This window comes from Myodes glareolus, chromosome 2 (assembly GCF_982192425.1).
Source record: "Myodes glareolus chromosome 2, mMyoGla1.1, whole genome shotgun sequence".
Taxonomy (NCBI): Eukaryota; Metazoa; Chordata; class Mammalia; order Rodentia; family Cricetidae; genus Myodes; species Myodes glareolus.
Genome location: NC_142027.1, coordinates 78,689,768 through 78,757,212, shown reverse-complemented (window position 1 = coordinate 78,757,212; position 67,445 = coordinate 78,689,768). Strand labels below are relative to the sequence as shown.

Genomic DNA, 67,445 nt, shown 5'->3' with positions numbered 1-67,445 from the left:
GTACGAGGACAGGATCACCACTTTGGTCTGAGCATTGGTAGAGGTAAAAAATTTAGTGGCTGGCCACTTCTCTGCATTCACCCCCTGATAGCTGGCTCTGAGTTTTTATGACTAAGAACAATAAAATCCATGCTACAACACACCACATGAGTGCTGGGAACCAATCCAGGTTCCTCTACAATAGAGACAAGAGTTCTTAACTACTGACCCAACTCTCCTGGCCCTTGTTTGTTTCATTCTCTTAGTTTAGAGTTCTCTTAGTTTAACTATATGCACGTGCATGTGGTTGTGTGTGCAGGTGAATGCAGGTACTGGGAAAGGATGGAAGAGCCGGAGTTACAGGCACTTCTGCACTGCCCAGCGTGGATGCTGGGAACCAAACTTGGGACTTCTGTAAGAGCAGCTCGCTCTCCTAGCCAACGAGCCATCATCCAGCCTATTATTTATTTGTCTAAGTAATAAAAGAAAAAAGAAAAATATCCACCTATTTACTTTTGGTACAGAGCCATGTAAGCCCAGGCTAGTGCTAAACTCCTGGGCTCAGATTATCCTTATGCCTCGGTCTCAGATGTAACTGGTACTAAGTTTAGGTACATACCATCCTGCCAGCCTTTACCTCTCTTGGTGGTTTAGACTTTGTTCTGTTAAGGAATGCTTGTCCCACCGGTTCAAGAGCGCCCAGCAGCCCCAGACACATCTCTGTCTTAAGCCTGGGAGCATGATTCCAACACCACAGTCCAGAACTGGAAGAGACCATGGCTTATTGGCCACCTTGCCTACTTCCTTTTCTCAAGGCAGTGCTTCTGCATTACCTGGACAGTTATTTAATTTCCAGTTGTGTGGGTAGAGTTTTTCACTGCAATCACCAGCCAGCACAAATAATTACACAAAGACTTAATTATAAATGCTAGGCTGATAGCTTAGGCTTATTACTAACTAGCTCTTACAACTTAAACTAACCTACATTTCTTACCTAAGTTCTGCCACATGGCTCATGGCTTGTTACATCATTTTCTACACTATCTGCTTCCTCTGCATCTGGCTCACGATGCTTCAGACTCTGCCCTTCTTCTTCCCATCATCCTCCTAAACTGGCCTTCCTGCCCAATCCCTTCCTGCCCAGCTATAGGCCAGTTAGTTCTTTATTAACTAATGACAGTTATACGTATTCACAGTGTACAGAGATTATTCCACAGCACAACTGATAATTGTTTATGGTGAGAAATAATACTAGATGCATAAATAGTTTTCAGTTGATGCTATCGATTTTAGGGGACAGCATAATAGAAATGTCCTAAACTATAACTTGTAAGGACGGTCATGTGACCGGTCAATCAATCTCTTCAGTGCCAGGGATCGAAACCAGGGCTTCCCTCATGCTGGAATAGTACTCTGCCACCACGCTCCACCTCCAGGCTGAAGTTAACCACTTGTTGTGTGTACATTGTACCTCATTAAGCTTACAGTGAAAGTGAAATAAGGTCCCTTGTGACAAGCAGTGTTACTAAATATTTAGGCACACAAAAGCTTGTGGCATATATGTCGGGGTCCAGTGCTAGCCCGGACCCTCAATTATTTCTCTTGACTAGACTAGACCCCAACATAAACTATCTCTCTCTGGACCGGCGTGGAGGAGATGGGAATAAAGACATGACTCACATGGTTTCATCAGGAGGGAGATTCTCAGAGATCCCTCATGATATCTTGAGTTCACATCTTGAAAAATTCCTCTCGTTTATTCTCCAAACAGTCTTTATACCAAAACTTAACTTAGGAGAAATTCATTAGCATTCTGTCTCCTAGGTAACCAGGTGAATGGCTTTCAGTCACATCCACAATTACCTGTCTGCTGTGGACGCTCGCTGTCTTGTAGGTTTGAATTAGCATCTCTATAAGGCATCCTCCAAATTACAAAGGAAGGAGCAAAACATCCTGACCTTTTGCTAGGTTAGCGACAGCCTGCCTGGCAGGATACTTGACCTACCTCAGGTGTGGCCTGTGGCTTGATGGCTTGGTTGCCGTGCCATATAGAAATGTGGGCCTACACATATATTAAAAAATACTTCTGTTTATCACACAGATTACATAAACACAATCTGAAGCAACTCGTGTGTCTTGCTTCCGGTTGAGGCAAGCGCTGTCTTGACCTTTTTTCCCATTACCCTCAGGCGTATGTCCATCATCTCACCTGACATGTGTCCATCATCTCACCTGACATATGTCCATCATCTCACCTGATATATGTCCATCATCTCACCTGACATGTGTCCATCATCTCACCTGACATGTGTCCATCATCTCACCTGACATGTGTCCATCATCTCACCTGACGTGTGTCCATCATCTCACCTGACGTGTGTCCATCATCTCACTTGATGTGTGTATGTTTTTAGCACAGGTGGTTTCCCCGTTTCTAAGCTTTACACAAACGTCCCACCCAGCTAGTTGTTCTTAATTGATGCAATAATAAGCAGACACACAAACCTAATTATATTTATGTAACTTCTAGCCTTGGGGCTGCAGAGACATGAAAATATACTGGAGTCTATATCTTGAACTAAGTTCACTTATCCCAGGGGAAAATGCCAAAGAAATCACTGTCATTTATTCCTCAGCCTGGCACTGGTTGAGGGGCACAGGAGGAGGCATGGGGACAGGGGACTGAACACTCACTTGGCAAAGTGACACGAAAGGCAATTTGTAAGCCTGGTCCTGCTCCAACAGCTGCAGTGGAGACTCGTGTGCTGGGGGTTACAAGGGTTTGGATGCTCATATTGGCCTGACTCAGCAGGCCTGCTGGCGCCTGGTGTCAGCAGATTTCTTTCTGGATACACTCTTACCTTCTGCTGGATGGAAGTGACCCTGCCAGAATCAGTGATTCCAGCCCCCGGTCGAACACGGGACCATTAACTCTGTACACCTTACTAACTCCATAGGAAGGGTCAGAAACAAATTTTTATTAGTTATTTGGGAATCTCACATCATACACCCTAATCAAGCTCACCTACCAGTCTTCCCATGTCTGCCACCCCTCCTCTTGGACTTTCTCCCAAAAGAAAAAGGGGGGGAAAAAAAAAGTCCATTTTGTGTTGTCTATGTCTACTCAGGAGCATGGTCAAATTCCTATGGGCCAGCCTCCCAAGGGAGGATGTGTCTTTCTCCCTCTGCATCTGTGTCAGAAGTCATCAACTGAGGAGAGCTGCAGAGGGACGGGACCAGCTCTCCCAGCCCGCTACACCTCGCCTGTGATGTGGGGCCGGCCCTCCCAGGTTAAGTCACCACCTGTGTTGCCTCGCAGTTGTCTATAACCAGCGGGGTTAGCTCTTCCTCGAGGGGTGGAACCAGCTCTCCCACAAAGGATGGGGCTGCCCTCTCATTAGGGGCAGGGCCAGTTCTCCAGGGTCTTCAGACATTGATATGGCTTCGGGCACCTGCCCAGATCACAAACATCTGCATGTAGAAAAGGCAGGCCACTTGGCAGGGTCAGAACCATCGACCCACTCATGGCCCTTCATCGGCTGCATGGTCCACAGGTCTCAACATGACCTCAGGTAGCTACGTAACATGCCACTCAGGAGAGCCCCACAAGGCGGCAAAGCCCCAGGACGTCACCAAGACATCAGGCAACTGCACAGATGCATAGGACCACATGGACCTCAGGCTTCAGTGCAGCCTGGGGCAGCATCACAGACCATAGACACCAACATGGTCTCCGGTGGAATCGTGGACCACAGTGGTCCTTTGATGAAGTACAATCCAGAAAGTGAAATGCTCCTCTCCTTGGGCCTCCGTCGTTGACCAGAGACAGGGGGTGCCCGTGGCCAGTGGCAGGTTCAGGGGGCCGAGCCTGCATCTGTATAAGTCCCTGGCTGTTGTATACCAGCCCACCGACCCTGCCGAGCTATAACAGCATGTCAGCGTCAGCCCTCTCTCATCTGTCATTGCATTCACATCCCCAGCTCCGCCTCTCTTCAGTACACACACCGCCCCATTTTTCTGCTTCCTATCTCTCCATCACGTATTTGTTTATTGTAGTGGCATCCGCCTGCCAATGCCATGGGACACTGGTGGCACTTCCGAGTCTTCCTGCTGGCCTGAGCAGCGGGCCCCATCGGTGCTCCAAATGATAAATTCTTTTGGCTTTTATCTATGCCTCTTATCGCTGTTCACTCTGTCCTTATCTGAACCTTCTTTCCTCATTAGCTAAGTGATTTCCACTCAGAGCTTCCAGCTTCTCTTTGCGCCCTCTCACCCCCTTACCGCAGTGAAATGTCTGGCATCCTAACTGCACACTAAATACACGAGTAACTTATTAGTTTTTGTTGCATCAAATTTAATAGATACATTTTGCCTATAGGCATAATCTATAAAACTTAAAATTAGAGCATGGTAGTGCACGCCTTTTATTCCACACTCTGGAGACAGAGGCAGTGAGTTCGAGGCCAACGTAGTCTACATATCGAGTTCCAGACCAGCTAAGGTTACAGGATGAGACCCTGTCTCCAAAAGAACAAAACCCCGTAAAACAGTTTTACATCTGCAGCTTTCTGACCCCATACTTTATGGTTCACAATCTGGGCTCATGAAAAGTCCTGGAAGCCATAGCCCTCCACAGCACTCACTTGCCGGGCCCTAACTGATAACTGATTGTGAGCTGGAATCCTCACAATGACTTTTCCCTTCCTGTACCCTCTGCATGCTCTTCAGGTCCCATTTTCTTGCTTTTCCAACAAGCCCCTCCGCTCATTACTTCTTCACTTCTCAGCCAGCCAGCGCTGAGTACTGCCGTGATCAGTCTCCTACCTGGCACAGGACAGAGCCAAAAGGCACCTAAAGTTCTCAGCAGCTGCAAGAACATCAGAGCTAGACTACTTGGGACTCAGAAGTGCTAGTGGCTCCATTCCATCACCCTTTTTTTGAGATGTAGTAGTTTGAATGCAATTGGCCCCCATAAGTCAATAGGGAGTGGTACTAGGAGGTGTGGCCTTGTTGGAGAAAGTGTGTGGTACAGTCCACTTCCTGTTGCCTGTAAGATTCAGGAATCTCAGCTACCTCTCTAGTACCATGTTTGCCTACACCCTGCCATGCTCCCCACTGTCACATAGGACTGAATCTCCGAAACTGTTAAGTGAGCCACCCCTTAGGAGTTGCCATGGTCATGGTGTCTCTTCACACAATAGAAACCCTAAAGGAATTAAATGTCTTAAAGAAATCAGGCCGAGTAACAAAGTCTAACACTCTTCTTCCTCTGGCCTCTGCACGGAGTTATACGCACCTGCACACCTACAGGCATGCACCACACACACCCACACTAGATACACAAGAGAGGGGGGGATGGTAATGAAAAGAAGCAAGGAAAGAACAGAATTAAGAGCAAAGATCTTTGTTTCCCCTTCATTCAGTGCTCTGGGTTCTCAGACTTTCAAAGTTTTACAGCACTGGCTCATGGGACTTTGTGGCGGTTTGAATGCAATTGACCTCCATAATCTCTTACATGGGGTGGCAAAAGCTATTAGGAGCTGTGGTTTTCCTGGAGTGGGTATGGCCTTGCTGGAGGAAGTGTGTCACTGTGTGGGCACGCCTTGAGGTCTCATATACTCAGCTTTTGCCATGACATGCATGCACAGAACACACATGAACACACATGTCCTGTATTTCTTTACAGATTTGACCCTGTCTAGTGAACTTTGTAACAGGGTCTAATGTAGCCCAGGATGACCTAACTCCTGGTAAACCCGCCTCTATCAAGTACTGGAATTACAAGCGTGTCCCACCATACCCAGCTCAATACATTAATTTTTAAAATAGGCAAGACTTTAAAAAACCCTATACAAAATATTAAAGTCATTGCAGAGATTAAGGTTGGGGTCTAGAATTTATTTTGTTTTTCCAAGACAGGGTTTCTCTGTAGCTTTGAAGTCTGTCCTAGAACTCGCTCTTGTAAACCAGGCTGAACTCATACTCAGAGATCCACTTGCCTCTGCCTCCTGAGTACTGGGATTAAAGGGATGTGCCACCACTGCTCAACTAGAACTAGAATTTTAAAAATATGACCAACACCTAATCTGAACTGAGTACAATTTGTCAGTGTTATGCTTAGCTGTCCAAAAAGATAATTCTGATCTGGTCTCCATTACAAGTCTGGAAAACCCTTTTATCCCCACTAATCCTAACTGCCCCACCCCTAAAACCTCAAATCTGAAAATCCCTTAAACTCTTAACTGCCCCACCAAACCCCAAGGCTCTCATTAGTTTAATGTAATTTACAGGTTACTGTCAAATATATTTCCTACACCAAAATGCTTGATTTTCTTTATGTAAGAGACTGCTGTGATACCATGTTCCCTGAACACAAGCTTAGGGCTTGGGCTGTACCTCAGAGCACTCACAGATCTAGGCTGAATCCAAAGTTAACGGAGGTGTAGGGAAACTATAAGGCAACAATAAAAAGGTCCTCAGAAAGGTTTGAATCCAGGCAATGTCGTGTTAGTATCTATAATAGCTGAGGGCTAAAAAGTCACAGGCTAGCTATACTTATAACAGCCTTAAATAGAAACTAATGCTGGTACTAAAAACATGCTTTGAAAAATAATCACAACCGGGCAGTGGTGGTGGTGCATGTCTTTAATGCCAGCACTCAGGAGGCAGAAGCAGGTGGAACTCTTTGAGTTCAAGGCCAGCCTGGTCTATAAGAGCTAGTTCCAGGACTGGTTCCAAAGCAAGAAAGAAAAAAAGAAAGAAAAAGAAAATCAGAGTTATTTAATACAACCTCAGCCCCAAAGAGAAATCTTCATTGCAGTATCTACTTGGCTAATATATTTGAGAAATACATTTTTTCCAAAACAGCACACAGTATATTATCTTGAAGAAAAAACAATATTGCACTAAGCACTAAATAAACCATAAGACTTTAGTTACAATAAGTTAAAAGAAAGTCAACACTTCTTCGTAAACCAAGTTGCATTAGCAATTTTTCTCTTTGCCTTTATTTAAACAGTTCTCAAAACATTTGAGTGAATTGGGCCTCCTCTGGTAAGCAAAGGACCTGAAAATAATATTTAAAAAATGAACAGGCAGTCTTCAGTTCATCCATGACACAGGTGTGGTGATCCCTTCTCTCATTCCAAACTTTGAAGCACCCAGTATTTCCATATAGTCTAAGCTAGAAGAACAAGAGTACATTTGTGGTGGAATGTATTGTTGTCACTTGTTGATAATTAGTTGAAATACTCTTTGTAACAAACAGCCTTTTAAAGGCATGTATCTGAAGCTCTTATTCCCTGCTCTATATAATACAGATTACATAAAGGCTGACAAATCCACATTAATGTAAGCATTAAGCACTTGCTGTATGGAAAGATTTTTGTTCTAATACTAGCAGCACAGAGTTACAGCGTATTTTTAACACTTAATTGCAAGTATATCAAATATGGCAAGTTTCATGGACTCCCGAAAGAAAACAAGTATCTTTATTTTAAAATATTTTACTGGAAACTTAAGAATGGTTAAGCATTGATATTTAGAAAGAAAAGTAAAAATCAAACTTGTTTATTGTTGCTTTTTGCCATTTGGTAGCATTTTACACACAGGCTTCGATCTTCAGAATACCCTGGATTCAGTAGAAAAACCTTTTAAATGAAGTTTTGTACAATAGAAACTTCTCAGCAGTCAAAATTTGGACTGTAAAAAAATACATGCAAAACATACTTTTCTGAAAACACTTAACTTTGAACAAAGCACCGAACTACACAAATGCAGAATGAAAACAGCATTTCAACTCCACCAAAAGTAGTCATCATAAAAGGTGTAAAAGTCACCTAACTTCACTAGGCACTGTTCACTTTTTAAACAGGAGACAATAGAAAATATTGTCCACAAACAATATCCCAGCTCTATGGCAGGTTTCAGAAAGTTTTCAACTTCATGCTTTAATAGCGACCTGGAAAGAAAACAAAACCTGTCAATGTTTGGGAATCAAGTCTCTCACATGAATAAGAAATTTATTCAAGCATTAGATGTATATACATCCATATATAAAATGAGAATTTTATTTAATCATCTAGGTGTCACACCAATGAGGACAGAACCATGTGGACTTCCAATTTATAAAATAGTTATACAAATCACATTATAATAGATAAATAAAACTAATCAAGGCAACTTACGAGGAGAGTATGACCGTGATCGGGAACGTGACCTGTATCCTCCACGGCTGTAGTAAGGAGAGGGTGACCGTCTTCTGTAAATAAATAAAAACTGTGTATATCTACACCTAGGTAACACTGGGCTAATAACATGAAGCTAAACTTTTGCAGGTTCTCAAGCTGAGAGGTTCCAATAAACCTTTAAAGTGCAGTGTATTATGTCCAAATAAACGCTAAAAGCATCTTAAAGTTCAATTTTTAATTTCTACGAACCCTTTTACATTGTCCATTGAGAACTATTATGAACTTTAAGAAAATTCATGTGGCCAGAGAGATAGATAGCTAACGTTATAAGCATTCACTACTCTTGCAGAGAACCTAGGTTCAATTCTCAGCACCCACAGGGTGGCTCAAAATGTGAGGTCATCTTCTTGTCTATAAAGAAACAAAGTATGTATTGGTAGACATAAAAATGCAGATGCATTAAAGGTGGCGGCATACACCTTTAATCCCAGCACTCAGGAGGCAGAGGCAAGCGAATCTCTTTGAGTTCAAGGCCAGTCTGGTCTACAAGAGCTAGTTCCAAGACAGCTAGGACTGCAGAGAAACCCTGTTTCAAACAAAACAAAATCCTAAAACACTGACTAAATACACATATAAGTTAATTCAAATAAAAACAAGGCCAGGCATGGTAGGGCACGCCTTTACTCTCAGAACTTCGGAGGCAAAGGCAGAATCTCTTAAGTTTCAGGTTATAGAAACCCTGTCTCTAATAATCAAAACAAAACCCAATCTTCATGGTGTCACTTAGAGAACAGTTGCCTAAGTATCAGGCAAACATTTTACAAGTATTCTGTTACTCAGACTTTAACAGAAATTTACACACCTGTAAATTTGATCGCGGTCTTGAGCAGCTCTCCATCCGCCTCCCCCTCCACCACCTCCTCTGTAAAAACAGAAAAGAAAATTGTTTTTAGTTAAAACAATGCTACAAGAATGGACAAAACCCTGTTTTGTAGTTAATGTGTTAAAGAGTTCTTCCTGAATGGCATAGTTGCTCTCAATAAAAACTTCTCAGTCCCATGTGCTACTTAACACACCAATGCTTAAAAGGGAAAAATGCCATTTTGTTAAAATCCTGGACATCTAAATATTAAAGACTTAGTTCTACAGACAATGGTATAATGAACAATCTTCAACAAGAAAAATCTCATTTACAAAAAAATAAACACACGGTCTATAGTTAAACAGAAGTTTCTGCTAAAGGCTTAGAATTGCTTGGTGACTGCAGCCTTGATACTTTAACCATCTGAATCAAATTCCCAGAACCCAAGGAAAAGCCAAAGATTGGCTTCCATACACGCGTAAAGTCAAGTTTCATCTGTATATTAGCACACCAAGTTTAATGTCTCATTTGTATTTAAAAATTAGGCAAGCATCCAACTAGATAGCAAAATAGACGTAGGTCTAAAGTTTTGGTTTAAATTGCAGCTATACTGTTTTAAAATTTTAGGTGTTTTGCGCTGCTGTAAATGAAGTGTGAATGAGCTTACCTGTATGACCTGCTGTAATAGTCCCGGTCATCATAACCCCGATCATATCCTCTGTCATAATAATCGCGGCGGCGTGAGCTGCCACTGTGAAAAACAACATTAACTTTTAATAAGTTTTAGAGGCACACAAATCCACGACTTTCTAAAAAATTGTTGGGTATTGGCACACATCTTTAATTCTAGCACCAAGGAAGCAGAAGTCTGTGAGATTGACGTCAGCCAGGGTTTTCTGGTGAGATCCTGCCTTTCCTTTTCCTTTTTTCCTGGAGGTGAGGGGGGAATTGGGAGACAGGGATTCTCTGTGTAGCCCTGCTGTTCTGTAATTCAGAGATGCCCTGCCTTCCAAATGCTGTGATTAAAGGCATTTGCCACCACTGCTGGGCTGAGAACCTGTCTTTAAAAGGGTTTTCCTTTAATCTTTTTTTTTTTAAATTAGACTCAGTGAGTAAAGTAAAAAGCCCATAAACAGGACTACCTGAGTACTCATCTCAAATTCCACGCCAAGTGCCTGTCACATACCTATTCTAATGTTTCTAAGGCTAGATGGGATGTACAAGCAGAAATTTCCAGAAGTTCAAAGCAGATACACTGGAGCGGTGAACATAAACCCACCTTAAAACAATATGAAAGGCGAGGAAACACAAAGGTTGTTCTGCCCTCCACATATGCCACCTGTCTATGTGCTTACCCAAACACTCATATACATACAAAATATTAACTGAGTGACAGCGCTTACAACACAACTCACATAAAGATGGAAGGAGAGAACACAGGGAGATGTCTTTTAACATCTGCCAACTAACCTCCCCCCCCATTTTGTTTTAAATAATTTTATTTAGAGGTTTCTGAGATGGCTCAACACGTAAGTATTAAGTTTTGAATAGACCCTCAGCACCCAAAGTATAGTGACATGAAGGCCAGAGACTAGAGGTAGCTAGTTTGCAACCTCTGGATTGATACTTGTCTCAAAATCTAAAATGATACCCAAGAATCAGAACTCAGTCTTTGCAAGAGAAGCACTAGACAGCAACTGGATAAACATTCACAGCTGATTAAAATGTAGACTAAATGGATCAATACCAACCTATCCCCTCACCTCCCCCAGGCTCAAACACCAGGAATAGAAAGATTCTAAAGCCATAGATTAGGAAGATGCACAATGGTACAGCTTGAACACGACTCAATTTATGAGTAAACAGTAGTTACCTGCACCAGTAAACATTCTAGCAAGCATAAGAAAAAAGTTCCTTCCCAGGTCCCACCCCTACTCAAGGAACTACATACAGCTGGAGAAGATGGTTTTCAAGCAGTGTGACAATGGTAAGGATGACCATAATGCAGCAGATGGCTACACACCCATGAAGCATGAGCGTATTAACTGGGCTGAGTGCACTGAAGGGGGGGGCATAAAAACAATAAAGGGAGATCCGTGGAGGTGGAAGTGACATTAACAGCAAAGTGGCTAGGTAATGGAGCTTACAGCCTGGAAACTGAGCTAATCTTCAGAACCCATGTATAAGAAAGGAACACACACACACACACGGCAAACTTACTAAGTAGGTCTCCCCATGTAAATTCCTGGTGTTGGGGTATGGGGCCTTTTTGTTATAGAGAAATCGACCCTAATTCGACGTCCATCAAGCTCCATTCCATTGGCACGTTCTTTAGCCTTCAAAAGATAAATAAATTGTTATATATATACCCTGAATTATTGTCTCTATTTATCTTACAGCTATTTAATGAAGACTAAAGGTACTTTCCATCCAGTTTTCTAATATTTTTATAGAAGTTTAGCAAAAAAAAAAACCTAAATTAAATTGTTACTCCCTCTACTACAAACTCACTTGCTAAAAGTAGTCACAAAAATAAAAAGGGATAAACACCACAGCAGTCTACATGACCCACAACATACTTATTACAACTACCTACAAACGCAGGTGAACTTAGCTAATCCATCGGTCTCTAACATCCTAAGAGCTGGGATCACACACACATACATCACACCATTTATGAAACCCAAATTTCAATGTCTATACTTGCTGAACAAGTCCAAATGCTCTTCTTTACCTATGGCCATTTGGTATGGGAAGAAATAAAAACAAATTTGTTTATATTCTATGATTCAAAATGCCTGTTGTGGGAGCCAAACATCTCTAAAAAGCAGTCTTGATCTATTATTAGTTACTTGCCTCCCTCCCAACTAAAATGAGCATGGACTGAAGTTCACAGAACTGGCTGCTTTTCAAGACATGTATTCAATTCCCAACACCCACACTAGGAGTCATCACAACTGTAGATCAAGTTCCAGGGGATCCAGTGCCCTCTGCTGGCCTTCACAGACACTGCATACATAGTGCAAAGACATCCACGAAGGCAAACACCCACACATACAAACTTAAAATCTAAAATACATGTACTTTTAGAAAATAGCTCAGTGTATTATTCTTTGCCAAAATATCTTCAGGGTTTACTTTTTATACCAGCACAGCATTACTGAAAAATCAAGTGATGTGTTTGGATTTTACTTTAAAATGTTTTTAGCCTAGAGACAGTACCTTACTGAAGAAAGTACTAAGACTAACCAACCTAAGTCACGTTTGTTTGTTTTGTTTTTTTGGAATGTAAGGCTGAGAGTTAAGTTCAGAACACCACTGAATTCAACATGTTCCAAGTGGAAATTTTTTAAATTCCTTCAAAGAACAAAAACTCAAAACTATAGTTGTATGTCTTACATCTTCAATCTATAATATAAAGCCAGAAATTGCCTGGTCAATCAGAACAAAAGTACAAGTAGATATTTACTTACTTCCTTGGCATCATCTACATTTTCAAAATATACAAAGGCAAATCCTCTTGAGCGTCTAGACTGCTGGTCATACACAATAGACACATCAGCAATGGGGCCATATTTAGAGAACACTTCTCTTAGGTCTCTTTCTGTGGTGTATAAGCTCAATCCGAACACCCCAAGACAACAGTTGGGGTCAGGATTTGCCTAGAAAACAAACAGATTTTAAAATCTGAAAATTTTACATAGATCTTAAAGGGGGTAAGTGGACAAGGTAAAGACAACTAACTAGAACATAACATAAAAAACAATTATTAGGATGATAAATTAGATCAAGCACCACTATACCTTACAAAACACTGTGGCATATACTGATAACCACAAAGAAGGGTAGGAAATTCCACAAGGAAACTAAGTTAAATTCAACCCTAAAACAGGGAGGAGGATCATTATGAGATTCTGTTCTGATAATTGTTGTTGAAGTTTGGAGCTCAGCTTAGATAAATAATAATCATCAGGGAATTTATTATAAGGAAAAAAATATAGATACGCTGTTTTGTTTTAATCTGGAGTTCATGTAACCCAAGGTGACCAAAATCTCACAGTTATCTTGACTGTGAGCCATTACACCAGCTAGAATTGCCAAAGAGGGGGTATTGCTGAAACCCAGGAAATATCCCTCTGCTCATTCTTGGTTGACATACTCTCCCCCCTTCTGTTCACTGGAAACTTATTCCTGGACTCCTTAGACACAAACCAACTCCTTCAATTGTCCTGACATCTATGTGTACCCCTTGGCACATGCCCCCTCAATCATGTGTACAAATGCAATAAAAAATAAATAAATTGAACTGGATATAGGTAGTCATGCACTCACTCCAACACGAGGGAAGCAGAATCAAGTGGATCTTTTTAGTTAGAGATCAACCTGGTCTACTCTGATTTTTAGGACAGCCACAGTGGCACAACACAGTGAGAGCTTATTTCAAAAATGTAAACAGCCAGGCAGTGGTGGTGCATGCTTTTAATCCCAACATTTGGGAGGCAGAAGCAGGTCAGCATAGTCTAACAGGGTGAGAGCCAAGGCTACAGAGAAACCCTATCTGTGGGTTTGAGTGTAGGGTAGATGCATCACTATTAAAGAAGGAAAACAACTTAAAGATACTTAACAGAATGTCATGTTATGCATAGCTGTGCAAGGCTAGGTTGGAGTAAATAACTGGAAATAAGGGAAATACATCTATGGAACAGAAGGAAATGAAGTCTTGGAGGGTACAATAAGGGTGTCACAACTACAGTTAGCCCTCCCACCTAAGTAGCAGCATATGTTAACAACTGTTTACAGAACATTTATATTTTGTTGAGTATTTTAAGTAATCAGATATAAAATTTAAATGCAAACTAAGCACATTAGTAGTTACTAAAAGATGGGGGTGATGGTGCCAAGACTTCAAACTAAAGATGAAGCAAACAGTAAGCTTCATAAATTTGTGGACTTTTCCATTAATTTTTTAATGTCTAGCAATTGAAACAGACAAGGGGAACTATATCACATATTAATTATAGACAAACATACATGAAACCCAAGAAAGTGCAACAAATTACTTTAGCAGCTATCATTAGTAAAATAAATTTATAAACACATTACAAACATTCCAGTCATACATTAAGGAACTTTAAAAAAGTTCCTGAAATTTTACATAGAAAACTTATTAGGTAGGAAAATTACATAATAATAAAAACACTTCCATTTCTAGAAGCAGAAGCTAAAAACTCCACTGTCAGTACAATGTTTCAAAAATGTCTTCAGGCTGGGAAGGGACCTCAGTTTGATCTGCCTCATGTACATAATAACCTGGGTTCAGTCCATTCCACTTCAGAAAACTTTCCCATCTTACCCGATTCCCAACATGACGTCTTCGAGTGGACATGGGAGAATGGCTGTGGCTGTGCCGCCTGCGATAATCTCGGCTGTAAGACCTGCTCCGAGATCGTCTATGGGAGCGGGATCGTGATCGTGACCTTGTATAATGCCTTCTAGAACTTCTTCTGGATCTAGACCTGCAAGATAGAACTTGAGGTTATGTCTAAATAACAGAATAGATAACCTTTCAATTTCTTTATTACTCTATTCTAGAGTTAAATTCCAAACACAGGACATAGTTCATGATAAAAAAAATTACCCCATCTAATCATTTTTATTTTGTTAAGCAACCAAAGTCAAGAACAATAGGCTCCCTCATTATTTTTTCCAAAATAACATTAAGAAAAATTTAAAGTTAAGGATATTTAAAGTTCTGAAAACTGGACCGTACTACGCGTTTGGTTTGTGCATGCCTTTTTAACCTTTTATCCTCTATTTCTGTATTTTCTATTATGCCAACTATTCATTTTGGCCAATTAACAAAAGCCACTGCATTTATCTCTTAATTCAGGCAGTGGTGGCCTGTGCCTTCAATCCCAGGGCACTTGGGAGGCAGAGGTAGGTGGATATCAATCCTGACTAAAAAAAAAAGAAGAAGAAAGAAAAAAGCAAGCAAGCAAGCTTTTGGGCTGGAGAGATGGTTCAGTAGTTAGGAGCACTCGCTGCTCTTCCAGAACCTACATGATAGCCAGCTCACAACTGTAACTCAAGATCTGACACCCTAACACAGACATTCATGCAGGCAAAACATCAATGCACACAGAAAATAATTAAGTTTGTGGCTTTTGAGTAAAGTAAAACATAAAGGGGTCACCAAAACCAGAATGCACTGACAGATGAAGTATTGGTGTTATAAGCAGCCAAAGTTAAAAAGTTAAGCATAATCTACTCAAATCAGCAAAAGATCTGAACCCTGACCCCAGAAGCCCAGGTTGTTTTAGTCTTCTGGATCCCATTTCTAATAGCAACATTAAAAAGACCAATAAATGAACATATCCTTTACTTTCCTTAGCTTAACAAATCACACTAATTTTAAAGCAGAGATAACAGAAGGAGATTTCAAAATAGTCTTTCTTACCTGGATTCAGATCTGGACCGTGACTTTGATCTAGAACGCCTTGAATCTTCCTTGGAGCGAGATCTTGCAGGTGTGTGCCGTGCAGATTTCCCCGATCCGTGAGCACTTCCACTTCTGGAAGCAGAACGGGATTCCTACACGCAGATGTCAAAAGTTTTAATTTGTATACTTTTTTGAGAAGCTTTAAAAATAAATAAGCTTCTGTGAGATAAATGGCCAAGGAGACCAATCCTCTTCCAAAGATAAGAAAACATATGTGATGGCAGGAATTGAGTATACCTGGTATAATAGTTTCATTGCTTCAACTTACATCAATTAGTTCTTCCACAAGAATTATCTAACTCCACTCCCCTAAAAGGTGTCAAAGTCAGATTGTTTAAAGAACTACCCAAGTATTACATTTGGGAATTTTACTACATAGAGTGGGAAAGAACTTTAGTTAACTATGAAAACTAGTCTACTCCAGTCAAGCAACAATCAAAACAAAACCCCAAAAAATTTATTTAACTTCAAGTTACGGTTTGTTGAATGAGGGACAAAAATAAAATAGTTAAGGATAATCTTGTGTTTCAAGCTTGGAAGGTAGGAAAAAATCTAAAAGACTAGCTAATGGACAGAAAATGGCTAAGATAGTTTTTAATGTATGTTGAGACCTCTTACAAAACTCAAGAGCAAACAAAAGGAACTAAGAACAAAAGCGACAACAAATTACTAAGAGCAGAAAAGGTGCCAAAGATCCACAGCTTTCTTGGCTACACTGGCAAGAGCCAAGGCAAAATCAAACAGGAGACCAAGAAAAAGCAGAAACAATATGTAAAAGGCACATTAAAAACAAAGATAAAATCAGGAACTCCCAGCTCAGGAAAATTTCTGTAGATGCCTAGGCAAATACCATGGACTCCGTTTATTAAATGGGAAGAGCCAGTGCTCATTCCCCAGACAACTAAGCTTTCACTATGACAAAACCTTTTAAGACAAAAATGAAAGGCATAGTCGAGTCAATTGTTCTTAAGATACAGCTACAACCACTAAAAAGAAAGCAAAGCTAAAAGGACAATGTATCTCAAAAATCATTTCCAACTATTTTAGAATCCAGACTATGATTTACATACAGAATAAGGAAGACAATTTAGAGCATTCCTCCTCAATGCTCAGAACACAAAAATATGCATCTCATAGACAACAGAAGGGAGGGAACCTCAAGTAAACAGATGAAGACAACTGCAAGAATGAGCAGCTTTCCAGACCCCAAATAATCTAGAAAATTACTACAAGGACACACTAAAGCATGGCTGTGATTTAACATGTGACAGATAACTTACCTCTCTACCAGAACTTCATCCCCCAAGGAATAGCTAAGATTAAAATAAGCCACGTGTGACTCAGCTGCCTTTAATACCACAATACAGTTTAGAATTCACTGCTCGTGGTGGGGAGAGACTACCCCAACTAACCAGTCATTGGATTTCAGTATCTAATGTTCAAGCAAAATGTTCAGCAAGGCAATTTATACCTCACTTTCTTCTTGGCCAAAACCAAAAACTTACAGTGTAGTTTTTGTCATCTTTACTATAGGGAAAGGCTAATCTACAAGAGAAAACAGAAGCAAGGGACTAGAAAGTTAATAAAAATGCATTTTTTCAAATTCTGTAAGACTACCTTACAGAACAATTAGAAGCTTTAACAAAAACAAAATAGAGTACCATATACATAAATCCTCAAAAAGGACTGTTGCTTCTTTTTAACCAAAGTTTTATCCCAAACTGGGATGTCTCAGCTATCTGTCTGCTAAGAGAACAGAAATTTCTAGAATGGGAAATTAGATGAGGAAAGTTTCTTTTCTTGAAAGTCTAGTAGACTAAGGTGTCTCAACAGATGGCTTGGAACATTCGAGACTTTTTTTTTAACTCAGTCTCCAAATCTAATAGGCTTTGTCCCACATGTACTTTTTGAGCAACAATTTCTTGGATTAAAAATGAGTGGAAACACAAAAGATCTCCTTTGCCTGTATACTGGCACTGTTGCTAGTTGCTAGCTAGCTGGTGGCTGGGAAAGAACCCACAAAAAAACTACCTTTAAAAACTTTGCCAGCTAATCCTTTGTTAAATCCTTCCAGTTATGTAGAATATCTATAAAGGTGAGAAGATTTTGTGTGAAGAAATGAAATCCAGTGATTAGCTAAATACAAAGCTCTACACTAATCGTAAACCTTAATGCACAAACAATTCTATAAAACCAGCCAGAAAAGTCCTTTACAAGTAATATTTCAAATTCAACTCTGAGTGACAGACAAAGCCATATAGAACTCTACAAAAAGAACTATACTATGGATGGCCAATGCCAAAAAGCATCAACAATGACAGAAATTCTCCCCCAAAAAAGTCCTCAAATCTTAGTCATTTTTAACTAATGACAACCAACATATAAGAAACAGGTCAAGTTCAAAAATAAAATCTCAAGCAGCCTGTAGCTCCTCCTATATTGAGAACAGCATCTCAGAAGTATTAAATCTTTCCTTATAGTAGCTCATAATACACAGTCCTAAAGAGCTTTTAGTTTGTGTTAGGCACCCTAATCCTAAAAAGCAAAAATACATCTAAATTTAATTAAGCCTCACAAACTCAATGTCAGAAGTTAAATCTTTCTATAGTTCTTTGGCAAAGTAATCTTCCCTGTATTGCAAGTATTGCAAGTAAAATTCCAACCCCCAATTTCAGCCCTGTTTTCCCTGTCAGCAGCACCCTCAATGTCCATAGGAGACACCTTCTGAAAAGGAAAAAAAAGATGGGAAACTTTGCTAACATCAACATTTTCGCTTTAAGTGTAGCCACTTGGACCATATGGAAATTCAAATCCCCTTTAAGCTTGAGTAGTAACATAAAACTGACATTATTTCATTATTATCTAACAGTTTTACAAAGCAACAAACTGCTATAAATGAAAATTGTATTTTCCTAGCAAGATACAGAAACAAGGAAAGAAGCACAAGTAAAAAGCACTGACAATAGGCTCAAGTGTACCAACAAAGCATGCACCCTTCATGAAAGGTCATTTAAGTAATTTTTTCCTGACAACACTCAGAATAAAAGTTGTCATTATTTCAAGATGATAACCTTCAATATTCTGCACAGAGCAGGCAATTATTGGTTGTCTGCTACTGATTATGAGTACTTGTTATTAACATGCTAACCATCTAACTATAAGTCAAAACAGAAAAGAATTGAGTTGGTTTTCTTTTCAGTTGAGGTAGCACACACACTAGAAGAAAACCATGCTTAAGATCATTATAATGAACTAAGGACAGGGAAAAAGGCAACAAAGTAGCAGCAACCACTGCACTTTGAATTAGCTATCATACTTGCATGACTCATCTAAGGGAAGCCACTATACTTAAGCAAAACTCCTTATAATTCAATTGGAACAGGCATGCAACAGAATATACAGAACATCCTTATTTGGCACAGTAGATCTCAACATTAGGACTTAAGTGGTTATAGCTTTCCACCAATATGTGGAAACCTAATGCTTTCATTACAACAAAACAACCATGTTAGATGTTTTGCTTAGATTTTGAGGGTTTAGTCCCATTACCACCCTGGTGACAGTCTTGCAAGTTTTCCAGTAGAAAATATTCTACTATACACTGTATCAAAGCAGAAACTATCAGTGCATTTTAAGAGTCCAAAGGGTGGTTAAGTAACAGACCATCAGTTCCAACTCATACTCACTCATGCCCCAGAAACAGCAGAGTATAACAGGTGAAAAGTCTAAGTAAGGGAAGATGGGAGGCCAACTATTATTCCCCCAGGGGATTAGCAACTGCTTCCTGCTATTTGACTACAAATAGTTATTTTTAAAGAATTGCATTTCCATCATTTGACTAAGCAGTTAAAATTAGAATTACCTAATTTAAACGATTCCCTTGGAAGTCACTTCTTTACCCTGTATATATTTTCTTCTATTAAACAAATAATGCATGCATGTTTAGCAAAATATACAGGGACACATAAACAGACTAGTAATTACTTAGCGTAGTGCTTTCTGATTCCAGATTACTTCTTATCTTAACTTCATTTTTATTTCTTTTCTTCATTCTTCCGTTTCAAATTCTGACTTCTTTCATCTTCCCCACTTCACACAAATTGCTCAATATTCTACAAGTGGGACTTCTGGTCTGATAATTAGCATGCATTCTTTCTTTTATTTTTTCAAATTTCAGCTTCACTTATTCCTGAGCTTCAAATACTCATTTATAAAACTTGTCAAATGACGACTTCCGCATTTTCCTTCTTCAACATTAACCTTAATAGAAAAAGAACAGGATGAAGAATATTTTAAAACTCCAGGATAAAATCCAGTGCCAAAACTGAAACTAGAAAAAAAAAATCCCTTTTGTAGTTTTGGATTTAAAAAATACTAAAATATGCAGTTCAAAAAACTGAAACTACATAGTTTCCTGTTGGTATATGGTAATCATTTCTCTATTCCAAATAAATTCATCATGCTTAACATGAATGTGAAGTGCGCCACTGAACATTTACTGTTCATTAAACAATTTTACAAATTGTAATCACAATTCACACTTCTTATTGTATTCAAGAGAAAATGCTAAGTGTCAAAAGCACATCTCTAGTCAAAAAGTGACACATTTCAATACAAAAGTGCAAGAAAGAAAAAGCATGGACAACTCATCTGCACAATGACAAAGGTTGGGTTGTGACTTGCCTAGATAAGAAATGCACAATTCCACATTACTGTTTACTTGAAAGAGCATTGTTAGACAATGTCAGCAAACCTGACAACTGAATCTGTCCAACCCACCCTTGAAAACTCTGTATTAGTCAAACTGTATTAGTTTAATTACTAAATTTAGAACTAAAATCCTGATACTAAATGAAATTATCTACTACATGCCAACAGCTATAAAGAAAAGTAGAGCAAACTTGATTCCAACAGTGGTTATGTCCAAAAGAATTCTGTTGTAAAGTTTTCCCCTCTATTAGCAAAACATTAGTCTTCTGGATGTCCAAAGGAGAGAACTTACTTGAAAGGTGGCAAATTATGAGAAAATTATGGCTAACCTCCTCAAATTGTTAAAAAAGCCCCCTTTAGCAGATTAGTGAAGTTTAATTCTAATACTGGGACACTAAGTAAAATACTGTCCAGGTAAAACAATCTAGTTTTCCTTGTTACTCTGCTAAAATATTTGTGAATGCTCTTTTACTCTCTATTTCCTCTTACATTTTCTTCTGGTTTGAAAGAGGGGAGAAAAAAAGAAAAATTTCCTTAAAAAAAAAAAAAGACAAGTCTTTATTCTATTGTTGGCATAGGCAACCATGGGTATAGTAGTATCTTTTCCAAGGAAAAGCCTGATTTCCAGCCTAATTTTATAGTTAATTACTATTTGTTTTAAACTGGGGACATTTTAGAATGGCTATTTAAGGGAGTCACAGTAATTGGCTTTCTTTCAAGATCCATCACTAAAATGTAATGGGAAAGGTTTACTGGCAGCACGAATGTAATCATGGAATCAGAATGCCCAAGCAGGTTTCCTTAGTGTCTGGCCTCCCTAAAGGTTATCTATGTATAGATAGATACAGGGCTTAGATTCAGAAGACAAAAAGGCTTTAGTAGGTACCAGGACTTTTCAACATTAAGGCCACTTTGGTACTGCTTCTTTCATTACCACTTTCTAATCTTTCTCCTATATACTAAGAACACTCCTAGACAATTTGTATTAGCTCAGCTAAACTCAAGCAACTACTTCCTAAAACTACAAGATCAACTATTGGGCTAACATTTGGTTAAAAAAAAAGAGCATACTTAGAAAAAACCCACATCACTGGGGGAATAGTTTAATAACCGGCAATGAATGAAATGAGCAAAGAAAAACTACACCTTGTTATAGAAACGGTCAACAATAAAATGGATTAAGGGCTTTTTTTTGGAGACAGGGTCTCACATAGCCCAGAATGGCCTCTAAATTGCCAAAGGATGACGGCCTGATTTTTCTACCTTCACCTCCCAAATGCTGAGATTACAGGAAAGTGCCCTCTACTTTAAGGGTAGAGGAGAAAAATCCTCAAATGCTGAAGAAAATTTCTGAAGGGTTAAAGGGCGAGAACCTCACATAACTACACCAGCTGTAAAGTGGATGCTTTTTGTAATCCTGCAAAAATACCAAACCCTTAAATTTCTTTTGACCACAACATTTTCCATCAAAAGTACATATATGCATTTGTCTGAAATTTCTTATCTACTATCTAAGCACAAAAATCTTATTGTCGGGCCCCTCCAAACATGAAAATTTACGCCAATTAATAACCTGAAAATAGCCTCCTAAAGCAGTTCAAAATAGTGATTTGAGAATTTGCTGTTATCAATTTTGACCCGACACTAAAAAAGTTAAAACTAAATGATGACAACACCTAACTCTATATGGCCCATATCCTACAATAACCCATTTAAAAAAGCACTCATTCCTAAAATAATCACTATACCCTATTAGAAAACAACAGCTTTGTCCAAATACTAATCAACAAAACTATGCTGGACACATACACTATAGCGCTAACCACTGACTTGGCCAAATTATGAAGTTTGAAAGCATTCATATTTATCGTGTAGGTTTGGGGCTTTACTGAAAAGAAAAAAGGCTACACAAACAAGACAAATTCCATCAACACTTCTCTCAGTATCTGAACTCCCTCCCCTTCAAGCTTTCAAGGAAACCAGTACTTACCTTGTAAAACCATTTGTAATTTCATCTTAGAAGTACCACTTTCTATTTTGATAATATCCACAATATTAAGCATTCTTATTTAAGTCAAAGAAAATGACCAACAAGAGAATTATGATGAAAAAACTAGGCGATTTTCTTAACTTAATTCAACCTTTCATTAATGAAAATTACATGCAAAGGCTACAATTACTATAGAAATACAAGTTTTGGCTTTAAAAACCTGAATTTAGAGTTAGGGGATAAACACAATACACAAAGACATCATGGGATTGCGTAAGAAGAGAAAAAAAAAGCAGAATCTGTGAAGCAATTTGGTGGGGTAGTATCCAGAAGCACTCCTTGTTTAGGTTCCAAACATACTACACTTTAAGAAAATACTTCATCAGAGTATTTGCTAACTCCAAACTACTCTAATCTCTTGCTACTGTGGTCATAAAACAGCCTAACAAAAACATTTTCTGGTTTGTATAATTCTAGATTCTCAGGACTCACATGCATAATCTCAAAGAGGTAAGAATTTTAAACTAAGTAGAGATCAAAATTCACAAGTCTCATACCCTATACTTGGAACACTATTGGGGTCTTAAATATTAACCATTATTACCTTATACTTCAAGAGTGGTCGTTTTTTCTTCAAAGAAAAGGTTCTTTACAAAATGAGAAATTTTTTAAAAAGTACTGGAAGAAATGAGTTTTCAAGCCAACTTTAAAACTGGCAAAAAAAAAAAAAGGAACACACTCTGCAGAAGAGCTAAATGCTAACATCCATTCAATAAACTTGTGACCAAACCAAGCACAATTTATTTCACACACCTTAGGAAAGAAACATCTTTGGAAGGGGTTTGAGTGAATCCTGAAGTGTGAGAAGAGTGTCCACATGAAGACAAATAATCACTGAGATTCGGGTAGCTTAAAAGATTTATACTGTGCACATTAAAACAGCTTATGAGTCTATGGGCCTAGAAGTCAATGAAACTTATTTCCAAGGTTTCCAGAGATGGTTGGTTATACCAGGCATATCCAAAACTATTTACCTTATACATTTTTTCACACTTGGAAGGTGAACAAGTCAGATTTGGCCATGCTACTTTGCGGTTATGTCAGTGAATGAAATGCAGGGGACTTGAGCTACCTTGCATTATGTTTGTGTGTGAGTCTTACATGACAGGCAAGCATTCTTTCACCAACCAAGTTATACAACCAGTCCTTAAACTACCCCTTATTCCTTTGGGGAAAATGTTTAGTCTTGCTAAGTAATTCAGGATTACACTGAATCTGGATCCAGGACAAGTAGCCAGTATTTACAAACCTGTAACATTCTGCCCTGCTTACCTTGCAGTGTTTTTGTCTCTGAACTTTTTTGGCAAGCCTTCTTAATTCTTAAATTCAGCTAAGTGTTTCACCTTTCCAATTATCCCAAGATTCCAATTGGAGAGCAAAAAACACCAAGGAAAATGTGTCTGTGTGTAAGTATAGGGTTGAAGAATTGGAACAGCGAGCGCTTAAGAGCACCTACTGTTCTTTAGGAAAAGGAAGGTTTGCTTCCCAGCACCCAAACCAGGTGGCTCACAATCCCCATTTGGGCATTTGTGGAACTGGTACACGTGGGCTACATAAACTCAGAAACTGTGCACATGCACATAAAATTTTTTTTCATGTGTAAGTGTTCTACAACTTCCAAGTTTCGAAATACAGAAAGTCATTTTTTTCCCTCCAATTAATAAAGACTGCCTGGTGTGGTTAGGGAGGCAGACCAGACTAGACTGATCTACATAGCATGTCCCATGACAGCCAGGGACACAAGAGACCCTACCACAAATACTCAAAAACCATCTTGCTAGTAGAAATAGAAACAACACTTCAAATTAACAGGGGTAACAATTTCCCAGCTCTTTCAAAATGATATCCGTTCTTCAATTGCTTTCTTCGTGGAGCAATATATACGAAAGCTAATTTGAAAATTTTCCATGGACATGATGATGTATACCTATTTAATCCCAAAACAGCAAAAAGCTACTTGCTTTTAATTCTAAACACAATATAATTTATCATTACATGCCAACTTAGGGAGGCGTAAGACCTCAGAGAAGTTCGAAAGGATTTAAAACAAAATGGAGACTGGGTTTATAGTGCAGTAGTAAACGCGTGCATGTCACGCGGGCCCAAGCTCCATTTCCATTATCAGGAAAAAACAAAGCAAAATTCCTCCCTCGTTTCCTTCCTTGGGAAAGCTTTAAAATGACAAGGCACAAACTGCTAACATTGGACTTAAATGATCTTGGGATAAGAGGCTCGTCTCGGTAAAGGTCTGATCAGTACTAAAAGACCTGATCAGTTCAAGGATTCTGCCTTGGCCCCGAGTTTACCGTAGGGAGGCCTACGGTCAAGACGTTTAAAAGTTTACTAACATACTTAGACTACAAGCAGAGTATGATCTACTCCTGCAAACTTTGTGGGAAAAAAAGGTTAAGTCCCGGGGCGGAAAACAACTGCTCTTATGGCGCGCGCTTCTAAGCGGAGTTTTTTTTCTTTTTTCACCACTATACTAACAAGGACTAAGCGGAGTTTTCAAACTGCAATTACTCTCGCTCACTAAGCCACGCAGTGCCTGCCTATCGTGCTGGGATAATACTCTACCGCAGGGGAACGGGTCTAATCCAGGTCCGTTAGCTACAATCTCATCTACCTCCACCGAATGACACCCTCCGGAGGGGGAAGCTTAAAAAATAAAACACGTGACCCCCAGAGCTAACAGCGCCGTGGATTGTCGTCACCGCTCGCTCCTTCCCAATTCCGCACAACCATCCTAATGACCTTGCGTTCTGCTCCAGCTCAGGCCCCGACCACGGAGAAGCCGCCCCAGCACAAAGCCAACGGTCCCCGAGGTCCTTCCGCCGTTTCCGTGCCCAGAAGCCCCGGAGCGGTTCGCTCTCAGCTACCCGCCCGGCTCCCAGGCCCACGTGGCTCCTCCGCGCTTCCCCCTGCAGCCCCGGGTGAGGCAGCAGGGCCGGGCCGTCAGGACCCGCGGCGGCTCCGCCATTTTGTGCTTCTGGCAGCGCGCCCAGCCCGCGAGCCCAAGATGGCTGCGGAGCGGCTTCGCAGGAGCGCAACGGCGAAATTAGATCTCGCTCCCATCCCCCACCGCCGAGGGGACGCCGCGGCCATTTTTAATCTCCCCCACCCCCCACCTCCTAACGGATGAAAAAAAAAAACCAAAAAAAAAAAAAAAACCGGTCGCGGCGGGTACGAGGCCCACGGCCCGCCGGCAGCCTCCCTGGCGACTCGGGGCGGTGTCCATCAGGCCCTCCGGCGCCCCGGCTCCCGCTCGCCGCCAGACTCCCGCTGCCCGGCCGCAGAGGCCCGCAAGGCCTGGGGAGAGAACAAGGGGAGACCGCGGCCGCCCGCGCCCCACCGCGCGTACCCGCTCGCCGTAGTTCTGCTCGCCGCTGTCGCTCATGACTCCGGATGGCTGTCACCGTTGCTGGCCTGGACGGAAGCTGTCAGGCTCCTGCCTTCTCTACGGAGGCCCCGCCGCAGCCTCTCGCGACGTCGTACTCTGAGAGCCGCCCAAGGCCGACGCGCTCCGCACCTCCTCCGCGCCGCTCTCCCGCCGCCGGATGTGACGCGGCGCTCTTTAAGTGGGCCCCGCTCGCTCCCCAGAAGGCGCGCTTTCCCGGTCCCGCCTACTCCGCGGGGCAGACCAATTGCTTGCTTCCCACACCGGATGTGACGTACGACGCCCCGCCTCGCTCGCGCTGACCCGCCCCTAGAGCCCGGCCGCAGCAGTGGCGGGAAAGCGAGTGTTTGCCGGTGGGCGTCTGCGGTGGTCTCCCAGGGACGCCACGGTGTCACCATCCGTGCCTCGGTTGTTTCTGGAACCTTCTAGGGAACCGTATTGGGTGGAAGGAGACAAGGGAGGGCTCCGCGCCCCTCCGTCTTTTGTTCTGCCTTTCTAGTTTCCTTTTGTCCTTTTTCTTGTCTAGGAGAGAACACAGCCAATGGAAATCTCTGACTTCGAGGTAAGCCTGGCCTGCAAAGAGAGTTCCAGGACAACCAAGGCTACACAGAAAGAAACCCTGTCTAAAAAAATAATAATAAAATAAAAAAAATTGAGGTTTGAGACAGTCTCATTCTACTGCCTGGGTTGACTTTGACCTCACCATGTAGACTAGACAGGCAGTCAGGTTGTATTAATCCTTCTATGTCAGCCTCCCAAATCCTGGGATTACAGTTAGGAGCCACCAGCTCCTTTAATCCCAGTACTCAGGAGGCAGAAGCAGACAGATCTCTGTGAATTCGAGGCCAGTCGGGTCTACAAGAACCAGTTCCAGGTCAGGCTCCAAAGCTACAGAAAACTCTGTCTCGAAAAAGCAAAAACAAAACAGGCAATTATGAACCACTAGTCCTGATTTTGATCAACTGGTTTCTGTACCTTTTATTGCTAGTGATTATTTGATATGAAGTAGAAAGAATTAAAAATTCAGAATCAGGCATCGTGACAGTCGTGACAGGTGAGTGATCCTAGCGTTTAGGAGGCTGAGGAAGGAGTCCTTGAGTTTGACGTTCACACTTTATAGGAGTTCAGGATCAATCTGGATTGTATAAAAAGACATTGTTCTAAAAAGAGAAGAAAAATTAAAGAATTGGTAATCAAGCTGGGTGTGATAACATGGTCTTTAATCTCAGTACTTGGGAGGTAGAGGCAGGAGGATCTCTGAACTCTAGGCTAGCCAAGGCTGCATACTGAAACTATGGGGAGAGAGAGAGGAAGCAGAATAACACACACTTATCTTGTAACGAGAGAGAGAGAGAGAGAGAGAGAGAGAGAGAGAGAGAGAGCAAGGCAAGATGACACACACTTATCCTTGTAACCCCAGCACTTGACAGTTGAGGTCAAGGACAGGCAGCAGCTTAAGGCTAACCTGGGCTACATGAGATTCCCCCTTCAAAAAGTGAAACAAAAGAACAAGCAAACCAAAAGAAAGGGGCCTGCAGTGATGGATTTCTTTGGGAGAAGTCACTGCCTTCTGCCTTCTAAGGACGGCCTGATAGGATGTTGGACTCTAGTGTCCAACCCGAGAAGAAGTCGCCCCCAGAGACCACCTCATATACCACAGCCGATGCAAAAGCATGAGGATTTTATTAATTCTGTCATGACAGGGTCCCTCAGCATTTGGGAAACCGAGAGACCTCAAATAGCTGGTCCAGTCTACTTTTAAAGGAGAAGGCCCCATAGAAACAAGAGGGGTTGTTCCTTGACCATTATGATTGGATTATTCGAAAAGGGCTAATACCAATAATTGACTGGAGAACTATTGTCAGATCAGATGAGGTAAGAGGTCATTTTGACCCCGTTTCCTAGGGGACTGAATCAAAACGTACGTGTATGGGTACTTGTTCAGGAACTGAGTACGTGCATGTGTAGCTGTTAGGTCCTTGGTTCCCAGGGGAGGAGGGGAAGCACTAAGGCACAGAGGCTGAGAGGGTTTGGAATTGTCAGAAATGGCTTCAGAATTGTCTAAAATCTTACATTCCCTCCTCTTATTTGGTCAAATATCTCAATCTTGAGATATTAGTAAATTTGGGGGACTAATTGGATCTGTACACAGAAATTAACAAATCAGTGTTGTAGGCCCATCATAGATCAATAGAGGGCACCAGGCTCTGTTGTCCTGGGACTTGGGAGAGTTAGGTTTGTCCCCAGTTGCAGGACATATGAGAGCTGATATGGTTGAAACTGCCAGATGAAGCTATTTCCTCATAATAGGGATGTCCTGCTGACAGGCATAGCCAGCAAAAGTATGTCAAGCTGGGGTCAGTACTATTTAGCAAAGAAAAAACTCCAATTATCAGACTAAACAGTCGCTGGCCTGTATTAGAGGTTGCCAGCAACGAAGCAGGGGTTGCAGAAGGGTTCTTAGCACTAGGAGTGGGGCCCAGGACCCTGGCAAAGGGGGCTACCTCAGCAGGGGCTAGCTGGCCCTAGTCAGGTAATACTGGGTTGGGCCCTAGTACCATGGCCATGGGAGGTGTTATAACAATTCACAGGGTGAGCAGAATTCCTATGTCTTTCCTTCCTGGATCATACAACTGTAAACCCCAAGTATTGCCTGTTAACCATTTAGTTCTTTTTGCTAACCCCCAACCAGGAGACATTGACATTGGTTCATTGTTTTTACATCATCAGACAGCATAACAAAATACTTTAGCCCCCCCCCCCCTCATACTTCAGAGTTTGTTTTTTCCCCCAGACAAATATATCATTTAGAATATTTGCATGTAGGACAAGAGTTTCCGGGGGTTTGCTCAGTATCCTCCCAAGAGTCTTTTGCTAAAACACATAGGTTAAAAGTTAGCTGGGGGAACCAGGTATTCAGGGGATGAATTCCAGTGGCTAGCCTTAAGGCTTGCCCAGTCTCAAAGTTAGTCAGGGTCCAGGTTAAGTCCTAAGGTATAAACATCAGGGTAAAGATCAGCAAGCCTGGCAGAATCAGGCCTCCTTGAGAGGATTTTGGGTACGCTGAAGCTTTCATTTGGAAGGTCCTGGGTCGTTCTGTGGAGGTGCAGGCTTGACTTGAGACGTGTGGATCCAGGCTGCAATACCGTCCACTTTGAGGGCAGTAGGTGTCTTAAGAAGCATGGTGTAGGGTCCCTTCCAGCGAGGTTCAAGGTTCTGGGACCGTTGTCTCCAAACATACACAAAAATCGCCAACCTGGAACAGGTGTGAGATTTCCAGGTGCCTGGGCTGGCATTGGGAGGTTCCAACAGAGAAGCAGGGAGAGTTGCTTAGTTCAGCAGGCAACAGCAGGACTAATTAGGGCCCCTTTAGGGGAGTCTAATCCTGCCGGCAGCAGCAGGCGCTGGTCAGATAGAACTTGGTTTTAGATAACATCTCATGTCCCAAGTCTTTTCTGACACCCATGGAGACAGTCCCATTGTTTGCCCCTGGGATACAAGTCGGGGAGATGTCACATGTCCCTGTGTTCCACATGGAGCATTGTTTTGGGGAAGTATAATTTTATATTTTTAGGCACCACAGTATAAAAATCTGGCTTTCCCAAGGGGCATCTGTGTTCTTGACCCCCGCACCCAAATATTTCTTCTAGGGGAAAATCTTCTGCCAGCCTCCAGGGGCAGCTGTGGGGGATATGCATCTCAGATATCCCAGGAGGCTAACCCTGCTACTAGTTGACAGAAATCAGGGGTGAGGGCTGGGGTATCAAAGCAAGGGCTTGAGGAGGCCTGGATTGCAGGTATGAGCCGGAAGCTGCTGTTCTGGCTGTGAGGTGCTGTGCTTTTTTCATGTCCCTCCGGATACATCCCAGGCGCCAATTCTGGAACGAATGCGAGATTTCCGAGTGTCAGGGTGGCCAGGGGTCTCAATGCCTGGGCTTGGAGATCTGGAGAGCCTTTAACCGCGCCTGCAGAATGGGTTTGTGAGCCGATGGGTCATGAGGGGCCTTAGGAAGCCAAGGGGGGAAGGTCCCCCATATTGGATCTACATAGAACAGGGCTAGGGGCAGGAGCTGTGCCCAGTCTCTAATGCCAGTTCTAAGGCTTAATTTGTTTTAGGACTTTTTTTTTTTTAATCCTTTTTACCTGTCCTGAACTCTGGGGTCTGTATGCATAATGTAATTTTCCCCAGTCTTACCCATGTCCTGACTTTTCTGGGCAACAAGGCAGTTTTATCATAAATTCTGATTACCTTGGGCAGGCCAAACCTCGGGAAGATTTCTTCTTTGATCTTCTTAGTCATGGTGAGAAAAAGTTTCTCTGCCATCTGTAGTTCGTATCAAAAGGCCGATGTACCTTTAAGAAGACTGTTAGTTCCATGTCCCCCGCCCCTCCTCTTCGGGGTGGCACCAGTTGTTGCCTCTCCGAAGCCCACCTCCATTGACTAGGAGGCTTGCTCAGTCCTGCTCAGTCCGGCAACAGAGGGGTCGTTGCCCGCAGTGGCAGCGGCGGCACTGGGCGCGGGCTCCTCGGCCTTCTCCCGGCCAGGGACTCTGGCTGCTATTCCTTGCCCCTCTTTGCTGTGCGGCTCTGGATAGCTTGCGGGCTCCACTCCTTGCAGTTCTGCCTCATCAGCCACTGAATTTGCGCTGCTGGCCTTGGATCTGTTCCAAACTCTGGTGAGGTGGGGGCATACGCCAGCCTGCCTGAGCCTCTCCAGCCCTGCCACCCGGCCTGCTACCCTGGGGCTGCTCCCACCTGGCTCATTGCTGTCTCTAGGGCTCTTGCCCAGCGAGGTGACAAAGGCCGAGAGCAGCTTGCTTTCCCTGCAGGGGAAACAGCAGGGGGAGTAAAAACAAAAAGGCTTTTGATTCCAGATCTACAGTTCATAAGGTGGTTCATTGATAACATAGAGTACTCAGTCCATAGTCAAATGTTTTAGACACAGTGAAGGGGAATCCCTCCCCTTCCCCCCCCCCCCCACACCCTAGAATCAGACACTTGGGTGAACAGCGTAAGCAAGAGGGGGAATTTCAGTACTGTCATGGTGGCCTCTCAGGTGGGCAGAGCACCGCTTCAGTAGCGTTCTCCAACCAATCTCCAACCGCTTCTGCTCAGCAGCTGCTTTGGGAAGTGTCTTGAGCCCAAAGCCCTGTAGGGCCATTTCTCCTCATTGGTTTTTTTTTTTTTTATTCGACCCAGGTGGTGGCAGCTTAAGTCCAGTATTCGGCCACTCAGGGGCTACTCTGTCTGAGGTGCACAGTCTCTGCAGCTGTCGTCTTCTGTGGCCTCCCTATCTGTCTAATTTTTTTTTCTTTTATTAAGTCCTGGAGTGAGCATCTCTGCAGTCCCTTCATTCTCTGCAACTTGCTACAAATGTCTGATGCTGACTGGCCTATAAAAGACATCATTACATTGGCTTGGCGATCTGCCTGCAGGAGTACTATCAGACCTTTGTACTATTGCTCTTACCTTAGCCAAATTAGCAAATTAGTGGGGTGCTTTGTAACCCCCCCCCTTTTTTTAGACCCGCCAATCAGAATCTGGCATTAAAGACGGAGCTGCTCCCTACCAGCTGGAGTATTGAAGTCCCATTTGGGTCAAGTCAGAGGGAAGGCATCCTGTCCTCTATCATTCCGTGATTGGGTTGGTCTGCTGTCAGCTCCTGGGACATTCTTTTAAACTTCAAAGAGAACTCACTGTTTTTCCTCTGTGGTTAGGAGCATCTGTAAGGGCCGCTGGCAATCATCCCAAGTGGGCTGATAGATAACCAGAACAGATTCTATAAGCCCAGTCACAGTCTGAGGGTCCCAAGAAAAGGAAGGGTTATAAGTAAAGATTAGAGGCAGAAAAAAGCAGTATTGTAATTGACCTGCTACTGAGCAAAGGGGAAATGCTTGGGAGGTCACTCTCCCTAGCGGACGTCCCTCCCCTGTCCCAGCATAGATGCTGAGTGCTGAAGTTTTCAGGGCTAGGACCCAACCAGCAGGGCTCCTCAGGAACGAAGTGTTTCCTCCGGGGGAGGAGGAGGGAGAAATCTGTCGTGTTTGGCTGGATAACAGGAAGAACTGGAGGTGCCTGGATTCTGGGTTTCTTTTGCTCCTGTACAGGAAAGAGAGAAGACAAAGGGCTCAGGGAGGGGCAACCACCACATCGCCTCCTCCAGCTGAGGGGCTGCTTTCGGAATTAGGGAAACTGATGATGACTAGAGGGCCATTGACAGGTTCTGAATTCGTGCAGGTGGATTTTAACAAAGACAAACTGACATACAAAAACAAAAATACATAGAAGCAGACACAAACTCAAAACCAGAAGCTGGTGCTCTCACCACCACTCTGGTGCAGAGCTGAAAATACATAAGAACAAAAAGACAGACATAGACTCCAAATCAGAAGCCGCGCGGCAACAGATCCAAAAATATAGATGAAGGATCACGCCTCCCCTGGAGATTAGGGCGACCTGGTCACCCTTCCCTCCAGTAAATGCCCATGAAACGTCTTTCAGGGCTAGGGCAAGGGATCTCAGCCTCCAGTAAATGCCCATGAAACGTCTTTCAGGACGAGGGCAAGGGATCTCAGGACACGTCTGCCTCCTCCCTTAGCCCTGTTTCAATACAGACCCTGCGCAAGTACAATTCTCAAATTATTTATTCATAATTACACAGAAACAGAAACATAATACACAAACAGACAGACATAAAAATGAGTTCGTTTCTTTATACCTCCAACTGGGTCCAGAGTGTGTCTGGGAGCGACTCGATTCCCCGTCAGGGAACCAAATGTTGGACTCTAGTGTCCAACCCAAGAAGGAGTCGCCCCCAGAGACCACCTCATATACCACAGCCGATGCAAAAGCATGAGGATTTTATTAATTCTGTCATGACAGGGTCCCTCAGCATTCAGGAAGCCGAGAGACCTCAAATAGCTGGTACAGTCTACTTTTAAAGGAGAAGGCCCCATAGAAACAAGCCCCTTGACCATTATGATTGACTTGTTCGAAAAGGGCTAATACCAATAATGGACTGGAGAACTATTGTCAGATCAGATGAGGTAAGAGGTCATTTTGGCCCCGTTTCCCAGGGGACTGAATCAAAACATACGTGTATGGGTAATTGTTCAGGAACTGAGTATGTGCATGTGTAGCTGTTAGGTCCTTGGTTCCAGGGGAGGAGGGGAAGCACTAAGGCACGGAGGCTGAAAGGGTTTGGAATAGTCAGAAATGGCTTCAGAATTGTCTAAAATCTTACAAGGACACGGATGTATGTTCCTCTGACTAAAACCATAATAAATGAGTTCTCAAAATGAGTTGTGTTTTGAATGCGCAAGAGTGACAGTCAAGTTCAATAAATGGCTCTGTAAATATTCGGACCTACACAGTGATCCAACAATCTTAATTTTGATGAAGAAAACAAAAGCTAGCTAATGAAAGAATTGTAGTTGATCTGGTGAGCCCAGCTTTACACACCATTGAGTCACTCCATTATTATTCCAACCAGAGCCCATTTCCACCAGATGGTGCCATACCTCAACAAGATGAGTCAGCACTCGGCCGCTCCACATCCGGATCAACAACGCTCCCCAACATCACTTTTACTGTCCTAGGCCAGCGCTCCACTACCATACTGTGTCCTTAGACCCTGGGATACATACTCTTGCATTTTTCAGCTTTAGATATTTTGGATTCCCTTATTCCTAGGGTTTTGCCATCAAAACTGACACACCTTTAATCACAGAACCTGGGGAATAGAGACAGGAAAATAAAGAATTCAAGGTTAACCTGAGTGTGGTGGCACATGCCTTTAATCCCAGCACTTGGGAGGCAGAGGCAGTTGGATCTCTGTGAGTTTGAGGTCAGCCTGGTCTACCAGAGCTAGTTCTAGGACAGGCACCAAAGCTACAGAGAAAACTTGTCTCGAAAAACCAAGAAAAAGAAAGAAAAAAGAAAAAGAAAAAGAAAGTTGTCAGTTATCCTCAGCTACCTAGAATGTTTGAGGTCAACTTGGGGACCCTATCCCCCCCCCAAAATGGGGGAGGTTGTCATCAGAATTTTACTGCATTTAGCAAGTGACATAATCTTGGTTGTAGAGCCAGGCAGAGTGGCTCATGCCTGTAGTCCCACCTGGGGGGGTTAAGGCAGCAGGACTGTTGTGATCTGAGCACATAGTGAATTCCAGTCCTGCAGGCCAGGGTTACAGTGTGAGGGGGAAAATACCCGGGCCCTGGCTTCCTGATCTACAGAGTAAGGACAATTATGGCAGAAGAGCCAGGAGGGAGCCTGTATAAGTCAGGTTTCTCATCACTACAAGAAATGCTTGACAAGAGCAGGTTAGTTCGGAAGGGGTTACGTTTGTTTACCACGCTGACAGAGAAGGTGTGGCAAGAACTGCATGTAGGCCCATATTTCTATTTGGTATGGCAGCCAGCCTCTGAAGCCATAGACCCCACCTGAGGTGGTCAGGTAGCCCTGCAGACTGGCTGTCACTGCCCTAACAAAGGGTCAAAATGTTGTTGCTCTTTTCTTTGTAATTTGGAGGATGCCTGATGGAGATGCTGATTCAAACCTATGTGACAGCTAGCATACACAGCAGACAGGTAGATGCGGATATGACAAAATGCCATTCACCTGGTTACCTAGGAGACAGAATGCTAATGCATTTCCTCCTGAGTTAAGTTTTGGTATAAAGACTGTTTGGAGAATAAACAGAGAAAATTCTTCAGGATGTTAACTCAGGACTTTATGAGGGACCACTGAGAATCTCCCTCCCAATGAAACCATGTGAGTCATGTCTTTATTCCCCCTCTCCTCCATGCCGGTCCAAAGAGAGATAGTTTATGTTGGGGTCTGGTAGAGAAATAACTTATGGTCCGGGCTAGCACCGGACTCCGACAGCTGCACAGTGCTGGGGACATGCAGCTGGGCTTCCTTACCTCTTCACAGCTCCATGGACAGGAAATAGAAAGATAGGGAGAAGGCCTTAGCTATGACCCTCAAGCCCCGCCTCATCATGACTCATTTCCTTATCTACTCCCTACCTGCTAAAGGGTCTGTGTGCCAAAGGGGCACTATCAATTAGGGAGCAAGTGTTCAAACAGTGTGGGAGACATCTCACATCTAAACCATAACAGAACCCTAGTATTATGATGATGATGATGACATTTAAGGGACAAAGTGCTGTGATACTTTTCCTAAGGAGAGGCAAAAACAAACCAGACCAACAAGCAAACAAAACCCCAAACCACCTACTCACCGCAGATAGTGTACCAACAATCCTTCCGAGGAACACATCCACCCAAGTTCAGCTGGGTGTAGCAGTACGCTTATTGGACTTCCTTATAGGAACATGGATGATGGGTTGTTCACAGGAGCCTGGATCACCCAGAACTAATTGCATTAGCAAAAAGCCCACCCTGGTATGGGCGGTGACCTCATGAAGGCCAAGTTGAAACTCCTATTGCGGTCACGCTTCTGCCTCTTACATGCTCTAACCCTCGAAGACATGTTCCAGTCGGGCAGGACCGCATGCAGCTGATAGAATGCGACAGGCAAGGAGGATGTGACTGGAGTCTCAGGTTGGAATCTGCTGCTGTGTCCCCGAGGGGTAAAGTTAACAGTCCCAATCCTCTGAGGGTCTTATTGGGGCAATCACAACTGTTCTAATTTCAAGATGGCAACAGCCATCCCATGTTCAGAAGACAGAGTCCTGCAAAACACAATGGTACTAGGGTACTCAGCCTTCTGGGATACAAAGATGGAATTCAGATTATTGGACACACAGGTTTATAAGACAAAAAACAAGTGACTCTTAGAGAATGACTATGAATGATAGCCTTGATTTTATTTGTTAATTTAGACTGGGTCCCCTTTGTGGGGAAATTAATTTTACGCCCTGCTAAGTGGAATATAGTTTCTTTTCCTTTTTCTTTTTTCTCTTTTTCTTTTTTTAAGTGTGTAGTCCAGGCTGGCCTCGAACTCATGGTCCTCTTGCCTCTGCCTCCTTCAGCAAATCCTACCGGCGTGCGCTACCACAACCGGCAGTTTTTTTCTTTTCTTTTTCTTTTCCTTTCTTTTTTTTTTTTTTCCTGTTTTCTCAGGACAGAGTTTCTCTGTGTGGCCCTGGCTGTCCTGGGATTCACTCCGTAGACAAGGCTGTCCTTGAACTCCAGAGATTTCCATCTGCCTCTGCCTCACAAATGCTGGGATTAAAGGCATGCAGCACCATGCCTGACCTTATTTTTTTTGTTGATGTTTTAGATATACTTATTTTGCTTTTATTTTATGTATATGAATATTTTTCCTGCACATATGTATGGGCACCACTCAAACATCTGGTGCCCACAGAGGCCAGGATAGGCCTTCAGAATTCCAAATCTGGGTTTGCCAATAGTTGTGTACAACTTTGTGTGTGCTAGAAATTGAATCTGGGACCACAGCCTCTGAAAGAAAAAAAGTGTTCTTAACTGCTGAGCAATTTCTTCATCTCCACTGGTGACAAGGAAGAGAAAGAGGAGGAAAAGGAGACAGGGTCTCTCTGTATAACTTTGGCTGACCTGGAACTTGTAATGTAGACCAAGTCAGACTTGAACTCACAGAGATCCACCTGCCTCTCAAGAGCTGGTATTAAAGAACCATGTTGCCAAACCAGACTGTGCACGTCTTTAATCCCAGCACTCAGGAGGCAGAGGCAGGCGGATCTCTGAATTTGAGGTCAGTCTAATGGTTCGCAGAGTGAGTTCCAGGACAACCAGGGCTACACAAAAAACCCCTGCATCATAAACAATCAAACAAACAAAAACTCCAAAAACAAAATTAAAGATGTGTTGCCCAGGGCTGGAGAGATGGCTCAGCGGTTAAGAGCATTGCCTGTTCTTCCAAAGGTCCTGAGTTCAATTCCCGGCAACCACATGGTGGCTCACAACCGTCTGTAATGAGGTCTGGTGCCCTCTTCTGGTCTGCAGACATACATGCAGACAGAATATTGTATACATAATAAATAAATAAATAAATATTTTTTTAAAAAAAGATGTGTTGCCCAGCTATTTTATTCTTGATTCCAATCTTTAGAGTAGAAGGGATAGAGAATTCCTTCTTTGTTTTCTCATTAAGGTTACACCAAATCTCTGGTTCTATGTGACAGGAACCTTTATCCACAGGTTATCCCTCACTAGTCTGTTACAATAATGGGTTTATTGAGCACTGAGCAGAGTCCTACTCAGAAGAACATGGTACCTTTCATGTCTTGGTCAATACAGGTATGCTGGGAAGAGGTAGAGGAAGAATTCCATTAAATTATAAGGGGATGGACAAATTGTTGCATTACTAACAGAGAGGTATAATTCGTGGTGGGTTTTCTTCTTCTCCCCACCGCCACTTGCTTGTTTTCCTAGACAGGGTTTCTCTGAGTAGCCTGGCTGTCCGGGAACTCACTCTCACTCTGTAGACCAGGCTGACTTTCAATTCAGAGACTTCCTGCCTCTGCCTCCCAAACGCTGGAATTAAAGGCGTGTGCCGTCATCGCCCAGGTTCTTGATGAGTTTTCAGAGTCATCACTGTTGTGCCTGGTGGTGTATTTGTTGCTTTCTGTTGCTGTGAAAAAAATACCACAACACAAAGCAAGTTATAGAAGGGTTTATTTTGTGCCTGGTTCCAGAGGAAGAGCCCATTATGGTAATGGGGCATAACATCAAGTAGCAGGCTTGGCAGCCACTGGAAACTGAGCAATCACAATTTCACTTGCAGTCGGGAAGTCAGGAAGCCGAGAGACAAACTGGAAGCGAGTGGGACTTTTTGTTTGTTTGTTTCTTGAGAAAGGGTCTCCCTGTGTAAACCAGGCTGGTCTCAAACTCACAGAGATCAAGAGCTGGGATTAAAGGTGTGTACTACCATGCCTGGCTAGGGACTACAAACTCGATTTATTTTTTTAAATAATTTATTTAAATTTATTTTGACTTTAATCCCAGCTCTTAGGAGGCAGAGGCAGGAGGATCTCTGTGAGTGCTGGACTTCTCCAGTAAGTTTGCACTGCCTAAATCTCCCCCAAAAGCACCTGTAGGTAGATGTTTTTTGTTTTGCCAGCTAGCTCCCAAATAACCACACAGAGACTTATTATTAATTACAAATTCTCAGCCAATAGCTCAGGCTTGTTACTACCCCTTACAACTTAAATTAACCCGTATTTCTTATCTATGTTGTACCACGTGACTTAGTACCTTTAACACTGCCTGTTCATCTTGCTTCTCCCTGCTTCTCCTGGTGACTCTGCCCTATTCCATAACAAGCACCAACCACCAGGGACCAAGTGTTCCAAAGCCTAAGTTAAGAGGAGGCCATTTCTCCTTCAAACCACCACAGGTAATAAAAGGTTAACCATGACCTTGAGTTCCTGATCCTCTTGCTGGAATTATATGCCTGTGCCTGTGCCATCACATTTAGCCAGGCAGGTTGTAATTCTAAGAATAATTGAGTTCTGCTAAGAATTCAGATCCTTCAGGAGCATACATTTTATCAGGTACTTCTAAATGTGAACAAGAAGATGAGGAAATGACTGTCAAAGACAGCAATGTACTATACAGATGCCAATATACAAATATGAAGATGGGCTTGGAACCAGTCACACAGGTGGGGATTGTTAAATTTCAAAGCCAAGACAAACAGTTGACGTGTTTGTTTAACATCTCAAAACAGACCTGGCCTCCTGATTTACCCAGCATCCCTTAGTCCCTACCTCCTACAGGGTGTGGCTGGAATACCCCACCCTCTACCCTGAACTCTCCCCCTACCCCTCCTCCATTACATCCAGCCATTTTGGTTATGCCCCTCTCTTACCTTTGGCTTCTTGGCTGTTTCACCTGGTTCCCCTCTCCCTTCTCCTCTCCTATGTGGCCCAGCTTAGCCTAGTCATGTCCACTCTGGACTCTCCCAGATATCCCCACCTCTGACTATGCTCTCCCACACATCAACAAGAAATTTTCTTCTCCACCATATCCAGGGTAACTATTTCAGTCACAATAAGGCTGATACTTCCAAGTTCTAGGGGCCATGCATGTGCAGACAAGCCTTCAGGCAGAAGTGCCTAATGGCCCCCGGAGATGTTAAAGAGCCCTGTGTGACCCGCGTATGGCGTGGACTACATCATCCACGTATGACTCAGCTAAGCCCTTGCGCACATGCGTGAGCCCCGTCATCTGTGTGTGATGTAGCCACATCAACCCCTTGTGCACATGCGCAGGCAGCTTTTAAAAGGTGGTCGCGCCATCTTCCTCTCTCTCTCTCTCTCTCTCTCTATGCACGCTGACTTCCCAGGCCTGTACATGCCCCCTCTAATAAACTCCTAAGCGGGTTTGTGTGTTCCGTGCTTCCTTCTCACTCATGCCAGGTAATCTCACCCAGGAGCAGTTACACCTTTCTTTTCCTTTCCTTTTTTATTTCTTTTTTTCATTCATCTGCTGCCAAAAGCTGAGAATGGTTTAAATGAATTCCCTCCCCAAGTGTTATGGTAAAAGTAAAATGCTGCAGGCACCCTGAGGGTCGCAGGTCCCCGAGTGGCAGTAGTGGGCAGGGGGCCATGAGACCATGCTGCAGGTCCCTGAGTGGTGACAGGCAGCAGGCAGCAGGTCCCAAGACCACAGCAGGCCACGAAGGCAGCAGGGTCCTAGGCAGGGAGCCACATGATGGGTGAGAGATCAAGATGGGTAGGCACGCCATGCAGAGGAAGTGGATATTTATTTAGTGGGTTATGGAGGGGTAAGGGAAAGGGGGAGAAGGGGAGATGGGGGAAGAGCAGAGAGAGAGAGAGAGAGAGAGAGAGAGAGAGAGAGAGAGAGAGAGAGAGAAAGAGGTGGGATAGAGGAGAAGTGGGGAGAAGGGAGCAAGGCAGAAGCTGTCTTAGAGGGAGAGAGAGAGAAAGAGAGAAAGAGAGAGAGAGAGAGGGGAAGAGAGAGAAAGAGAGAGAGAGAGAGAGAGGGAGGGAGAGAGAGGAAGGACTTGGGCTGCAGGCAGGCAGGAAGATCTGCCTGTCTCAGTGGTGGATGGGGGGAATGAGGGAATGGGTGGGGCTTGTCTCTTAAAGGGTCAGGACAGACTATTACACCGAGGAACTTGGCCCCTCTGAACCAAGCTGCTAGAGCCTGCCTCTTCAACTGTTTTTTCCCTCCACCTCATCTAACCACCTCTCCTCACCTACTCAGTAAGTGTCCTCTTTCTCTGCTACACCCTTCTGGGCCACCCCCACATGGTCACCTCCCTATTAAGCCCTTTTGGGTTGCTGCTGCAGCAAGGACATTTCCCTACAATGCCCTTCAGTGCCCCACTGTTACCATTTTGCTGATCTTTAGGGTCACCTGAGTACCGGTTCCTTTAGGAGACAAGCCCCTCCTACCCCCAAACTCCCCCCCCTTCCCGCTGAGGCAAGATCCCTCGCCTTTTCTTTCTCTCTCCCTTCTTCCGCCCTCTGTCTGCTCTTCTTCTGAAGAGGTAACTACTGCTTCCCTCTGCTTCCCCCTTCCTTCCTCCCTCCCCACCTCTCTCTTTATCTCTTCACTCCATAATCCCCTTACCCATTAAATAAACTCTATACCTAAGCTCTCTCTGCATGGCATATCTGTCTTGTCTCCCACCTGCTGCAGTCCCCCACCCGTCAGGGGACTTACCAGGGTCGCACCACCACCAGGAATCTTTCACCCACAGCGTGGTGGGCAATTCTACTTACTACAACACTTGCACTCTCCAGCTGTTTTCTCCTCCACCGGCTCTAGCCACTCACCTTCTACTGGGTAAGTGTTCCTATGGAGCTCCCTGCTTTGTCTCCTTTTACTACAAAAGCCACACCAATGGAACAGGAAGCTTCCCCTTGCCCTACCCGCCAACATGTAGAAAGGGATGCCTCTCCCCTGCTGGGAAATTTAGATAAGTAACATATATTTGATAAGATTTGTTTGATAAATAAGGCATATTTGATAATCAAGATGATAACTTTCTAAGGTCTACTCATGCTGTAGAATAATCTTTTTGTACACTGTGAAGATTTGTTACTCAGATTGGTTTAATAAAAAAACGGAATAGTCAATAGATAGGCAGGATTTCCAGGGCAGAGAGAACACTGGGAAGAATAAGGGCGGAGTCACCATCCAGATACAGAAGAAGCAGAATGTGTACAAGATGAGGTTACCAGCCATGAGCCAAGTGGCAGCAAGTAAATTAATAGAAATTGGTTAATTTAAGTTATAAGATCTAGTTATAAATAAGCCTAAGTCACTGACTGAGCATTTATAATTAAAAATAACAATAAGTCTCTGTGGGGTTATTTGGGAGCTGGCTGGTGAGACAGAAAGGCCACTCAGGTTCTCAGTAATATTTGTATAACTTCGCCTTTGTTCACTTTAAGCTTTAGCTATTTTGATAAAGCCATACAAATCCTGCAATATTCTACACTGGTTGGCTGGTTCCCCCAAAAAAGTCCTTTTTCCAAGATCAGGCATTTAGACAAAAGCCCCCATTCCCTCAGGGGCTTGAAGAAAGTTCCTGCTTGCTACAAAGGGAGTCATCCTCCTTGTCTCTGGCAAGAAGAACTTGTGGCCCTTCAATTAACACATGACTCTGGTGCCTATTAATTTATCTAGGTCAATGTTAATCTCTAGGGTCCCTCAGTCCCTGTTCACAAGCCCCACCCCAGCTCACAAAGCCCTTTTTCATTTAAATAAGCCTGGTCTCATTTAAGCCTAGAAATCATTCCCCCTATCATTTCTCCTTGCTTTCCCGGGAGACAGCCTTGGCAGTTTGGAATACAATTTTCCCCTTTTTACCCATGTTGTGTTAGGTAGGTTTTTATTGCTATAAAGCAATTCCATGACCATGGCAACTCTTATAAATGAAAATATTTAACTGAGGGAGCTTGCTTACAGTTTTAGAAGTCCAGTCCATTATCATCAGGACAGGGAGCGTGGAGGTGTGCAGGCAGATGTGGTACTGGAACTGAGAGTCCTACATCTTGACTCAGGCAACAGGAAATCAACTGACTCACTGAGTGGTATCTTGAGCATAGGAAACCTCAAAGCCCGCCCTCACAGTGACACATTTCCTCCAACAAAGTCATATCTCCTAATAGTGCCACTCCCTGTGAGATTATGAGGGCCAAATACATTCAAATACCACATATGTAGTAGCTAGTTTGTTTTCTTTACTGTGCCCATTTTTATTCATGGTTCACTATAATAGAATCAGTAAAACTGTCGGTCTCCTTATGGACTGAATCTATGATGTAAAAGTTTAATTTTGGGGACTAGAGAGATGGCTCAGCAGTTAGGAGCGCTTTTTGGCTGTTCTTCCAGAGACTCAGGTTCAAATCCCAGCACCCACATGGCAACTCACAACTGTCTGTGACTCTAGTTACATGGGATAGTACACCCTCACATGTACATACATGCAGACAAAACACCAGTGCACATAAAATGAAAAGAAATAAACTGTATTTAAACGTTTTATATTGATACTAAAAGAGCTTCAATTCAAAAATTGGTTTTTTTAAGGCTCAAACTTAACAAAGATAAAGCTATAAACTCCTAATCTTATATAAGGTATCAAATAACAGTTGAAGGTGATAAAGACATGCAAGTTAACGGTTAACCACCATATAAATGGTCAAATTTTTTAATGTGTTCAGAACTACTAACCGGGCTGACCAAGCAGCTAGAACAGCAAGATTCCAGAGCCCAAACCTACCTCAGTCACCTCAGGGGGTTCATACAGTACAGCCCACATTCTCGCAGACACCTCTGACACCTGGCTAATTCTGTCCTACCTACATCAGCTCTTCCATCCTAATAGCAAAGTTCTGTTTCCTTTTGTCAAGGCTCACCTCCAACACACCCCTGAGGACTTAGAGTTCTTAAAAGCTATCACTGCCTCTTGTAAAATCTCTCAAAAGTCAGATTCCAAGACCAACTATAGCTTCCCTTTTCCCACTCACCAGGCCAGAGGCTCTTTTCCAGGAACTGACTGGCAGCTTGATTTTACTCATATGCCCACAGTCATAAGAGTTAAATCTCTCCTGGTCTTGGTGGACACCATGTCTGGGTGGATTGAAGCGTTTCCCACCACTAACAAGAGGGCCCAAACAGTTTCCAATGTTCTTCTCTGAGAAATTATCCCCCGGTTTGGAATCCCAACCTCTCTTCTGTCGGATAATGGCCCAGAGTTTACCTCCCAGATCTCTCAAACTTGATCGAAGGCTCTCAACACTCCCTGGCATTTTCATATCCTATACCATCCTCAGTCTTCAGAGAAGGTAGAACGAACAAATCGTTCCTTATAAAGTTAAGATGTCACAGGAGCTTTACCGTGACTGCATTAAACTTTTGCCTCTGGCCTTTCTTAGGTTTAGGGCTCTCCCCAAAAGCCCCCTTTCCATCTTGTCCTTTGAACTCATGTATGGGCTGCCGGTTTTAACACTAGGCTGCTCACCTAAAACCTCTCCCCTTCCTGATCACCTGCTCACTTCACTGTTATCCCATCTTTGCTCCCTATTATGGGATTTTACCAACAACCTACTCATTACCTCAACCAATTCATGCCCATCTCCGATTAAAATAGGAGATCAGGTAGTATTCTCTACCCCAGACCAACGCCCCTCACCCTTTTCCCCTAAATGGCAGGGCCCCTTTAAAGTAATTCTTGTAACCCCCACAGCTGCCAAGCTCAAGGGACTTCCTCATGGCATCCATTTGTCTCACCTTAAACCTTCTACTCTTCCAGCTCAAGATACCCCCTCGTATATGGTAACTCAAACAGGTCCCTGTTCCCTTAAGCTCCAGAGGACACCAAGATCAGCCACTTTTTCTCCAGTTCCAGAAAAATAAGTCTCATCACCATACTTAACTCTCCTGTGCTAAAACACTCCATATACTCTCCCTCTTCTTCTTTCTCCTACTGCTTTACCAACTTCTCTATATCTCCAATATCATGCTTAAATTTCCAGTTAACCACTCAACCGTTGTTACAGGGACCATCATTAACCATAGAGCCGTAGGTACAAGGATTACCAACAGTCCAGGTGGTAAGAAACAATAACGAGTATGGGGACATTCACAGCCCCAGACTCCAAACACTCACAGAATAGACTTTAACATAACAGGTTTATTTATCACTGACTGCAGCAGTGTCTCCTGGATGTTACGGTAATACCATGATACTAAAGAGAACAAGCGTCTTAATATTTGCTTCAGGTAAAACATTGAGGGGTCTAATAATTCCCCTTTCTAATAATTGCCCCTTCTTTTCCTCCCTCCTCCCTACCGTCTTCAATTCCAACACTTATCATCATAATCATAAGCTTTTAATACGCCTAAAATTTATTTCTTTCCAATCATTTCTTCAGAAGCTCCAGGGAACCAATTGGATCTATCTAAAGGGAACAGACACCCCAGAATAAGTATCATTTAATTCTTCCCTTATCATTCCTGGTCTTGGGAACCCCTGGGAAATGCCCTCCTCGATTCCTCCCCCACAAAACCCCTCTATCTTCCATCTTAGGATACTCCACCCTTAATCACCAGGATCTAAAATCTTTTCCAGACATAATTTTCTGCCTTTCCAGCATCTTGCGCAGTCCAATCTGCCAGCCAGCCTGTTCCGCAGAGCCCAGAAAAAAACACAAATAATCAGCCATCCCAGGATGTGGTCAAGCATCTCAACTCTCCAACGCCCATAAAAATCAGCAAAAAGCAATCTCAAGAGAGCTGACGACGCCCACAAAATCAGCAGGAAGCAGTCACGAGAGACCTCACGATGCCCCATTCCCATCCATTAAAGACTCCAGACTCCCCAAATTTTTGCCCCATTCCCATCCATTAAAGACCCACAATTCCCCAAATTTTTATAATAAACGAAAGAGTGGAATGTTATGATTCAGCCATAGCATGACTGGCACTTCCACGTTCTACGGCCATGCATATGCGGACAAGCTCTCATCAGAAGCCTTCATTAGGCAGAAGTGCCTAATCGCCCCAGGCATCTTAAAGGGCCCCACGTGGTTGCCTCACCTACATCTGATGCAACTGCGTGAGCCCTTGCACGGGCGCGCAAGAGTTCTGTCACCTGCGTATGACATAACCACGTCATCCCCTGTGCGCATGTGCTAGGCAGCCCTTAAAAGCCGGACGCTGTAGAGATGACTCAGAGGTTAAGAGCACTGACTGTTCATCCATAGGCTCTAATTTTAATTCCCAGCAACCACATGGTGACTCGCAACCATCTATAATGAGATTCCGTGCCCTCTTCTGGTGTGCAGGCATACATGCAGGCAGAATACTGCATTTATACCAAATAAATAAATCTTAAAAAAAAAAAAAAGCTGGACGCACCATCTTCAAGCCCTTTCTCTGCACACCAACCTCACCAGGCTTGTACAACCCCCAGTAAACTCCTAAGCGGGTTTGTTGTGTGTTCTGTGTTTCCTTCTCACCTGCTCCAGGTATTTTCAATGATGCTAGGTACTAAAGTCATTAATTACAGGAATAAACTTTACTAACCCTCCTGTATATGTTTTCAAAATTAAACCTAAAGCAAGTAGCTAAATCAGGTATACTTACTAGATAGATGGTCCTCAAACTCCTTAGAGATCTGCTGAATATGGCATTTAAAAATTTTAAAACAAAAAGCTTTTCATGACAGAAGTGCCAGCTCCTGGCAGCACCCTTGGGATCTCCTCCAAATAATATACTGGGGCTCAGAAGAATTCCACCCGGAGCTTGCTTTAAACATGGCAAAGCCAGCCAGTGGGTGAAAAACTGTCCTTCATGTCACCCTATTACAGGACCATGTCCAGACTGTGGGCAAGCAAATCACTGGGGAGTTGGTTGCCCTGCTTTGCCTAGACAAGGTAGGCCAGTTCCCCAAGTTCCTCCTCCACAGGAAAGTCTGTAAAGATCTTCTGGGTTCAGCAGTTGGAGACTGATGCTGCCCTGGGACCTGTGCCCCCAACAACCACAGAGGAACCTAGGGTGATTGTCCAGGTAGCCGGCAAGTCTCACCATTTTTAATAGATTTGGAAGCTTCTTGGTCTTACTCTGGTGAAATTTATCCTTCTCAAGTCTCTGATGTCATTGACCACTAGGCTACGGATAGCTTTGTCAGTTTAACAGCAGCAACCAAGGCCTCAGCTGCCTTCTCAGGTCTCTTCGTAGGCAAAATCCAGGCCCCAGACCTCACTCTCCTAGAGCTACCTGTAGGTCTAGACAGTGTTAGCCTTGCACCCAGACTCCACAAAAAGAGATAAACTCACAACTCAGGTTTGAAGTAACTCTTTACTATTCCTTTATTTAGAGAAACTTGCTTTACAACGACTGCCCTCAGTGACCAACCTCCTGACCTGTGTCTCATGGTAAATAATTGGGAGTGGGAGAGTGAGTTAAGGTATATAAAAAATTTAAAAGTGCTTCAGATGTCTTTCCTTTGCTGTGTTATACAAAGACTTCAAAGGTTCAGGATTTTCACACTAATCAGTGGAGTTCTGAAAAACTGTCCATCTAACTCTGGTGAACGCTGACTGCTACTATCATAGTCACAAACTCAAATTTTTAAGCTTCCTTTGGTTGTCATCTAAGTACAGACTCAACAGGGTTTCTCATTGTGCTAAAAACCATCTTTCTGATCTCTATACACCCCGTCTTCTTGATAGAGAAGAGAATGTTAATGTTTTTAAACCAAAACCATTTTTGGGTTCCCAAGCTTTTGCTATGACTCAAAGGCATGAGTCTACAGCCTTTTCTACAATGTGGATTTCAGTACAGATTACAGACAATGGTAACACTAACATATCTAAAGCTCATCTCTTTTTATAAACAAACAAAAAAAAATCATGGCCATGTGGTGGTGGCGCACACCTTTAATCCCAGCACTCGGGAGGCAGAGGCAGAAGCATCTCTGTGAGTTTAAGGTCAGTCTGGTCTATGAAGGGAGTTCCAGGACACCCAGGGTTGTTACACAAAGAAACTATCTCAAAAAATAAAACCACGTAAGCTTCAGGGAATCTACTTGGATTCTCACAGGTCAAATGGACTCCAGATAAGCACAGTCAACAATCAACCTGTTTTCCCCACTTGTCTTTGCCTGAGGGTAGGATCTCCTTCCTGGTCTTGGGACCCCCCCCCCCAACTACCAGGACCATGGGTCTAAAAGGTTCAAATATACACCTACGAGAGCAATCTTTCCTTAACTCCCTAACTTTACCCTCTGTCCCTAATACATATCTGTTCTGATTTCCAATCAGTTAAAGGCTGCAAACTGCCCCGACTGCTACCTGCACTTTCCTAGCCCCAGAAGGTCATGCAGAGCCTGGACAGGGAGTGAAAAGCCTGCTTCTCCTGGATTTGACCAACATTCCAGCTTTGTCGGTTCCCAACAATGACACCCCAGGGTCAGCAGGAACTAGTCCTAGATGATTCCATCACACCTTATTATTCACTTATTACCTACAAAAAGGTTAGGGTGTTAAGTTTCAAACCTGAGACAAATGGTTGAGGTGCCTATATATCAAAGTGGACCTGGTCACTAAGTTCTCCCAGCATCCCTCAGTCCCTACCCATTACAGGGTATGACTGGAATACCCCACCCTCTACCATGAACTCTCTAGCCCAGGGGCTGGACTACCCTTCCCCCAGAAGCTCTTCCCTATAAAATCCAGGCATCTTGGCTATCTGCCCCTTCCTTTATGTGTCTGTGGCCTCCTGGATGCTGCACTTGGTTCCCCTCTCTTCCCTCCGCCTCCCCCTCCCCATCTCCCATATGGTCCAGCTCAGTCTGGTCATGTCCTGTAGACAGAATTTTCTGTTGTGCCTAGCCAACTCCCAAATAATCACACACAGACTTATTAGTAAATATAAATGTGTGACAAATAGCTTAGACTTATTACTAACTAGCTCTTTTTTCAGCATATAAAAATTGACAGTTTATTAAGAAACAGTAGTAGTAGGAGGTTTTAAAAAAGAACATCAAAGTTAATAATCCACAGACATAGAAAAAGATAATCAAGATATTAAATACTACCTAAATTAAAGACCGTAATTCCAATTGCTAATTATAATCATATGTTCTGGTGAAGCAGCTGTCGCTCTCCCTGAAATTCACCCATCTTCTAAAGAGACTCACTTCCAGCTCAGTCATTTAGTTTACTGCAGCCAACGCTGACACGGAGCTCAGCATGCACTGTATCAGAGAGCAGGAGATGCTATCTGCACAATCTTTTCTTCAGGCATTTCTCAGCCATCTTTAAAGTGCAAGCTGCAAACGGGCTGTTTCCTAAACAAAGGAGGTAAAAGACCATCGAGGACAGCTGTCCAACACCACTGTAAGTGGTTCTACAACGAACCCAAGGAAGCCAACAGTCCTCCACTGAGTGGCTCAGTCCAGCTCTTACTGCACTACCAGCCGCACATGCACTCCATCGCTCTGGATACAAGACTTGCATCTTTTTTTGGTGTTTGTCTGTCAGAAATAACCTGGTAGTCACTAGTGGAGGCCTTGTATGCTGTAGCAAGAGGTCTCACGGTAGAGATCCTAGGAGTGCTTCCGGGCTGTGTTGGAGTGCCTAAGGTCTTGATTGGTGTTGTGAAGGCTACAGATGGAGATGACAAGGCTCCTCTGTCACCATTTTCCATGACACTTGTGGACCTTGACACCAATCATGATGGATTCTCCCAATATTCTCTCATCTTTGCTTAAGGCTTTCTGGACCTGCAACTCAGACTGGTAACAAATGTGCATCCGGTTGCCTGCGTTAGACATCACATGCTTTAAGATACTAACTAGCTCTTACAATTTAAATTAACCCATATATATTTTTTTTTATCTACGTTCTACCGTGTGGCTCAGTACCTTTTGCCGCACAGCATGTTCATCTTGCTTCTCCCCAAGTCTCCTGGTGACTCTGCCCTTCTTCATCCCAGGGCTCTCTCCCCATCTGCAAGTACTGCTAACCTCTTCCTGCCTAGCTATTAGCCATTTGGCTCTTTATTAAACCAGTGAGAGCAATACATTTTCACAGTGTACAGAAGATTGTTCTACAACCACATCCGCTCTGGACTCCCCAGCAGTCCCTGCCTCTGGCTATGCTCTCCCATGTATCTACAGTAAACCTTCTCCTCTCCCATACCTTTACTTTCCTCTCTCTCTCTCTCTTTTCATAATCATTTGGGGATAATAGCTACTTAGGATTTTAGACCCATATTTATATTCATTTGACTCATCTGTCTTCTCTTCCCTTTATCCGTTTATGTACAAAATGATGTTTGCAAGTTTTGTTGCGGATTGGTGGACACATTCCCGATATGAAATTTAAGAAAACTAGAGAAGGTATAAACATCATCTACAGATCTGAATCTTAGGTGTAGTGATTGATGAGACTTGGTTCAATTGGAAAAGATATAAAAAGTAGTTGTATCGTGTTGTTTTAAAAAGAAAATATAACGGGAAAGAAGTCTGCATATGTGTGTGTTTCTGTGTGAGTTTCTGCCTGTTTGCGTGTGTGTGCATGCATGCTTGTGTGTGTGTGTGTGCATGTGCAGATCAGAGGTTGATGTTGGCCTCTTCTTCCCTTGCTCTCCACCTTATACACTGAGGCAGGGTCTCTCCTGAGCCTGGGATCACTGGACGGCACTTGTGCTGGGGCACTTATTCTGACGTAGCACTTACTTACCTCCCCTTTCTCCACTTCATCTCCATAGTGTAAGTTTGTTTTGTTTCAGATTTTTGAGACAGGGTTTCTTTGTATAACCCTGGCTGTCCCGGAACTCACTTAGTAGACCAGGCTGGCCTCGAACTCTGAGAACCACCTGCCTTTGCTTTCTAAGTGCTGGAATTAAAGGTGTGCGCCACTATCTGGCTACTTCTATCTCCTCTGCCTTTTCCCTTCTTCTCCAGCATCTTATAGAAGACTCAGGACCTTTTATGTGGTAGGCAAGAGTTCTGTCACTGAGCTACACTCCCAGTTCATTGTTTTTATTTTACTACTCCAGAGATACCAGATTTAATGTAAAGAATTTTCTCAAGAATGTAATTAAGTAGCACATTAAAAAAATGGGACCAAATATACTGAGTCACTCCATGAACAGGGTGTGGTGGTGCATACCTTTAATCCCAAAACCTGGGAGGCAGAGGCCTCTCTGAACTCGAGGCCAGCCTGATCTGCCGAGTGAGTGCTAGGACAGCCAGGGTGACACAGAGAGACCCTGCCTCAGGGTGGGTGGGGAAGAGCGGTTCCCTGAAGGGGACACTGTCCTGAAATGTCCCTGTTCTTTACAGTTGCCAAACTTCCAGATTTTCTCATGGGAGTTTGCTGGAGGTGTTGGTATTTGTGTTACATTTGTTCACTTAGGGTGTGTATGTGTGTGTGTGTGTGTGTGTGTGTGCGTGCACACGTGCATGTGTGTGATAGTCTGAAGACATCTTGTGAGCATCAGTCCTCTTCTTTCACCACGTAGGATCCAGGGATCAAACTCAGGTCCTTAGCCCTGGCAGCAAGTGCTTTCACTCACTGAGCCTCCAAGACTTTCATAAACATTTCTCTAATTTTATTCCTTTACCCAGTGTTCTGTGAATAATAAACTCAACCAATAATTGAACTATGTTTATTATACTATGAATTATTGAAGAGTTCCCACTTTGTGGTGTGTACGTGTGCATACATGTGTGCATGTATGTGTGTATACATGTGTGGTCACTAGAGGTCATCAATTAGACTTAGTTACTCTCCCTTATTTTTTTCCTCACACGGGGTTTTTCACAGAACCTGCTGAAGCTCAGTACTTAGTTACCCTGGCTGGCCAGCAAGACCCAGAGCTCTCTTTCTCTCTGCCTCTCTCTCCAGAGTACGCCATCACACTTGGCTTTCTATTTGGATTCTGGGGATCCCAGCTCAGGACCCCGTGCTTGGAATGCTGAGCCATCTCCTTAACTCCCCGAGGCCCTTTTATAATTAAGAGAAGTTGTAGCTGGGTATGGCGATGCCCTCACAAAAATCCCACACTTGGGAGGAGCCCCATAAGGTGGAAGCCAGCCCGCTCTATACAATGAGTTCCTGGCTCAAACAAATGAGCAAAACCAGGGGAGAAGCTGACGTGCCCAATGAAGAAGGCAGAGGATTTCCAAGGAGGTAGAAAGAACTGGATTGCAAGTGGTTCTGCCACAGTTTCCTTGTACGGATTTACATAAAGTCCACCTAATCTCTCTGTATTTCCTCATCTGAAAGATGAAGGTAATGATGTCTAAATTGCAGGGTTATTGCAATAGTTTTTTTTTGGCAATATTTTGAATGAAACTCAGGGTCTTGTTGCATGCTAGGCAAGTGCTCTATCACCGAGCTGTAGCCTCAGCCCAAGATTAAGAAATTTTTCTCTTTGTTTTTTATAGACAGAGTCTTGTGAAACCCAGGTTGGCTTTGAACTCCTGAGCCTCCCACCTCTTCCTCCTAAGTGCTGGAACTAAAAATATATGTCATGACACCCAGGCTCTCATTCACACTGGGCATCCATTCTATTAGCAAAGCTATGTGCCCAGCCTGGATAGGTGTTTTTGTTACTATTAGTTCACTTAAAATAGTGACTAGGACAGAATGGGTATGATAATGTGCTGGCTTTCAGTAGGTAGAATAAAGAAGTTCAAAACGCCTGGGCAATGGTGGCACACGCCTTTAATCCCAGCACTCGGGAGGCAGAGGCAGGTGGATCTCTGTGATTTTGAGACCAACTTGGTCTACAAGAGTTAGTTCCAGGACAGGCTTCAAAGTCACAGAGAAACCCTGTCTCTAAAAACCAAAAAATAAAAAATAAAAAAATGTTTCTTTATATATCTATAGCCCCATTATAATCCTGAATGGTTTGTACAGAAATAACAAAATTCTCTCTCTCTCATTTGGTTTTTTGAGACAGGTTTTCTTTGCATAGCCCTGGCTATTCTAGAGCTCACTATGTAGACCAGGCTGGCCTCGAACTCACAGAGAGATCCATCTGCCTCTGCCTCCTGAGTGTTGGGATTAAAAGTGTGCACCACCACTGCCCAGATAACAATTTTAAGATTATATGTTATATATTATCTCCTTGTTCTGCATAAAGCAGGTCAAGTACCCTATCATACTGTAGAACTATTTCAGTTAATGAATGAGTATTGATAAATCTGGGTCTACTTTCCTAGGATCAATCAGATTTACAAATAGCCATTTTGTCCTCTATGCCTGGGAGTTTCCGTTTGACCTAGCTTTTCAGTTTGCTGTGGGGGGAGAGGGGAGAAGATAATATACTCTCTTCTGTAACTGCTTCCTGCTGCAATGAGGGCCTGGGCCTCATCATCAGGGCACAGGAAGACTGAAAGGCTAGTCAAAGGCTGGAGCTTTGGGGCTTCATCCAAAGCATCTGGTTAAGCTGACCCATCTGAAGAGACGAGAAGACAAGCCCATCGGTTGGACTGGTCCACATCAGCTTTCAGCAAGCCGAGAACTCAGGTGTTTGCAGTCTGCAGGTGATCCCCAGATGGTGCCTGTCAGTCAAGTGGAAATCTATTGAGAGAAATACAGACTGGGGACAGAAGTTTAAGTTTAGGAACTTAAAGGAAAATCTTCTATTTTGGAACTTTCAGGGCCATGGTCCTAGTAACTGGAGGAGGGAAGGAGTCCCAAGACCAGGGGAGAGAGCCCATCCTTGGGAATAGACAGGTGGGGAAACTTAGGCTGTATTTTATCTGGAGTCCATTCGACTTTGTCTCCCGGAAGCTTACATGAATTTTTAGTTTAGAAGAAGGAGATGAAGGCTCTAGATATATTAGCATTAACCTGTACTGAAATCCACATTGTAGCACAGCTGGAGTAGGCCTATGCCTGTGAGTTCTAGCAAAAACTACAGCTTTGAATTAAAAAGCATGAACACCTTTGACTTTGCCCAGAGAGCCAGCTATGTTTTTAGCCTAGTGAGAAGCACCTTTAAATCTACATTTAGAAGACAACTGTCCCAGTTAGAGTTTCTATTGCTGTGAAGAGACACTGTGACCACCGCAACTCTTTTTTTAAATTTCCATGATATTTATTGAGCTCTACATTTTTCTCTGCTCTCCTCCCTACCTCTCCCCTCCCACTTCAAACCTCCCCCAAGGTCCCCATGCCCCCAATTTACTCAGGAGATCTTGTCTTTTTCTACTTTCTACTTTCCATGTAGATTACATCTACGTAAGTCTCTCTTAGTGTCCATATTGTTGTCTAAGTTCTCTGGGATTGTGGTTTGAAGACTGGCTTTCTTTGCTTTATGTTTAGAAACTACCTATGAGTGAGTACATGTGATAACTGTCTTTCTGTGTCTGGGTTACCTCACTCAAAATAATGTTTTCTAGCTCCATCCATTTTCCTGAAAAATTCAAGCTGTGGTTATTTTTTTTTTCTGCTGTGTAGTACTCCATTGTGTAAATGTACCACATTTTTTTTTTTAAATCCATTCTTCCATCGAGGGGCATTTAGGTGGTTTTCCAGGTTCTGGCTATGACAAACAAAGCTGCTATGTATATAGCTGAGCACATGTCCTTGTGACATGTATGAGCATCCTTTGGATATATACCCAAAAATGGTATTATTTGGTCTTGAGGAAGGTTATTTCCTAATTTTCTGAGAAATGGCCACACTGACATCCAAAGGGGGCTGTACCAGCTTGCATTTCCACCAGCAATGCAGAAGTGTTCCCTTTCCCCACAACCTCTCCAGCATAAGTTGTCACCAATGTTTTTGATCTTGGTCATTCTTACAGGTGTAAGATGAAATTTCAGAGTTGTTTTGATTTGCATTTCTCTGATGACTAAGGATGTTGAACATTTCCTTAAGTGTCTTTCACCCATTTTAGATTCCTCTGTTGAGAGTTCTCTGTTTAGGATTGTACTCCATTTTTTTTTAATTGGATTATGTGATCTTTTGGTGTCCAATTTCTTGAGTTCTTTGTCTATTTTGGAGATCAGACCTCTGTCTAATGTGGGGTTAGTGAAGATCTTTTCCCATTCTTCAGGCTGTCGTTTTGTCTTGTTGACTGTGTCCTTTGTTTTATAGAGAGTCATCCCAGCCTCCTGTGGTCTCCATAGTTTCATTTTGGGGCAGAGGTACCAGCGCAGCACCAGTCTCTAGCTACCAAGCCCAGAAGATGAGAAGCTTTCCTGTGGAGGAGGAACATGGGAGACTGACCTTACTTCATCTAGGCAAAGGGGCAGTCGGGTTTCCAGTGTCCTGCTTGTCCACAGTCTGGCCAGGTCCTGTCCTGGTGACAGGTAAGGCATTAGGGCAGTCATGCCCAAATTTCACTGTTACCCACAATCCAGGTACAGTCAGCATCGTGTCCATTACCTTCTTGGAGACCTAGGAGGTCACTTTTAGGAACTGGGGTCTCTGTGTCTGTCCTAGTAAGCTTAAATATCTTAAATGCCATATTCAGACATCTTTGAGGACCATTATCTATTAAGTTTTTTTTTTTTAAAGATTTATTATGTACATACAGTGTTCTGTCTGCAGGCCAGAAGAGGGCACCAGATCTCATTACAGATGGTTGTGAGCCACCATGTGGTTTCTGGGAATTGAACTCAGAACTTGTGAAAGAGCAGTAGTGCTCTTAACCTCTGAGCCATCCCTCCAGCCCTAGCTTTCATATCTTAATCATCTTTAACAGGTTATAATAAAAATAATAGCTTCTGAATTGAAGCTCTTTTCATGAATACAGTCCACAGGGAGATTGGCAACTTTATTTTCCTGATATTTATATGGTATTATTCATTATAGAGCATAGCAATTTCTTGTATGACTTAGTTTGCCAAAATAACTACAGTTTAACAATGTTAGCAAAAACAAGGAAGTTAGACATACATGCTTCAAACAGTCTCTGTTAGCCTGAATAGACCTTAGGTAAGGAGACACCCTTTGCTGGACTGCTTAGGCCATCATCCTGCAGCATCATCCTGCTGCTTCGTAAAGTAGGGATATCTCAGTCTCTGGTGGTTAGTGTTTGGTTCTTATAGCTCTGGCACTTTTTAGCCTTTTATTTGTCTATTTACCAAGAGTATATATTATTAAAGACATTATAATAAATTTTTTTTTTTGAGACAGGGTTTCTCTGTGTAGCTTTGGAGCCTGTCCTGGAACCCACTCTATAGACCAGACTGGCCTCAAACTCAGAGATCTGCCTGCCTCTGCCTTCTGAATGCTGGGACTAAAGGGGTGTGCCACCACCGCCACCCAGTTTATAATAAAATCTCTTTTAAAAAATCTAATGGTCTTAAAATTTTAATATTTTAAAAAACTATTCCTTCAAATGTCCATTTTTAATTTAAATCTTTTCAACTATGTAGCCAGCTTGGGCCATGAGTCCTTGTCTCAAAATAACTTAACTTTTGGACAAGGTGGCTCACACCTTTAATCCCAGCCATCCAGGAAGCAGAAACAGGTTTCTGTGAGTTCAAAGCCAGTCTGGTCTACATAGCAAGTTCCACAAAGAAAATTGAGGAATTCGAAGGAGTCAAGTAAGCGGCAGTTACCAGGGAGACCTTAGAAGGGAGGGAGAGAGGCTACACAGGGGTCATCCCTTAAGGCTGGCTGAAGAGTCTCACAGGAACAGAAAACTCGTTATTTATTGTTGGGCCGCTCAGAAGAAAGTGGCACTACCATCCTCTTCAGGCCCCCTCTAGCGATGCCTGCCTCCAACCCTTCCCAAACGTCCCAGTCTGGCCTTTGTGCCTCTCCCTAGGGGCTCAGCTTCTCTTAGTCTTTCCCTGGATGGCAGGGGTTTTGTTGGTGTTGGTGGTTTTGTTTGTTTTGAGTCAGAGTCTCCAGGTGCTGGTGCTCCTACTGCCTGAGGCAGCTCCCCAGCCCTTGCAATTTTTTTTTTTTAATAGAGTAGCCCCTTCACTAGATGCAGACCACTAGGACCTGTAATTCACTGTATCGCTTGTGAGAAGCAATAGCGTGGGAGAAGCACAGAATAGCTAGCTTCTCCCCTGACGGCAGCTGGGGAGATCAATCAAGTCTAGGGTGAGCTTTATTCAAAGGATGATAAGAAAAGGCAGCAGGCTGATATCTTTGTGATGCGATTTCTAATTGGTCTTAATAATAAAACCCGGAGTCATATATTAGGGGCGAAAGCTGGAAGATCAAAGAAACAGAGCAGCCAGCTACTAGTTCTTAGCGCTACAAAATCCTCAGACCGAATGGGGTATCCCGTCTCTACAAGTTCTCAGACTGAATCCTGAGCTCCTGTCTCCTCCTTCCTTATATTTCTCCCCCTATCCAGCCATATCATTTCCTATCTCCACCTCCCTAGTGCTGGAATTAAAGATGCCAGCCACCACAACTTGGCTCTCTTTCTCTTTTAGACAGATTCAATCTCATGGAACCCAGGGCTGTCTTGAACTCAACAGAGATCCATCTGCCCCTGTCTCCCTAGTGCTGGGATTAAAAGTGTGTGCCACCACTGCCCGGCCTCTTTGACTAACTAGGAGCTTAGCTCTGCACTCTGATCTGTAACACGAAGGCCAGCTTGTTGGGGTTTCCGTCCCGCCCGGTACCCCAACAGCCGGCAAATCCCAAAGAGAAATTACACACAGGACTCCATAAGGTTATAAACTGATTGGCCCTTAGCTCTGGCTACTTATTAGCTCTTATAACTTATGTTACCCCATTATTCTTATCTACGTTAGCCACATGGGCTCAGTACCTTTCTCAGTGTGACAGCTTACATGTTGCCTCTTCGGTGGTCTGGACAGGAATGGCTGAGAGAGAGCTTCTGCTTCCAGAATACTCCCAGTCTCTTTGCTCCACCCCTACTTCCTGTCTGGCTTTCCCGCCTATACTGCCTGCCTGGCCAATCAGCGTTTTATTAAAATATGATTGACAGAATACAGATAATTCTCCCGCACCACTGATCTTCAGGCAAGTTTTATTTGTTAGATCACAAACCAAGTATCACCACCCATCTTAGAGAAATTGACCACCCATCTTAGAGAAATTGACCACCCATCTTAGAGAAATTGCCCTCACAGCGCTTTCCTCTTTGAGAGCAACCATCCCACCCTCAGCAGGTGGTGGTCACTCTTGGGAAACTACTGATGTCTGTACCTCAGTTACTACAGCTCTTGCTTGTCTGCCTGGTTATGACCTCCCTGGGCATCTAGACTCGGGCACTTTCTGACAGCTGGGTCAGAAGGCATTCCTTCAGGTTCTAGCCGGGCAGGAACATTAGCTCAGAACAAACAGGCCAATCAGTTATATGTGTGCAGATCTCTTTCTTGGGCATGGGATAGCCACCACCACCCTGTTCCACATGAATCATCACTGGAAAACGGCAGAGACACAGTGAGTGAAGGAGTTAGTGGAAACAAGAACGCTTCCAAGGGAGGGGCACTCCACAGGGGCGTGGTGCTCCTACCTGCTTATAAATGTCGCGCCAGGAGAGAAGCAGCATTTCCCGGTTTGTCTCTGCTGGCCAGCTCGGCTGCTGTCCGTCACCTCGTTCTTTGCCTGGGAACATGGCCAACAGGAAAATAATCGCAGTATTTGGAGCAACAGGTAATATATATATAGTTGTTGTTTTGTTTTTGTTTTTGGAGACAGGGCTCCTCTGTGTAGCCCTGGCAAAGAATGCATGCTAACTTTGCTCATTTTTCTGACTTCCCGGTTTTAGCTTTGGAAGCCCAGAGGGTGAGCAAAACCAACAGCCCTTAGGAGTTAACCGAACCACATCTTGTACTTAGTGGTTTTGATGTGAGCAGGTTAACTTGACTTACTTTGTAAAAAACAAACTGTCTTAGAAAGTTAAAGATAGCTGACGATATGTCCCGTCGTCCCCCCCCCCCCCCCACATCACCAGCTAACTTCTTGGCACAAGTCTCTTTTGAATCTGATCTCCTTTCCCGCTCATTGTCTGATAAGCTGCAGAAGCAAGCGGGGAGCAGGGACCGTGCAATCCTGGCGAGCACTCAGGTGACGCGAGGTGGCGGTGAGAAGCCTGTGCCTTTTAACTAACCACTCTCCACTCTGCCCCAACAGCTTGAGCCATCTTTGCAAATTGTTAGTCAAATCAGTGTAGACCTCTTAATCAGTGTAGACTCCCAGCCTCTTAATGATCCCTTTGAAAAATGTCAGTGTATGGTGTCTCACTCCAAGGAAAGTACGGTCTTGGTTCATGTCCTCCAAAAACCTCCCACCCCCATGAGAGTACACTGGCTTTCCTTGCTGCTTGCCTTTTTCCTTTAAAATGTTTATTGTAGTACAGTGTGTGTGTGTGCGTGTGTGTGTGTGTGTGTGTGTGCACGAGAGGATTGTGTACGTTGTGCAGCAAGCCACGGAGCCATTCTGCTGGCTTTCCTTGCTGTTTTTCAAATGCACATCCCTTTAGAGCCTATGCACCTGCTCCCCCAGCCTAGAAAGATCTTTCCTGTCACTCTGTTTTCTCCCTCACAGATACCAGGGTCTCCAGGGGGTGTTTCCAGACCTTCATTTGAAACATGAGATTTTGTTCTAGCCAAGTCACCATCTGGACCCTTCCCTACCTGACCCGTCTTTCCTGTCTTTCCACACTGGAAAACAAGCTCCACATGGCCAGGGAGGCAAGTTACTGATGCGCCTAAAGGAAAGAAAACAAAGGAAAAAGAAAAGAAAAAGGGACTGGTGCCTTTTGAGGTGCACAAACCTTTAATCCCAGCACTTGTGAGGCAGGCCCCTCTGTAAATTCAAGGTCAGCCTAGTCTACAACAGAGTGCAAACACAAAAGCCGGGTATGGTGAGATTGTTTTTCCTGAAAAGACAGAAGTTTTGAGCAGAGGAATTGACATAAGTTTCCTGGGGAGTCCAGGAAGGATTCTGGTAGGCCAAGAACTCTGGGAATCTTCGCGGGGTGGACCAGTGCCTGTGGGTTCTGGTCCGCTGAAATCTCTCAAATTTGTTCTGCTCCTCCTGCTGCGGGAGGTGCTGGTCCTGAGTGGGCGCCATTCTTCTTCAGCTTGCTTCTATGTTCCAGCTGTTATTCTGTTCCCACTGCTTTTATAACACACAAATCTTGTCCCATTGAAGAAATTTTTTGTTGTTTTGGTTTGGTTTTTGGTCTTTGAGACAGGGTTGCTTTGTGTTGCTCTGGCTGCCCTGGAACTGGTTCTGTAGACCAGGCTGGCCTGGAACTATTAGTGATCTGCCCGCCTTTGGGATTAAAAGTGTGTGCCACCACTGTCCAGTGGTACATTACTCTTCTCCTCTCAAATCATTCTGGTTTTTAAATAAACTTGTTTAAAACAAAGTCATCCCACAAAAAAAGAAAGGAAGGAAGGAAGGAAGGAAGGAAGGAAGGAAGGAAGGAAGGAAGAAAGAGAGAGAGAAAGACAGAGGGGGCTAGAGAGATGGCTCAGCAGTTAAGAGCACTTGACTGCCCTTCCAGAGGACCTGGGTTCAATCCCAGCACCCACATGGCAGCTCACAACTGTCTGAAGATCCAGTTTCAGGGGATCTGACACAGTCACACCAACACACATAAAATAAAGTTAAATAAACCATAAGAAATATTTTAAAGAAAGAAAGAAAGAAAGAAAGAAAGAAAGAAAGGAAGGAAGGAAGAAAGAAAGAAAGAAAGAAAGAAAGAAAGAAAGAAAGAAAGAAAGAAAGAAAGAGAAGAAAATCCATTGGGTGTTTTGGTAACATGCTCCAGACACCCCAGCATTTGGAAGGCAGAGGCAGAAGTTCAAGGACACCATGGGTTACAGTAAACCAAACCCTATCTCAATGAAAGCAAAAGCAGAACACCAATTAAACCAAAGAGAGAGAGAAAGAAATCAGATGTAGTTTTTTTGTTTATTTGTTTATTTTTGGGGGAGGGGGCGGAAGGTGGTTTTCCAAGACAGGGTTTCTCTGTGTAGCCCTGGCGATCCTGAAACTCACTCTATAGATCAGGCTGGCCTCAAACTCACAGAGATCCGCCTGCCTCTGCCTCTCAAGTGCTGGGACTAAAGGCATACGTGCGCCACCACTGGAGAGACTGTGTTTAAGAGATTTAATTTGTTCCTGAGTTCTGGAAACTCAGTCAGTATCCTTGGACCCTGAGGAATTCTTTCCTAAAAAAAATTTCCACACTTTCATTCTGAAATTCCTCTGGGCTCAGTCTCTTTACCTTTCTTTTTTATTTCCTATTCCTCTGTCTGTCTCTCTCACCCGCTCCAAATGCTGGGGCATAGGCATTGGCTGTCTCTTTAGAAAGTTTTTTTTTTTGAGATAGGGTCTCACAGTCTATACTAGCCTCAGACTTGCAATGTGGCTGAGGCGGCACGAACTTCTGACCTCCTGTGACTGCGTTCTGAGTGCTGAGTCACGCAGGTGTGCACCACCACGCCCGACTTTCAACTTTATTCCTATTACAATACACTTAAGTTTTCAGAGATTCTTCCCGAAAACACTTTCCACCTTCCCCCATGTGCATATGTTTCTGAGACATGATCTCTTGCAGCCCAGCTGACCTGAACTGTGTAAAGATGATGTTACACGGAGTCTCTCTCCTGTTTCGATGTTGCTAGTGCTGGGATTACAGACGGGAGCTTTCCATTCCCGGTTTTATGTGGTGCTGGAAACTGAACCCAGGGCTTTTAGTGCATGCTTAGTTGGGGTTACCATTGCTGTGATGAAACACCATGACCAAAAACAACTTGAGAGGACAGGGTTTATCTGGCTTAGTGTTCATCATTGGAGGCAGGCAGGACAGGAACGCAGCATAGGAACCTGGAGGCAGGAGCTGATGCAGAGGCCATGGAGGGGTGCTGCTTACTGGCTTGCTTCCCATGCCTAGTTCAGTCTGCTTTCTTATAGAACCTGGACAACCAGTCCAGAGATGTCCCTGCCTGTCACGGGGACTAGCTTTGTAGACCAGGCTTGCCTTAAACTCAACCTGTTTCTGCCTTTCAAGTGCTGGGATTAAGGACAGGCAACACCCAGCTTCCCCCCACCCCCCCCAGAAGATCTTGCTACAATGGCCTAACAATCACTGTGCCCAGGCTGATTTTGGGTTTTTAGCAATACTCTTGTCTCAGCTCCCCGCTGAGTAATTCATGCTGGGATTAAGGCCAGTGTCACCAAGTTCAGCTTGTTTGTTTCCTTGGGAATTTTGTATTTATTTACTTACTTATTTTGTTGTTGTCCAGCAGGGTAGTCCAGAGTAGCCTTGAACTCACAATGTATCAAAGCTAATCTTGAGCTCCAGACCCTCTTTTCTCTACCTTCCTAGTACTGGTATTTCAGGTGTGTGTTACCACACCCTGCTGATGCTGAGACTTGAATATTCTACCAATAAACTACACCACAGCCTAGATATATTTGGGATGCAAATTCTCCCACCTTGGGTGTTTCTCCCCTCAACTATTCCCTCCCCTTTGCTGATTCTGTTTTCTTTTTATTGATTTATTTTAGTTTTAATTTCCATGGGGAGGTTTCTTTCAAACATCTGGTAAATTGGGGCTACCTATTCATTCACCCCTAACCAATTTGCTACTGGTCACCAAGCCTGTGAAATGGTAGTTTTTTGTCTAGGGTCAGATCAGTGATACATCAGGTAGGTCCCACAAAAAGACAGCTGAGAACAGTTTTATAAGTCAGGCGTAGTGGCGCTTGCCTATGCCCCAGCATTTAGTAAATTCAAGGCTAGACTCTTTCTACAAAGAATGCAGGAACATAGCAACTCGTCCTAAGGATCAACGAATGAGATTGTAAGAGGCTGCTGGGCAGCGCTAGCGCACACCTTTAATCTAGCACTCAGGAGGCAGAGGCAGGCAGATCTCTGTGAGTTTGAGGCCAGCCTGGTCTACAGAGTGAGTTCTAGGACAGAGAAACCATATCGCAAAACAGATTAGATGATTAGAAGATCCTATTACAAATGACCACGGATGGCAAAGCAACAGCAAAGGGTAAACCTTATGAAAGTTTTGAAAATGTTTTATGAATATAGACTAAGCTTGGAGAGACGCGGCTCAGTAGAAAAGCATTTGCTAAGCATATCTGAAGCCCTGGGTTAATCCTCAGCACTGGAAAAAGCTGAATAGACATAAATAAATATAACTAGAGAAAGAGAGAGAGAGAGAGAGAGAGAGAGAGAGAGAGAGAGAGAGAAAATCATTCAAAGTGTGGGAACTAAAAACCAAAAAAACAAAACAAAACAAAACCCAATCTATAGTATCTATGCCTGCATAATCGTGTTTAATTGTTTAACTGGAGTCTGTACCTCACCACATGACTTGTTCTTTTTCCTCCAGCCTCTCCTGTCCCTCTCCCTCTTATGGCCTGGATAATTTGAAAACCATGGGATGCCTAAAGTTCCTCGTGGTACCTACAGAAGGGGGTCCTTCAGTAATAGCTCCACGTGCCGCTGGGATCTTCTGACTCTTCTAGCGAGCATTTTTATTTGTGTGCTTCTTTCTGACCTTGTGCTTCTTCTTCTCTGACCTTGCAGGGGCTCAGGGTGGCTCTGTGGCCAGGGCCATTCTGGAGAACAAACACTTTGCAGTGAGAGCGCTGACCAGGAATGTGACTCAGAAAAACGCCCTAGCGTTTCGGGACCTTGGCGCCGAGGTGGTCAGGTGCGACCTGGATGACGCTGCGTCTGTGGGCCCATGGAGCCTTTGTGGTGACCAGCTTCTGGGACCACCTCAGCAAAGAGAAGGAAGTTTGTCAGGTGGGAGCTGAAGCATCCTTCTTTCCCTTTTAAGGCCCTTCTTCTTCCCCCACCTACTTTGTCTGTGCTAGTCTCAGTTTGGACCCCAAAGCAAACCTCACTTCGCAACATCCCCTTGGCACTTAGGAAATATGTGCATGTTAGGTACTCGCTGAAGGCTGGTAAATGTAATGTTATATGGCACCTGTTGAAAGCTGAAGACTTGGGGTATTTGAGGAGAACTGCTTTGTAGCACGAATAATAAAAACCCAGAGACAGATATTGGGGTTCAACTTGAAGATCAGAAAAGAAAAGCAGTCAACCACTGAAATCTTCAGACTGAAAGAGAGTGAGTTCCTGTCTCATCCCACTTTTTAAATTTTTTTTTATTTATTATTATTTTGGTTTTTCGAGACAGGGTTTCTCTGTAGCTTTGGAGACTGTCCTGGAACTAGCTCTTGTAGACCAGGTTGGCCTCAAACTCACTGAGATTCGCCTGCCTCTGCCTCCCGAGTGCTGGGATTAAAGACCTGCGCCACCACTGCCCAGCCTCTAAGGCTAACTAGTGCAGCTGCTGGGAATAAAGGTGTGTGCCACCACTGCCTGGTCTGCATGGCTGACTGGTCTGGCTGCTTTGCTGATCTTCAGACAAGCTTTATTTATTAAAACACAAATAATATACCACTGTACTGCTTCATAGAGCCAGTCATTAAATCCTCCACTTATTACAGTTTGTAAGTGGAGGGCAGGGATGTCCCATACCGAGGTTACTTTGACAGCAAATGGGAAGATAAAACATGACCATAAAAGAAAACATTTATAAATATATATGAAATGTATTTATACTTCAATAAGAGACTATGGGGATGAGTTGGTGAAGGGTACAAAGAAAACGTAATTAGCAAGCAGGGGAATCGAGTAAAGGCTCCAGGGAGAGGATTGTGTGGGAAGTGCGTGCACCGGAAACGTGTGCCGTGACTCAACTGTGTGGGAAGTGCATGCGCCGGAAACGTGTGCCGTGACCCAACTGTGTGGGAAGTGCGTGCACCGGAAACGTGTGCCGTGACTCAACTGTGTGGGAAGTGCGTGCACCGGAAACGTGTGTCGTGACTCAGATCATCCCACTGAGCAGACACTGAGCAGAGATCACACCCCAGCCACGGCAGTGGATGAGGGTAAAGGGACTGAGCCTTTGCACTGTAGCGGAAGAGAGCTCTATGTGCAGGTCGTGTGTACACAAGAGGAGAGGAGACAACGCTACATCCTTACTGTCAGAAACATTCTGTATGGACAGCTCAGCTGTCATTCCGAAATGACAAAATTCGGAAAAACAGAGACAGGGCAGAGAAATGGTTACTGAATTGCTCTTGCCACTTAATGTTCACTGGATTAACTTTGGGATGCCCTAGTGTTATGCTCTGGGAGGGAGTGTGCATGTGCTTTGTCACTGAACTCCATCCTCGACTTTCTTTTTTTTAACTTTTTATTTTGAGATTTTGATTTATGATTGTCCTGCCACAGGCACCCAAGGAGTTGGGATTTCAGGGCTGTACCACCAGATCCAGTTTCCCTGCTTGCCCCTTAAAAGTATTTCTTGAATTCTTCTTTACTTTTTTATTTTTATTTATTATTTTTTTTCAAGGCAGGGTTTTTCTCTATGTAGCCCTGGCTGTCCTGGAATTCACTCTGTAGATCAGTCTGGGCTCAAACTCAGAGATCCACCTGCCTCTGCCTCCTGAGTGCTGAGATTAAAGGCGTGCGCCATCACTGCCTGATATATTTCTTGAATTCTAATTCTGACATTCACTCACACATACATATGTGCAGACACCCACCCACCTACTCACACACACACACACACACACACACACACACACACACACAACCTGAACCTGAGGTTGCTTGTCATTTCTTAGCTTCACTTTTCCCGACTGCTATGGGAGATTTTATAGGTAAAGGTGAGATTGCAATAGTGAGGGAGAGAGGGAGGGAGGAAGGGGAAGGGAGGAGGGTAGGGAGAGCTGGAAATTTAGAACTCAAAACAAAACAGAGAATCCATAAGCCAGGCGTGGCGGGGGGAGTGAGAAAATAGACATTTATGTGTGTATGTGTCCCTCCACTTGGCCCACAAAGTCCAACTGGTGTGCAGACACCAGAAAAAAAAATAAATTACATTTGAGTGCAAAGGCTTGAATTTTGCCCCTCAGGGGAAGCTGGTGGCAGATATCGCCAAGCGCCTGGGCCTGAAACACGTGGTGTACAGCGGTTTGGAGAACGTGGATCGGTTGAGCGGGGGCAAGCTGAAGGTGCTGCACTTCGACGGGAAGGGGGAAGTGGAGGAGTATTTCTGGTCCATTGGCGTTCCCATGACCAGCATCCGCCTGGCAGCTTACTTTGAAAACTTCCTCACCATGTGGAAGCCGGTGAAAAGCCCTGATGGCTCCTATACCTTAGGTAAATGCCAGGTTGCCGTGAAGGTACACCGACATCTGGCCGCCTGCCTCTTCCCTTGTCTCCTGTTTTCCCCCCATTCCCTTTCCTGATCCTCTCCAGTGGACACACTGGTGCTCTTGGCTCTGTGTGACCTGTTTAGAGGGCCACTGAGCTGCCCTAGACCTGCCCATGGCAGTCATGCCCCCAGGGACTGAGACTGGACCTGGCGGGAAGCACACAGGTGACGTGATCTTTTCAGCCCACCATGCTGACACTCCCTGTGTGTGTAGTTAACTCTGTCCGCAAGCCTCAGCTTCCTCGTGTCTCCTGGAAAGGCTGAACAAGATGGACACTAAGAGTCCTCACTGCTCTTCGGCAGCAGGCGAGAACAAGATCCCATCCTCAGAGGTAGTCTCAGGAGATGGGTCCCCAGCCTGCTCCAGCACGGACTGCATAGATCTTATAATCTGTGGCTTAGAGGAGCCCTGGGCGAAGAGGTAATGGCCACTTCCCTACAGGATCCCAAATATTCAGGCTGCAGCACTGGGTGTCCCTGTGATGGGAATAGCTGACATTCCCAAAGGAACCCCAGCTTGTTACAACTTTGTGAGAACTAGTGACTGCATGGTTCTGTGACCTTCATGATCCTGTGACCTTCATGGTTCTATGACCTTCTTAGCTCTGCTCCCCGCAGTGACCTCTTCCCATGGCCCCTGCTTGTCACACCTCTAGTTTATGGGGTTAGAGTTGATGAAGTGACTAGCTCTGGCTGGAGGACCTGCTGAGGGTGTGATACTATGATTTATTTTTCATTTGTTTTTTTGAAACTAGCACTGCCTATGGGGGATGTGCCAATGGACGGGATCTCCGTCGCCGACGTTGGAGCTGTTGTTTCTAGCATTTTCGCTTCTCCAGAGGAGTTTGTCGGCAAGGCTGTGGGCCTCAGTGCAGAGGCCCTAACAATACAGCAGTACGCTGACACTTTGTCCAGAATTCTGGGGAAGGACATCCGAGATGCAAAGGTACGTCCTTGTGTTGTTTGAGACAGGGGTTGCTTCCTTTTTCTTTTAAAAATTTATTTATTTATTTATCTATTTATTTTATTGTGTGTGTGCTCATACACATGCCATATTGTGTGTGTGGATGTCAGAGGACAACCCGTAGAAGTCAGTTCTTTTTCTTTTTAATAACTTATTCTTATTTCATGTGCTTTCATGTTTTACCTGCATGTATGTTCGTGTGAAGATGTTGGCTTCTCAGAAACTGCAGTTACGGCAGCTCTGAGCTGCCACGTGGGTGCTGGGAATTGAACCTAGGTTCTATTGGAAGAGCAACCAGTGCTCTTAACCACTCTACCATCTCTCTGGCCCCCAGAAGTCGGTTCTTGTAGGTGGAGTTTTTGTCAGGACTGCCTGTTAGTTCTGTCCTGCCAGCCTGCTCCCAAATAACACAGAGACTTAATATTAAGTATAAATGTTTGCCGGGCAGTGATGGCGCACACCTTTAATCCCAGCACTTGGGAGGCAGAGGCAGGTGGATCTCTGTGAGTTCAAGGCCAGCCTGGTCTATAGAGCAAGTTCCAGGACAGGAACAAAGTTACACAGAGAAACTCTGGCTTCAAAAACCAAAAACCAAAAAAAAAAAGAAAGAAAAATAGAAAAAGAAAAAATTATGAATGATAAATGCTTGGTCAATAGCTTAGACTTGTTTCTAACTAGCTCTTATAACTTAAATTAACCCATTTCTACTTATTTACTTGCTGCCACGTGGCTCATGGCTCATGACTTCATTTTGGACACATCCTGTTTCCTCTGTGTCTAGCCTGCATCTCCCTGACTTCTGTCCTTTTTCCTCCCCGGATTCTCTCTGCCCCACAAATCCTGCCTAGCCACCAGCCAGCCAGTTCTTTACTAACCAATGAGAGCAGTCCGTGCTTACAGTGTACAGCAGGGTTATTCTGCCGCGAGTGCTCACCTTCTACCACATGTGGCCCACAGGTTAAGCTCAGGTTGTCAGGCTTGGTGGCGAGAGCCTTTTCTTCCTGGGTCACCTCATGGGCCCAAGACAGGGTTTAAGTAGGTGCAGGTGGTCCTTAAACTTGGAGTAAACATCCTGTCTCAGACTCCCTCGTGTTGGCATGACGGCTGGCTCCAAAGGCGAAGTCTTTGGTGATCAGTGTGACCACAGGAGGCCACCTCAGCTAACACCTTACTGATGTATACATTCATTGATGGGTTTTAGGGGGTGAACCCAGGCTGTATTGTCAGAAGACAGTGGAGAGAGAGCTACGCTAACAGACCTTCACGTCTGTATGGCTTTATTTCTCCGGCTTTAGATTCATGGGCTTGTTACGACGTACACGAAAGTGCTGTTGTGTGGAAGGGGTTTAGAATCCGAAGACCAAGGTGCAACTTTCTCACCTGCGCTGTTCCAGCAACCCTCACTGGCTGTCACTGCAGATGGGAGAAGCGGGTGCAGGTGGGGGCCGGGAACATAACGCATTTCAGTCTCTCAGCTTCGGCTTCCTCACTTGTATATCGGCACTATGGTGCCCACCTCAGAGTGCTTTGGTGAAAATGAGACAGGATATAGTTAGAGTCTACCTTGGTGATCAGCACACAGTAGGGCAGCATCAAGTCCTGTGTGCCCAGTGCTAACGTG

At 43.7% G+C, this 67,445-nt stretch overlaps 2 protein-coding genes and 1 long non-coding RNA gene across 4 annotated transcripts in view; 1 reads left to right on the top strand and 2 right to left on the bottom strand.

Moving 5' to 3' along the window:
* Positions 1 to 6,958: 6,958 nt before the first annotated feature.
* Positions 6,959 to 25,847, bottom strand: Tra2b (transformer 2 beta homolog). Of its 2 annotated transcripts, none has more exons than XM_085685350.2 (9): positions 25,651 to 25,847; positions 15,488 to 15,621; positions 14,384 to 14,546; positions 12,504 to 12,692; positions 11,251 to 11,366; positions 9,698 to 9,781; positions 9,031 to 9,090; positions 8,166 to 8,236; positions 6,959 to 7,939 (listed from the first exon to the last, which is right to left on the bottom strand). In XM_085685350.2, exons 1-9 carry the CDS (start codon positions 25,684 to 25,686, stop codon positions 7,929 to 7,931), a joined length of 864 nt encoding a protein of 287 aa, XP_085541476.1. In that variant the 5' UTR covers positions 25,687 to 25,847; the 3' UTR covers positions 6,959 to 7,928. The 2 variants fall into 2 exon arrangements, with proteins under 2 accessions (XP_085541476.1, XP_085541475.1); XM_085685349.2 differs by having other exon boundaries at positions 8,166 to 8,239; positions 25,651 to 25,846.
* A 1,503-nt stretch (positions 25,848 to 27,350) lies between these two features.
* Positions 27,351 to 37,633, bottom strand: LOC148123011 (uncharacterized). Its single transcript, XR_015736759.1, has 3 exons — positions 34,931 to 37,633; positions 33,207 to 33,418; positions 27,351 to 31,785 (listed from the first exon to the last, which is right to left on the bottom strand). It is a non-coding gene; the product is annotated as an uncharacterized LOC148123011 (long non-coding RNA).
* Positions 37,634 to 57,093: 19,460 nt separating this feature from the next.
* The window catches only part of LOC125413195 (nmrA-like family domain-containing protein 1), an 18,979-nt gene continuing 8,627 nt past the window's right edge, over positions 57,094 to 67,445 (top strand). Inside the window, 5 exon segments of the mRNA XM_048454392.3 lie at positions 57,094 to 57,241; positions 62,151 to 62,304; positions 62,306 to 62,372; positions 64,559 to 64,805; positions 65,616 to 65,806. Coding sequence (XP_048310349.3) covers positions 57,112 to 57,241; positions 62,151 to 62,304; positions 62,306 to 62,372; positions 64,559 to 64,805; positions 65,616 to 65,806 — 789 coding nt within the window. The 5' untranslated portion in view covers positions 57,094 to 57,111.

Excerpts from the sequence above, each read along its gene's own strand:
- Tra2b (XM_085685349.2), bottom strand. The coding sequence starts at position 25,686 with ATGAGCGACAGCGGCGAGCAGAACTACGGCGAGCGG. Across the intron at positions 11,367-12,503 it reads ATGTAGATGATGCCAAGGAA|GCTAAAGAACGTGCCAATGG; the intron begins GTAAGTAAATAT and ends TATCTTTTGAAG. Across the intron at positions 9,091-9,697 it reads TATTACAGCAGGTCATACAG|AGGAGGTGGTGGAGGGGGAG; the intron begins GTAAGCTCATTC and ends CTGTTTTTACAG.